This window comes from Cibotium barometz, chromosome 33 (genome assembly GCF_041138505.1).
Source record: "Cibotium barometz isolate CiBa-2024 chromosome 33, ASM4113850v1, whole genome shotgun sequence".
In the NCBI taxonomy this organism is placed as follows: domain Eukaryota; kingdom Viridiplantae; phylum Streptophyta; class Polypodiopsida; order Cyatheales; family Cibotiaceae; genus Cibotium; species Cibotium barometz.
This window is the reverse complement of record NC_141078.1, coordinates 27964210-28036298: the sequence shown is the minus strand read 5'-3', so window position 1 is coordinate 28036298 and position 72089 is coordinate 27964210. Positions and strand designations below refer to the sequence as shown.

At 39.2% G+C, this 72089-nt stretch overlaps 1 pseudogene; it reads left to right on the top strand.

The window, feature by feature from the left end:
- Window positions 1-36166: 36166 nt before the first annotated feature.
- On the top strand, window positions 36167-49482 carry LOC147619468 (uncharacterized; annotated as a pseudogene).
- The last annotated feature ends 22607 nt before the right edge of the window (window positions 49483-72089 follow it).

Here is a 72089-nt window from a genome sequence, read left to right as displayed (position 1 = left end):
GAATTCTTTAATAATTCACTAGTTTTTGACACTTCTCTCTTTCTTCAAGCCCCATTGGTGGCTCCATCAACATACTAAACCAATTGATTGGTTGCGGGCCTCTACCGTGATCAAAGAATCAAGCAAATTATAAGATAAGTATAGTGAATTTTGATCTTTTCTATAATTTCTCAATGATTCTCTCTTCTCAACCCCTCTCAAGCTTGAGAAGCTTAATTGATATGGTTTTTGAAATGCTATTGAAGTTAATTAATTAATGATAGTAAAGAATTACATAAAATTCTATTTATATTAAATTCTAATGATTTTTCTCTCTCTCACTTAAGAAATGGTCATACTCATGACCCTTTTCAATCCAAATGAAGCTTTTCATAAGGCTTTTCCTTAATCCAAGATTAAGCTATGCTTGAGGCCAAATTAATGGCTTTTTTCTATGCTTTTAGTTTATGTATATCGATGATTCGATCCATTATGGATTGATGATCCAATTAGAGACCATTCTAATTATTTCCTTAATGATAAGCCTTATCCCTTAGAAAAAGTTAAGATTTATCAGTCATAGTAGCGGAGCTATGGCAAAATTTTTATAGAAATTACGCATAAAATAATTTCATTCAAAGCATAAAAAGAGGACTTCCTACCATATTCTAGGAACTATCATCCTAGATTAATTAAAAGAATTTGATTATGCATGTAGATGTATAGATGAGGATGTAAATGGAGACGTGGATGGATGCATGTAAATGTAGATGTATAGATGTAGAGGTGAATGGAGATGTGGATGTATGCATGTATATGTAGATGTATAGATGTAGATGTGGATGTGGAGGTGGATGTATGCATGTAGATGTAGATGTATAGATGTGGATGTGAATGTGGAGGTGGATGTATGCATGTAGATGTAGATGTATAGATGTGGATGTGAATGTGGAGGTGGATGTATACATGTAGATGTAGATATATGGATGTGAGTGTGAATGTGGAGGTGGATGTATGCATGGAGATGTGGATGTATGCATATATAAGTAGATGTATAGATGAGGATGTAAAGGGAGATGTGGATGGATGCATGTAGATGTAGATGTATAGATGTAGATGTGAATGGAGATATGGATGTATTCATGTAGATGTAGATGTATAGATATAGATGTGGATGTATAGATGTAGATGTGGATGTGGAGGTGGATGGATGCATGTAGATGTAGATGTATAGATGTAGATGTGAAGGGAGATGTGGATGTATGCATGTAGATGTAGATGTATAGATGTAGATGTGAATGTGGAGGTGGATGTATGCATGTGGATGTATGCATGTAGATGTAGATGTATAGATGTAGATGTGAATGTGGAGGTGGATGTATGCATGTAGATGTAGATGTGGATGTGGATGTGGAGGTGGATGTATGCATGTAGATGTAGATGTAGATGTATAGATGTGGATGTGAATGTGGAGGTGGATGTATGCATGTAGATGTAGATGTATGGAGGTGAATGTGAATGTGGATGTGGATGTATGCATAGAGATGTGGATGTATACATGTAGATGTGAATGTACGCATATAGATGTGGATGTATGGATGTGAATGTGCATGTAGATGCGGATGCATGGATGTGGATGCATGAATGTGCATGCCGATGTGGATGTGAAAATAGATGTATGGATGTAGATGTGGATGTATGGATGTGAATGTGGATGTGGATGTGGATATATGTATGGCTGTGAATATATGATATGTGATGTGAAGGAATCTGAAGTGATGAGATGGAAAATGATGTGATGGGATGAGTATACATATAAATGGAATATGGAATAAGTAATGTAGATTGATGAGGGATAATGTGGAAAAATGAAAGTTAAAATAGAAACTATATTGTAAACTGTTTGTAAATGCTGTTTGTAAATGACTGTTTTATGTCAACAATGCTGGGGGAGCATTTTGACCATCTTGTGATTAAGGTCGTGGAGACCTAACTGATAAAGTTGCCACTGCTGACGGAGAGTCAATGAAGGACGTCTCGCGTAGCAAGGTCGGCCGAGGTCTTGACCAGCCTCGGTGCGATTAAAATGGTGAGCTTCCGGTACGGTGGATGAGGGGCCAAGGAAGCGGCCTATGAATGAAGCGCTAGGTCACCTGCGAAGGATCCTAGAGGGTGCTGACCATACGGTGCTCGGGCTCTGGGTCGCCTAGGATACCCACACGTGCGTCGAGGAAGATATTGGAACAAGAGTAGGAGTTGTTTTCTGAAATCGGGCATGGATCTCGTTGATTGACCTTGCTGGTCTTCAATGGATGAGTCAATGGCTCTTTATATGGATCTGTTGGTTGATCTTGCTGATCTTCAACGAGATTCCATCTTGATAAGTGATTATATTGCCGAGTATTATGGGCTAGGGATTAGGAAACGGCCCCTGAGTGGACAGGTGGTGAGCGTCCTAGTTACTAATGATGCCATAGATTCTCTGATGAAGGAATGATGGGAAAATTAAGAATCAACTAGATAAATTGGAAGATGGTGATCAGTGATACTATGGTTTTATTAAAGGATTGTTTTAAACTGGTTGAATCTGTGAAAAGGCAATTTCATATTGGGTGTGTGAGTGGTGTGACTAGTTTTATTTTGCATGAACATCCGGCTAGGGGGCCTTGGAACTCTTTTCCTTGGTACCCGGGACAAAACTTAACCAAAGGGGTGCTGGTAAAAGTCATGTTGTCCCAACTCTCTCCTTGTCTTGGTCTGAAGTAGAAGCCTAGGTGTGAAACTATGCAGGGCTTTGCACAAACAAGATACAATATAAGTGGATAGCTTATCAACGTAGAAATACACATCATAAATGAATTACTCTAGAAGGGTTTAGGAGAATATCGTGCCAGGGGTTGGGTGTGAAATAAGAGAGCCACGGTGTGTCGAAGACTCTATAGCATGATGAAATTGGCGTATTATGATGATGGGGCAAGGAACCATAATACGCCCCATATCACAGTAGAATGTGGGCTGGCATAGCTACATGGGTGCACCAAGCTGCCTTAAGCGACCCGACAATCACGACTCGCCCATCCTCACGAACGAATAGTTGTAATGTCCTCTCTTTGATAGAGGGCAGTTGGGATATCTCTCAATGAGACTCATCCACCCAATGATGCAACAAGATGCATGGTTGAGGGATGTGGATCTCTCTGTCCACCGTGAAGCTGAGTGCATGAAGCCTCTAAGAGTGCGACCATCTCACGGACGGCGGTCTCTGGACATGACACAAGTAAAAACTGCATAATGCCATGTAACCGAAAGGTCATCTCTCTCTCCTTATCTTTCTCTCTCTCTCTCTCTCTATATATATATATATATATATATATATCATTCTCAATAGTTTTGTATCACCCAAGTGAGATGACTACTTGTTGCTACATAGGCATTGTTTAGGGTCTCTATGGGCGCTTTTATGTGCTGCAAAGGGCAAATAGGCCGCTTGGGGCTTGCATGTAGGCTTGAACCAATTTTAGAAATGCTGTTTTGCGGGCTATTGTAGTCTACATGGGGCAAGAGGGTCTTTTGTTAATGGACAAAAGAACCTCGTTGCTTTAGGGGCAATGATAGGTTGCAGGGTCGGTGATACATGCATATGTGCCAAGGGGTGTGAGTGGTTGGTTGGACACTTTGCTAGTACTATGACTTGTAAGGTTACTAGGGGAGTACTAGAGAGTTATTAATAATGAGAATACTAGCTTAGGGGAGCATAATATATCCCGAAAATGTTGTTTTCATAACTAATTAAACAAAGATGGTGAAAACACACAAAGACTAAGGCATCTAGGTCACTACCCAACCATAAAGCCATTCAGACTCACCCCCAACCACATGGGGATAGTAGAATTATGGCATGTGGGAGATGTGGTGAACATAAGGCCTTATGCTTAAGCCTTTATACATAAGTCCTTATGCATAATATCTATAAGCCTTAAGCATAAAGCCTCTACATATAAAGCCTGTGGGGCTTAAGCATAAAGACTCTATGCATAAAGATTTGAGGCTTAATCATAAAGCCTCTATGCATAAAGGCTTTATGCATAAAGCCATAGAGGCTTAATCATAAAGCCTCTATGCATAAATGCTTCATGCATGAAGCCATAATGCATCTTGCCACCATTAGGAAAAAAGGGAGCTCATTTTGGGGCCTTTTACGGTTTGGAAAAATAAGCTCTCAACCAATCAACAGAGGGCCAACGTAACGTTAGAAATTCACAAAAATAAGAGAAAATAGATAAAAGAAACAATATTTTATGTAGGTACAAGCGTGCTACATTAATGTGGAGATTGGTTTTTTATTCTCATAAGATCTTTGGACATGAAGATAGAATCTAGTCTGACATTTTCTCTGACAAGGGCCTTCCCGCTTCCACCTTCCTTTGAACTTTAGAATGTTGTTGTGCCTTTCCTTCGAATTGTCTACCATTCTACACCACTGCCTCTCATTGTGCAGCAGCCTCTTCTTTTCCAAAACTGCTCCCTTGATCCTGTTTGGCTTAGAGTAAGATGTTTCTTGTCAACTGTCTGTCTGCCCACTTTCTCTTTCTTGAAACTTCACTTTGTTATCTTGTTTACATTACTTTGCTGTGGTTACAGATTCACAAGGTCTCCATGGTGAATAAAAACTATGGCCGTTCTTGTGGAAGACGCTCTGTGGATGATAATGCTATGAAGGTAGAATTATACCACACATCCTTACCCCGTCGACCTGCTTCTTCTATTTCTTCGGTAGAGAATTCAAGTAAAGTCAAAATGGAAGAAACTTGGGAAAGGTTTAGTGTTTCGAAAGGAGCATGGATGCTCATGCAACCTAGCAAAAGAAAGAGACCCCAGACAAAAAACATTTTCTTGGCATCATGGAAGGGAAGAGTACGAGATTTTAAAATCACCAGAGGGAAGATATCGGTGAAAGAAGTTTTGATTCAGCATGTGTACATGCATAAAGAACTTGTCTTGCGAGACTATCCAACCATCTGACTTATCCTAGTCTGATTAAGCACTGCTATTAGTTTACTTTACCCTATTGTTTCATATTGCTTTTTTGCAGGTGCTCAAAAGAAGAGAGAGTTCAATAAAATGCAAAGACATTGAAAATTTGAAAATTGAGATAACACAGACTCCCTAAACAAAGGTATTATATTCAATAAAGTAAAATTTTGTACAGAAGTGTTTAATTATATATGTAGAACATATTATTGACAACCATTTTCTATTTATCTACAGGCTGATCTAGAGGCTGCTCTACATGGTCCAAGATCACCATATCATCTTTATTTGGAGAATCTATTTTTTGCTGCTCCATCTTGTCGTGTACAGTCTCTTGGTGCTGCTCCATTGTCTCCTCTACTGCCCCTGGAGCATGTGTTTGCTCTGCTGCTCCATCATCTCCTCAATAACATCAGTAGAGCAGGTCCTTGTTCTTGTGGCTTCTCCTCATCAGCACTAGGTCTTTGTTCCTGTGGCACCACATCAGCATCATCTGTGTCATCAAGGTGTATGACACCTTCTCGGACTTTTGAGCTCTCACCCAACTCGACGGTAGCTGGTACAATAGGCTTGGGGGAATACTTCAAAAACTTCCAAATTGTATCAGCTCTGAAACTATATACATAGTTCAAGCTGAAGCTATCTTCTCTCATCTGCAATGAGATATGATGATTTAGAACACTTTGTACCAATATCAAAATTTTTGAAGCTAAATGAAAATTATTTTTTCTTACAAGCTCAGGCTGTCCTATCTCAAAATAGCTTGAAAGTATATATTTGGCACTAATCAGCACTCTCCAGCCCGCAGCTACTTGAATCATCTTGTTGTGGTGTTTGGATAGTTGGAAAGATATGTTAGAAACTATTAATATCTGAACAAAACAAAATTATATAAGTTCAAAGGCATAGCATGAAATAGACATCAGTAGAGGGAACGACTTTCTACCTCTAAATCTATTGGCTCTATTGAATCCAAAAGATTGACATTAGGAGGACATTGATCCAATGCATCTAGAAGCCTTCTAATACAATTGCAATACATATAATTCAGTTAGCGTGTGCATTAAATCAAAATAATGAAGTTTAAAGTTAAAAATAGCACACAAACCACTTACAATTTCAGCTCTCTATGTGTGTTTCTAAGAGAGTTGAATAAAAAGCATTGCTTCTGCTGATTGCTTCTGCTGGATGTCAATAGAAGCAAAGCTCCAGTGGTCACTGCATAAGGAAAAAAGCATTAAGAAATCAAAGGCTACAAGAGTTCTCAATCTTGAAGAAAAATCCCAAAAGAAGCAGTCACCCACATACTTGTTATGGTATGGAAGTAGCAAAATATCGACAACATCAAAATCGCAGTGTCTAAACCAATTGGAAATATCCATGGGAGTTTCCTTTGGATGTCTTAACTTGAAGGAAATGGCAAGATCAATAATATGAACTGTATGCTGTACAACATGGTTAAGCCAGCTTCTCATCATGCTACATTGGACCAAACAATAATTAGGGTAGGGTGTAAAGGAGGAGGTACAATAAGGATTGTTTTGCAAACAAATGTAAAATAAAAGACACTTACTAGAGCATTGCAAGAATGATAGTATCTGAGCAATACTCATTCTTATGAGCCAATGCTGCCAAGCATGGTTTTGTCAAGTCAAAATTATGCTCTGAAGTTTCATCCTCAATATGGACAACTATGTTAGGGCCCAGCTCCTGCAACCTTCTCTGTATCTGCAGCCTTCATGCATTAAGACCTTATGCATAGAGGCTTTGTGCAATAACCTGCTAAATGGGTTTGGGACATGGTTAATCATTCGAAAGTACCAAAATCTGAGGAGCTTCTATGTTTTGATCATTTAATCAAATTTCTTCATGGTTTCTGTTGCATGACAAATGAAGATCAATGCAAGGATGCAACAAAAAAGACACTTAGGGCTCTTGTAAAGAATTCCAAGTTGTAGATGAATGTGGGAGAGGGCTTGACAATAATCCCACATGGGAACTTTTGGGAGTTCTAGAGTTTTTGTATAAAAGGTGGCCCATTTGAGAGCTAGAGGGAACACTCTTTGGTCATTTGGTTGAGAGGCTCATAGAGAGAGCTTGCTCCATAGCTCCTTCTCATGTGCTCTCCCAAGGCTCTCCATCTCCATTCATGCTTCAATCTTGTACTCTCTATTCTCTACATTTTCAATGATATGAGGTTATGGTCTACACACTTGCTAATCTAGATTTCTTAATGATGTTTTGATGCTAAAATCTGATTTGTAGAGTGCATGTGATGAAGCTTGTGCATGAAATGATGTGAAGTTGAGGCTTGTGTGATAGCTCTTTGCATGTTAGATTCTTTGCATAAGTTGCATTTTTATGCTTAAGTGTAGCCTAATCTTAATGCTTTGATTATGTTAGATTGATTGCTTGAGTGTTGAAGAAGGATTGAGTAGGACTAGAAGTCATTAGTGTGTGGTTAACTAATCTTCTCCCATTCGGGACAGCCTCTATGCGCTAACCGGGTTGCATTCACGGATTGACAAAGTGTGTGGGTTGGAGTGTAGCCTCCGCCTCTAAACAAAACATGAGGGATCAAACTTTTACATCCCAAGAAGTGCATGAGGAACATCAACCGCAACCCGGGCCTAGTGCTAAACAAGATGAGGCTAGTACGACTGAGGATAGTTCTGGGGGTTCTGTTTTTGTGGATAAAGTGAATGAGACTCTAGATGCCATCATTGATGCTCATAGAAGTCGCATTGCAGCTTTATCTGAGCTACCCAAGAAGCTTCAAGAATACCCAAACCCTCGTGAGGAGAAGATCAATCTAGCTGTACATCAGCAACTCATTAGGGAAGCTCAGTCAATACTTGAGGGACCACCACCACCTATTCCTCGGGGCCCAACCTCTCTTAAGCCAACATTAGAAACCATACCAGAAGTGTCATCAAGTCGGGAAATGAAAAGTGAGCTCATTTCACAAGCTCATAGCGAAAGGTCTGCACAGCAATTGACACCCAATTGAAAGGAGGTAATCTGCCACCACCTAGCCTTGTCTTCCCATGCAATGATGAAGTTATTGATGCTAATGAGGACATGGCAAATGAGATGTGGGCCGCAGTTCATGAGAAAGTTAATGAGAACATGTCCTCATTAGTTCGCCTCCATTCTCTGAGGTGGATTTTACCAGGGGCACGGAAAACAACTTTAGACGCCCAAGCATCCAGGAGGAAGTTCAAACAATTGTTTCTCCTAGAAGTAAGCATACAATGAAAACCTTACCATCATATCTGGGAGAATATGAGAACTGTTCTCAAACCTTGAGGATACCCTCCATGCATAAAAGGTTGACAAAAGAGAAGGATATGAATGCTGTGCAAGCTATTTTGTCAGCACCAGTGGCTTGTACCTTACCCTTGCTTGATTTGATAAAAATTCGACCTGAGTTGTGGAATGATATTGCCACATGTTTGTCAGAGCAGGTATTGCTACAAAAGGGTCACCATGATTGTACTATACACCCTGAGACAAAGCATGTTATGCCAGTTCCTATCAACAAAGTAGGAAAATTTTGTGAGGACGATCAGGGAAATGCTACCCTCCCATTAGAAGTGCGAAAAGTAGTTTCAACTGCAATACTTGATAGTGGTGCAGGAGTGGGCATTGTGACAAGGTCCATTTGGGAAAATTGGGGCAAACCAGCTATTAGGAGTACCAGGATGCGCTTGCAGCTAGCAGATGGGAGCTTAGAACATCCCCTTGGGCTACTTGAGAACATATTGGTCACCACATGTGGGATTGAATATGAGCACACCTTTGCAGTAGTGGATTTTGGAAAACATCCAAACTATGAAGTGATATTGGGTAGACCATTCATGCGACAATTTCAAATGATTCAAGATTGGGGATACAATTATTTGTACCTCCGACATGATTCTGTCATCACAAGGGTCAACCTAAGGAATCACTCATATCGTGATGTAACAAGATCTCCAATAGATGAGTTTGATTCTGCTTCATCTGAGGGCTCAAGAGTTACATTGTCAGACGGGCGAGAAGATCTATGGATGTGTGGAGCCTCATGTAGGGATTTCAACACTGAGAGACTTAAGGGTAATCGAAGTGTATCAGACGAGGCATACATTCCACAACCCTTCCCTGAGCATTTAATTGATCCATTAGAATGGAGTCATGTCCTTGCAACATTATCGACATGTGCTTTACCGAAGCCAATTCAATTTTGTGACTCAGATGGATATGATATTATTCCTATACGAATGGTACAACCACGTGCCCTTCTAGATGATTTGTACTATAGGGATACATCCACAACAGCTATGCATGTCGAGGAAGTCTTAGTGGAGGATTTAACACTCGAATCTGCTAATGATGCTGATAAGGAAGATGGCTGGGACTCTGATTTTGATAATAATGTGATAATCCCTGAGGATGAGTTAGGAAAGGCACGCCTACTCTTGAGAGGAAGGGAGGTTCAAGTAGAGATCCCTCGAAGCCGACCTAAACGTAAATGCTGTAAGAGCCATAAAAGAATCCGTAAACAAGATGAGCGGGAACAACGTGAGAGACTACAAAAAGAAAAGGAGGAGTTTAAGAGTGAAAACTCTCGACCACCACCTCACTTCTCAGGAAAGAACGGATATCTATACTATGTCCAAGCACAAGATAGTATCAAAGACCAAGTAAAACGATCAGATGGATTCCAAGCAGGAGAAAAGCTAAATAATGTTAGCAAAAATCGTAAAAAAATGAAGAAACAAAAACCAAAACTCAAGTCTAAAACCGATTCAAAAGAGAGTGTCGGAAGTGCAAAGACAACGGTTGAACAAAAAAATCCGATGCAAGATGGCAAAGGAGATCTCAAAACTGCATGGTCTTCAATGAGTGAAGACTCAAGTGGACAAGAACAAGGTCTCAATGTTCCTCCCAATTTCACACAGTACACTCTTCAAGATCGGAAGATTGTTCTTCAACAGCCCATGCAACAAAAGCCAAGCATGCCAGGGGTTTCATACGATGGTCTAGAAGATGCAAAAAAGATTGATATTGCTAAGCCAGGAGAAGAGCCTCACTATGTGTGGATTGCCACAGACTTGTCCTTAGATGAGGAGAAGTGTAAGATTCCTCCCCAAACCCCTTTTTGATGTCTAGTATCTTCCCCTGTAATCAATTCCTTTTCTAAAATATAAGAGATCTTGTTTGTGGCTGTTTTAACCTAGAGAGAGAAAATATTCTAGAGAGAGAATATTCAGATTTTGAATATTTTTGGATAGAAAAATATCTCTTATAATTCAGATGAGTTCCCTTGAAACAGAAATTTAAAAAGAATTTTCCAATGTGCAATTGGAATTAATTGGAAATAGGTATAAAGAACCTTAGCCTAAGGGTCTAGATTTTCAGAAATCTTTAGACTATGGTCCAATTAAGGTTTCTATGGGCCAATAGCATCAATCCATGTGTAGGGAGGAGATAAATCCAAATTGTAAAAAGAAAATACCCAAAAATGAGTAAATGCTCACATGAGGTGAAGAGTTGAAAATGTATAAGGTTTATTAGTAAAAAACTATGAGCAATATTAAAAATATGAGATATTTTGGGAATAATGATTTTATTATGACACATATGTAAGGAAGGGGAGTCCCTTAAATGCTCACATAAGATGAAGAGTTGAAAATGTACAAGGTTCATTAGTAAAAAACTATGAGCAATATTAAAAATATGAGATATTTTGGGAATAATGATTTTATTATGACACATATGTAAGGAAGGGGAGTCCCTTAAATGCTCACATAAGATGAAGAGTTGAAAATGTACAAGGTTTATTAGTAAAAAAAAACTATGAGCAATATTAAAATGATTCCATTATGACACATATGTAAGGAAGGGGAGTTCTTTAAAGAAGGTGCATATTTCACATAAGATGAAGAGTTGAAAATGTACAAGGTTTATTAATAAAAAACTATGAGCAATATTAAAATGATTCCATTATGACACATATGTAAGGAAGGGGAGTTTTTTAAAGGGGTGCATATTTCACATGCTTGAATGAGTTTTAAACTCATAAAAATGGAGATATTTCATCTCTCCTCTCTCCTCATTCAAGTCTAGTTCCAAAAAGTTAGCTTAACTGACCAAAAAATGGTCAAATATTGACCAAACTGATTTAGAAAACTCTAGAATCAGTTTGTTTGGTTAGGAGCTCATTTTTTCCTATAAATAGAAGCCTCCCCCTTGTTGCAAAACATATAGTGTCTTATGCTTTGTTACTCTACTCCACCTAAGCCAAAACATATAGTGTCTTATGCTTTGTTACTCTACTCCACCTAAGCCAAAACATATAGTGTCTTATGCTTTGTTACTCTACTCCACCTTAGCCAAAATATATAGTGTCTTATGCTTTGTTACTCTACTCCACTAAGCCAAAATATATAATGTCTTATGCTTTGTTACTCTACTCCACCTAAGCCAAAATATATAGTGTCTTATGCCTTGTTATCCACCTAAGCCAAGAACTGTGAATTCTTTAATAATTCACTAGTTTTTGATACTTCTCTCTTTCTTCAATCCCCATTGGTGGCTCCATCAACATACTAAACCAATTGATTGGTTGGGAGCCTCTACCGTGAATAAAGAATCAAGCAAATCATAAGGTAAGTATATTGAATTTTGATCTTTTCTATAATTTCTCAATGATTCTCTCTTCTCAACCCTCTCAAGCTTGAGAAGCTTAATTGGTATGGTTTTTTAAATGCTATTGAAGTTAATTGGTGAATAGTAGTGAAGAGTTACATAATTTAATAAATGCTATTGAAGTTAATTTCCATTTATGTTTAAATTCTAATGGTTTTTATGTAATTTCTCTCTCTCACTCAAGAAATGGTCATACTCATGACCCATTCTCAATCCAAATGAAGCTTTTCATAAAGCTTTTCCTTAATCCAAGATTAAGCTATGCTTGAGGCCAAATTAATGGCTTTTTTCTATACTTTTAGTTTATGCACATTGATGATTCAATCCCTTATGGATTGATGACCCAATTAGAGACCATTCTAATTATATCCTTAATGATAAGCTTTATCCCTTAGAAAAACAAAATTGAGATTTATTAGTCATAGTAGCAGAGCTATGGCAAAATTTTTATAGAAATTACGCATAAAATAAATTCATTCAAAGCATAAAAAGAGGACTTCCTACCATATTCTAGGAACTATCATCCTAGATTAATTAAAAGAATTTTATTATGCATGGAGATGTGGATGTTGCATGTAGATGTAGATGTATGGATGTGAGTGTGAATGTGGAGGTGGATGTATGCATGGAGATGTGGATGTATGCATGTAGAAGTAGATGTATAGATGAGGATGTAAATAAAGATGTGGATGGATGCATGTAGATGTAGATGTATAGATGTGGATGTGAATGGAGATATAGATGTATGCATGTAGATGTAGATGTATAGATGTGGATGTGGATGTATGCATATAGATGTAGATGTATAGATGTGGATGTGGATGTGGAGGTGGATGTATGCATGTAGATGTAGATGTGGATGTGGAGGTGGATGTATGCATGTAGATGTAGATGTATAGATGTGGATGTGAATGTGGAGGTGGATGTATGCATGTAGATGTAGATGTATGAGGAGAATGTGAATGTGGATGTATGCATAGAGATGTGGATGTATGCATGTAGATGAGAATGTACGCATATAGATGTGGATGTATGGATGTGAATGTGCATGTAGATGTGGATGTATGGATGTGGATGCATGAATGTGCATGTAGATGTGGATGTGAAATTAGATGTATGGATGTAGATGTGGATGTGTGGATGTGAATGTGGATGTGGATGTGGATGTGGATATATGTATGGATGTGAATATACGATATGTGATGTGAAGGAATATGAAGTGTTGAGATGGAAAATGATGTGATGGGATGAGTATACATATAAATGGAATATGGAATAAGTAATGTGGATTGATGAGGGATAATGTGGAAAAATGAAAGTAAAAATAGAAACTGTATTGTAAACTGTTTGTAAATGCTGTTTGTAAATGACTGTTTTATGTCAAGATTGCTGGGGGAGCATTGTGACTATCTTGTGATTAAGGTCGTGAGACCTAACTGATAATGTTGAAACTGCTGACGGAGAGTCAATGAAGGACGTCTCGTGTAGCAAGGTCGGCCAAGGTCTTGACCAGCCTCGGTGCGATTAAAATGGTGAGCTTCCGGTACGGTGGATGAGGGGCCAAGGAAGCGGCCTATGAGTGAAGCGCTAGGTCACTTGCGAAGGATCCTAGAGGGTGCTGACCATACGGTGCTCGGGCTCTAGGTCGCCTAGGATACCCACGCGTGCGTCGAGGAAGATATTGGAATAGAGTTGGAGTTGTTTTCTGAAATCGGGCATGGATCTGGTTGATTGACCTTGCTGGTCTTCAATGGATGAGTCCATGGCCCTTTATATGGATCTGTTGGTTGATCTTGCTGATCTTCAACGAGAGTCTATCTTGATAAGTGATTATATTGCCGAGTATTATGGGCTAGGGATTAGGAAACGGCCCCTGAGTGGACAGGTGGTGAGCGTCCTAGTTACCAATGATGCTATAGATACTGTGATGAAGGAATGATGGAAAAATTAAGAATCAACTGGATAAATTGGAAGATGGTGATCAGTGATACTATGGTTTTATTAAAGGATTGTTTTAAACTGGTTGAATCTGTGAAAAGGCAATTTCATATTGGGTGTGTGAGTGGTGTGACTAGTTTTATTTTGCATGAATAGCCGGCTAGGGGGCCTTGGAACTCTTTTCCTTGGTACCCGGGACAAAACCTAACCAAATTCTTAATTGGATCCCATCACTACAGTGGTTGGGCAGTTGGCTAACCCATGGGATCGGCGGATGGGGTTAGGCTGGACTGATGGATCCGTAAATCGAGACTCAAACTTTTGTTTTTACGATAGATAAAATAAATTTCGGACAGTAACTGTTCTATGGATAAGAATCAACGGCTGTGCCTCTTGAATGGGGAAAAAGCGTTGATCCCAATGATCCAAGTGCAAGTTTCTTCCTTAATCTGACCAAGTATCTTATAGATGTAATTAGATCAGCTCGATCAGAAATGATCTTGACTACGTTAGAGTAAAAAGTTATCCTGGAGGAATCGCCCGTGTTTTCCAGTAAAGGAAGTTTTTTCGGGTTCGGTTTTGGAACAATCGACGGATTAGTCTCTTATCCGGATATCCGTGGGTGAGGCCCCGAATGTGGGACCCCTGTCCCGCACGAGAAGTGCTACTTCCACTGCTAGTATCCCGAATCTGTTGCTCGGTGGGAACAGGGGGATCTTACAGTTGGTATCAGAGCATTTGGTTAATAAAGATCAACTGAGAAGACAAATATATCAAAAATTTATCAAGAAACACAAAAAGATTATAATTGTCTGAGATAATTCATACAATTTGATATTCAAACTGAAACTCATAATTTAGTAATTGGGTCTTCAGATGGAAGTACCGCAATTATATAGAATCCCTGATTTGCTTGAGGCCTAGACATGGTAGTATTTACCTTAGAATTCCAAGGGCCGTGACTACCCGTATATACCGAGAGTATACTGCAGCTCTTTACTGACAGTATATACGAGTAAATCTAAGACTTGAAATTATAAGTGTTAACGCTATCCAGATAATGATTTCGAATGTGATTGATATGATTTTTAATTCTGTTTGAGAATTGATGAATTGATTTGGATTCTGATTGAAAATGCTGATTGAAAAATGTTGATTTTAAAAATTAGTTGAAATATAATGAAACCACAATGAGGGGGAATGGGACGAGTCCCTGTGATGATATTCATAACTAGAATGATGATAATGAATTCAGCAAATCACTATGAGGTTAGTGGGTTGTGCTGTCAGATTGCTACTGTTAATACTTGACCGGTAGATCAAGTTAAGGGATGTCAAATTGAGAACTTGCTTGACTGAAATTTCCGTGGAGGAATCTTCCGAAGGAAACTTTTCGGTCTAATGGACCATTATCATGTTAAAGATATGAATGATATGGTCTGAATGAATTGTTATGTAATGATGAGTTCTATATAAGGGATATTTATCCCAGTGTTCTGTTGGGTTGACCAGAATATAAGCAACCCCAGAATAAAATTGGATCTTAAGAAAAAGAGCTGTCCTCTACCTTGAGAGATGAGGACATCTCGCACTTTTAAAGTAGGGTAGAATGTAAGATTCCTCCCCAGCCCTCGAGGTATACAGGAGTAAGAATCTCCCTTTCTGATCTTATAATTATTCCCTCTCTAAAATAAAAGAAAGTTTCTGTTTAAAAATAAGGAAGACCCTTTCCCTAGAATACTTCTCAGGAGTCCCACCTGTTTTAAGGATTTAGAACAATGAGTTCAGAAGTGAGAATCGGTGTTTTGGATACCAAGGTTTTGGTTTTCATTCGAGTACGGCCCAAAAGAAGTTCTTTATCTCTTGGGGAGTATAAGAAGTTATCCCCAGATATTGTGACCCTTATATCTGAATTCAATGAAAATAGGTGACTTAGCCTACAAGCTTCTTTTATCTCCTCATCTCAAAATTCTTAATGCCTTCTATAGAAAAAATGTGTCAAACTCAAATCATGGAAAGACGGTAAAACTTCAATGGTAAGTTACCGTTGGCTTCTAGGTTACGCTAGCTCCTTCCTTTATATAGGTCGTAACCTTTAACTGTCGCTCACAGTAATCTTACTCCCATCAATCTCCTTTCTTTCTTAATTCCCTTCATGGCTTGGCAACAAGAATTAGTTTTATCCCTGATGATTTCTCACCTTCAAGACGCAAGAGAGTCTGTGAAGAAAGACTTTATAGAACAGTATGAGCGCTCACTTTTTCCTCACCTAGGAACTTCTGTAGCGCAGACCAAATGGCGGACCTATCAAAACATAACTAGGGTAACACCCTGGGGTCAGCAGCACTTTCGTAACAATGTCCGCTTGGCCATGGTTATTGAATCTTTGAGTTTGGGTCCCCGATACTACTGCGTCATGAGATCAAGGCATCTTGGGTTTTCTGAGCGGGTCTTCTTACTGGCGTGTTTTCTTCCTCATCAGAAGATATGTCTTTACCCCATTTTTGGCTTGACTCTCAGAGGTCCTTTTGTTAGAACACCTCATACCACTGAGTTAGGTGCGGCAATAACCAACAGAATTATTCCCATAGATGAGTTACCTTATACGTGCGCAGCTTGTGAGTGATGCTTTTGTGACCATATGATGGACGGGCTTATGGAAGTGTAAAGAGTTCTTCTATCTTTACTGTATAAGCTCCGAGAATGAATAAAGTTTAAATCTTGTTCTTATCTTACTCTCTTTAAGACTTTTCGTGGTTAATCTTGATTAAAAATTTACTCTAGTCTCATATTCGTACATCTTGCGAAATTATCCCAAATTGCGAGATGAGGACATCTCGCGTTTTTTAAGTGGGGTAGAATGTAAGATTCCTCCCCAAACCCCTTTTTGATGTCTAGTATCTTCCCCTGTAATCAATTCCTTTTCTAAAATATAAGAGATCTTGTTTGTGGCTGTTTTAACCTAGAGAGAGAAAATATTCTAGAGAGAGAATATTCAGATTTTGAATATTTTTGGATAGAAAAATGTTGGCTATATATAGAATGTCTCTATATATAGCCCTAGGATCTCCTCTATATATACTCATCTATTGTGTGTATTCCACACACTTTGGGGATTCAATATTGTGTCTCGTGTGCTTCTCTCTCATCTCTCTCATGCTATCGCCTCCATCTCCAACATGGTATCAGAGCTATGGTTCTACGTGAACCTAGAGATCTCTACAGATCAAAGTCTATCGGAGAGGTTTGTGTGACTCTCGTCTCCATACGAAGGCACTCTGCGCTTCTGGTTTGAAGAAATAAAAATCAAGGCAGTCCAAGCTTCTGTTTGAGGAAAGAAAAAGCAAACACGTAACCATCAACTCTGCGCTTCTGGTTTGAAGAAATAAAAAGCAAACAGGTAACCATCAACTCTGCACTTCTGGTTTGAGAGAGAGAGAGCTGCAAGACAAACACGTAAGATATGCGCTTCTGGTTTGAGAGAGAGAGCTGGACAAACACGTAAGATCTGCGCTTCTGGTTTGTGAGAGAGAGCGCTGCAAGACAAACACGTAAGATCACGTAAGATCTGCGCTTCTGGTTTGAGAGAGAGCGCTGCAAGACAAACACGTAAGATCTGCGCTTCTGGTTCGTTTGCACAAGGCTGTGTACTACCGTGTGCAGCACGTGCATGTTAGCCTGTGTGTATGCGAGAGCAAGGCACCGATACCTGTGTGTATGCGAGAGCATAAAGACAAACACGTAAGATCTGCGTAGCCAAAAGTTGTCGGAAGCGTTCACGTGTTTGGTACAGCTTATCACGAACATCTCCAAGGATAACCCTAAAGGGTTCATTGGGAGGAATAGGCTTCCAAAATTCCATGTAGTACTTGGCTCCTTTCTTCTCCGCAGCAACAATTTCATCATCTCCTTTCTTCTCCGCAGCAACAATTTCATCATCTCGCACTGCCTGCCTGCGAGATGAGTAGGCTTTCAATGAAGATAGTATAGTGTTGACACCTGTGCATTATTGGCATCATGTGCTCACTTCAGTTTATAGTTTTTTAATTGTTTCTGTTTTCACTCTGGCATCGCTCTCTGTAGCCGGGAGGAGATACGTTTGTCTTGTGCTTTGTAGAATTTACAGATTCGAGATGTGCTGCTATTGCATTGGAGGCTTTGCAAGGTATGCATCAGAATCCCTCTTGGAAATTGATGAGCTGGGTGATGATTACACAAATGAATGATGTTAGAAGCCTAAAGTGTAGCCCTGTGAGGCTCACAATGCAGGCTGTTAAGGGTAAACATGCTTGGAGCTAGGGTGAGAATAAACATTGAACTTTGTCTTCAGGCTTTGATCCTAAGAGTTTACTTGACATCAGAATGGTCTATGAGTGGCAAGCTAGTAGGGTATGAAACACATGAATAGCGTGTTCTGAACGAGTTCGGAATGTTTTGATGCTTTCCAAGGATGCTTCTATTGGTGTACAGAATGGTCGATGAGCGGCAAGATAAGTGCAGGTGTTGTAAGAGCCTCTTTGATATGTTTTGATGCTTTCCAAGGATGCTTCTATTGGTGTACAGAATGGTCGATGAGCGGCAAGATAAGTGCAGGTGTTGTAAGAGCCTCTTTGATAGGTATGATTCTCATATTAAATCCTCAAGAAAAGGTATGTCAATTGTTTCTTCTCGTGCGTGGAGGATACTCAAATCTCACTTTTCAGATGAGGAGCTGATAGGTATGATTCTCATATTAAATCCTCAAGAAAAGGTATGTCAATTGTTTCTTTTCTTCTCGTGCGTGGAGGATACTCAAATCTCACTTTTCAGATGAGGAGCTGATAGGTATGATTCTCATATTAAATCCTCAAGAAAAGGTATGTCAGTTGTTCCATGATGATGGTTACATGTTTCGTCAATGATGGTTGACTACGTTTCCATGGATTGTATCCATAATGCCATGGCGTTGTTCCATGATGATGGTTACATGTTTCGTAGTAGATGATGAGTGATTACGTTTCCATGGATTGTATCCATGATGCCATGGTGTTGTTCCATGATGATGGTTATATGTTTCGTTGATGATGGGCATTCCAAGCTGTATGTTTTGTTGATGTTGGTCATTCCAAGCTACATGTTTCGTTGATGTTGGTCATTCCAAGCTACATGTTTCGTTGATGTTGGTTCACTTGGCTAATCTATATTGGTTGATTGTGTTTCCATGGATTTTATCCATGATGCCATGGTGTTGTTCCATGATGATGGTTACATGTTTCGTGAATGATGGTTGACTACGTTTCCATGGATTGTATTCATGACGCCATGGTGTTTGGATGCACCGTGCCTTAGCTTTGGCTCATCAGATTGACTAGGTTTATTTAAGTCTATCAATGTCTTTTGTGGTCGACAATGCAACCATGCAGGTCTAAATGGCTATAATGGTGGTCAAGTCTTGGAATTCAATCTATGGCAACTAACAAGAAATTCCGTCGAGCATATTTCCCGAGAGGTTTGATTTCTAACAAGAAATTCCGTCGAGCATATTTCCCGAGAGGTTTGATTTCTCGTCCCGTCAGTTTATGAGGTTTATGTTCACGTCATGCCATCCTGACTACATGATAGAGGTTTGATTTCTTGTCCCGTCATCTTACAAGGTTGGTTTACGTTCACGTCATGTCATCCCCTGACTACATGTGAGAGGTTTGATTTCTCTTCCTGTCAGAGGTTTGCTTTTTCATCCTGTCAGAGGTGTCTACATCCTAATTATTGTTTCATGTCAGAGGTTCGCTTTTTCATCATGTCTGGTTATCCTACCTATGGACATAAGAGGTTTGATTTCTCGTCTTGTCATCTTATGAGGTTTACTTTCATATCATATCATCTTGGAGGTTTGATCCAAGTTATAGTTGTCTCATTATCTTGACTCATAATATTGGAGGTTTGATCTTATGTCATAGATTTTTCCCATGGCAAATATATGATTCTAGCTTTCCATGATATCCTTACTAACTAGAATGAGTGTCATTTTCTATTTTAGTGACAGGTCAATCTTCCAAGTCAACTTCTCCAAGTAACCAGATTCCCTTACCAAATCTAGTTCATTTGCCATTGATTGGATGATCTTCCACAAGTTGACATTGCCATGCATGTCCTTGCGGATGGACTATATTCCTAAGCAACCATATAATAGATACCTTTATGTACATCTTTTCGTGTACATCTCATATTTCTATAACAAAATTATGGTTTTCCATTTGTTATGGAGACTTCTTCCATATTACAGGGTTTATGGATCAGGATTGTATTTGGATATTGCTACATGCTGCTTGCGGATGTCAAAGGTTTGATTTGTCATTCCGTCATCTTATGAGGTTTATGTTCACATCATGTTATCCTGGCTACATGCTGCCTGCGGATGTCAAAGGTTTGATTTCTCGTTCCGTCATCTTATGAGGTTTACTATCCTGATTGTGAATGTCACTCGTTTGATTTCTCGGCCTATCATCTTATGAGGTTTACTTTCAAGTACGTCACGTCAGAGGTTCTCTTTTTCATCATGTCTGGTCATCCTACCTATGGTGGACGTCAAAGGTTTGATTTCTCGTCCTGTCATCTTATGAGGTTTATTTTCAAGTCATGTCATCCTGGAGGTTTGATCCAAGTTATAGTTGTCTCATTATCTTGACTCATAATATTGGAGGTTTGATCTTATGTCATAGATTTTTCCCATGGCAAAGATATGATTCTAGCTTTCCATGATATCCTTACTAACTAGAATGAGTGTCATTTTCTACTTTATTGTTTATTGACAGGTCAATCTTCCAAGTCAACTTCTCCAAGTAACCAGATTCTCTTACCAAATCTAGTTCATTTGCCATTGATCGGATGATCTTCCACAAGTTGACATTGCCATGCATGTCCTTGCGGCGGATGGACTATATTCCTAAGCAACCATATAATAGATACCTTTGTGTCTATTTCTTTGTGTACATCTTTTCGTGTACATCTCATATTTCTATAACAAAATTATGGTTTTCCATTTGTTATGGAGACTTCTTCCATATTACAGGGTTTATGGATCAGGATTGTATTTGGATATTGTTGAGCTTCAATATAGAGAAGAGACTACAAAAATATTATTTGGCATCGTCACGAAGGTAGACCCAACCTACATGAACGGATCAAGTCAACATCAAGATGGATGACGATGACTCCTTCAAAGCCTTTATGGCTATTGTACACATATAAGAGTGATGAAGTATATATGGGAGTGATGTAGCTCCTTCATGGCTATTCTATATATGGGAGTGATGTAGCTCCTTCATAGATATTGTGTATATGGGAGTGATGTAGCTCCTTCATGGATATTGTGTATATGGGAGTGATGTAGCTCCTTCGCAGCCTTCATGGCTATTGTATAGATGGGAGTGATGTAGCTCCTTTGAATAATACTTTGTAACTATAAAATAATTTAATATAGTGGTAGGTGTATATAGAGCTGTGGGTTTTTCCCTTGAGCCCCCAAGGGTTTTTTCATCCACAGTTAGAGACCCTTCTTTGAGCGGGGGTGTTGGCTATATATAGAATGTCTCTATATATAGCCCTAGGATCTCCTCTATATATACTCATCTATTGTGTGTATTCCACACACTTTGGGGATTCAATATTGTGTCTCGTGTGCTTCTCTCTCATCTCTCTCATGCTATCGCCTCCATCTCCAACAAAAAATATCTCTTATAATTCAGATGAGTTCCCTTGAAACAAAAATTTAAAAAGAATTTTCCAATGTGCAATTGGAATTAATTGGAAATAGGTATAAAGAACCTTAGCCTAAGGGTCTAGATTTTCAGAAATCTTTAGACTATGGTCCAATTAAGGTTTCTATGGGCCAATAGCATCAATCCATGTGTAGGGAGGAGATAAATCCAAATTGTAAAAAGAAAATACCCAAAAATGAGTAAATGCTCACATGAGGTGAAGAGTTGAAAATGTACAAGGTTTATTAGTAAAAAAACTATGAGCAATATTAAAAATATGAGATATTTTGGAAATAATGATTTTATTATGACACATATGTAAGGAAGGGGAGTCCCTTAAATGCTCACATAAGATGAAGAGTTGAAAATGTACAAGGTTTATTAGTAAAAAACTATGAGCAATATTAAAAATATGAGATATTTTGGGAATAATGATTTTATTATGACACATGTAAGGAAGGGGAGTCCCTTAAATGCTCACATAAGATGAAGAGTTGAAAATGTACAAGGTTTATTAGTAAAAAAAACTATGAGCAATATTAAAATGATTCCATTATGACACATATGTAAGGAAGGGGAGTTCTTTAAAGAAGGTGCATATTTCACATAAGATGAAGAGTTGAAAATGTACAAGGTTTATTAATAAAAAACTATGAGCAATATTAAAATGATTCCATTATGACACATATGTAAGGAAGGGGAGTTTTTTAAAGGAGGTGCATATTTCACATGCTTGAATGAGTTTTAAACTCATAAAAATGGAGATATTTCATCTCTCCTCTCTCCTCATTCAAGTCTAGTTCCAAAAAGTTAGCTTAACTGACCAAAAAATGGTCAAATATTGACCAAATTGATTTAGAAAACTCTTGAATCAGTTTGTTTGGTTAGGAGCTCAATTTTTCCTATAAAAAGAAGCCTCCCCCTTGTTGCAAAACATATAGTGTCTTATGCTTTGTTACTCTACTCCACCTAAGCCAAAACATATAGTGTCTTATGCTTTGTTACTCTACTCCACCTAAGCCAAAACATATAGTGTCTTATGCTTTGTTACTCTACTCCACCTAAGCCAAAATATATAATGTCTTATGCTTTGTTACTCTACTCCACCTAAGCCAAAATATATAGTGTCTTATGCCTTGTTACTCCACCTAAGCCAAGAACTGTGAATTCTTTAATAATTCACTAGTTTTTGATACTTCTCTCTTTCTTCAATCCCCATTGGTGGCTCCATCAACATACTAAACCAATTGATTGGTTGGGGGCCTCTACCGTGAATAAAGAATCAAGCAAATCATAAGGTAAGTATATTGAATTTTGATCTTTTCTATAATTTCTCAATGATTCTCTCTTCTCAACTCTCTCAAGCTTGAGAAGCTTAATTGGTATGGTTTTTTAAATGCTATTGAAGTTAATTGGTGAATAGTAGTGAAGAGTTACATAATTTAATAAATGCTATTGAAGTTAATTTCCATTTATGTTTAAATTCTAATGGTTTTTATGTAATTTCTCTCTCTCACTCAAGAAATGGTCATACTCATGACCCATTCTCAATCCAAATGAAGCTTTTCATAAAGCTTTTCCTTAATCCAAGATTAAGCTATGCTTGAGGCCAAATTAATGGCTTTTTTCTATACTTTTAGTTTATGCACATTGATGATTCAATCCCTTATGGATTGATGACCCAATTAGAGACCATTCTAATTATATCCTTAATGATAAGCTTTATCCCTTAGAAAAAAAAAATTGAGATTTATCAGTCATAGTAGCGGAGCTATGGCAAAATTTTTATAGAAATTACGCATAAAATAAATTCATTCAAAGCATAAAAAGAGGACTTCCTACCATATTCTAGGAACTATCATCCTAGATTAATTAAAAGAATTTTATTATGCATGGAGATGTGGATGCTGCATGTAGATGTAGATGTATGGATGTGAGTGTGAATGTGGAGGTGGATGTATGCATGGAGATGTGGATGTATGCATGTAGAAGTAGATGTATAGATGAGGATATAAATAGAGATGTGGATGGATGCATGTAGATGTAGATGTATAGATGTGGATGTGAATGGAGATGTAGATGTATGCATGTAGATGTAGATGTATAGATGTGGATGTGGATGTATGCATGTAGATGAAGATGTATAGATGTGGATGTGGATGTGGAGGTGGATGTATGCATGTAGATGTAGATGTGGATGTGGATGTGGAGGTGAATGTATGCATGTAGATGTAGATGTATAGATGTGGATGTGAATGTGGAGGTGGATGTATGCATGTAGATGTAGATGTATGAGGAGAATGTGAATGTGGATGTGGATGTGGATGTATGCATAGAGATGTGGATGTATGCATGTAGATGAGAATGTACGCATATAGATGTGGATGTATGGATGTGAATGTGCATGTAGATGTGGATGTATGGATGTGGATGCATGAATGTGCATGTAGATGTGGATGTGAAATTAGATGTATGGATGTAGATGTGGATGTGTGGATGTGAATGTGGATGTGGATGTGGATGTGGATATATGTATGGATGTGAATATACGATATGTGATGTGAAGGAATATGAAGTGTTGAGATGGAAAATGATGTGATGGGATGAGTATACATATAAATGGAATATGGAATAAGTAATGTGGATTGATGAGGGATAATGTGGAAAAATGAAAGTAAAAATAGAAACTGTATTGTAAACTGTTTGTAAATGCTGTTTGTAAATGACTGTTTTATGTCAAGATTGCTGGGGGAGCATTGTGACTATCTTGTGATTAAGGTCGTGAGACCTAACTGATAATGTTGAAATTGCTGACGGAGAGTCAATGAAGGACGACTCGTGTAGCAAGGTCGGCCGAGGTCTTGACCAGCCTCGGTGCGATTAAAATGGTGAGCTTCCGGTACGGTGGATGAGGGGCCAAGGAAGCGGCCTATGAGTGAAGCGCTAGGTCACCTGCGAAGGATCCTAGAGGGTGCTGACCATACGGTGCTCGGGCTCTGGGTCGCCTAGGATACCCACGCGTGCGTCGAGGAAGATATTGGAACAGAGTTGGAGTTGTTTTCTGAAATCGGGCATGGATCTGGTTGATTGACCTTGCTGGTCTTCAATGGATGAGTCCATGGCCCTTTATATGGATCTGTTGGTTGATCTTGCTGATCTTCAACGAGAGTCCATCTTGATAAGTGATTATATTGCCGAGTATTATGGGCTAGGGATTAGGAAACGGCCCCTGAGTGGACAGGTGGTGAGCGTCCTAGTGGCCAATGATGCCATAGATACTCTGATGAAGGAATGATGGAAAAATTAAGAATCAACTGGATAAATTGGAAGATGGTGATCAGTGATACTATGGTTTTATTAAAGGATTGTTTTAAACTGGTTGAATCTGTGAAAAGGTAATTTCATATTGGGGTGTGTGAGTGGTGTGACTAGTTTTATTTTGCATGAACATCCGGCTAGGGGGCCTTGGAACTCAACTCTTTTCCTTGGCACCCGGGACAAAACCTAACCAAATTCTTAATTGGATCCCATCACTACAGTGGTTGGGCGGTTGGCTAACCCATGGGATCGGGCGGATGGGATTAGGCTGGACTGATGGATCCGTAAATCGAGACTCAAACTTTTGTTTTTACGATAGATAAAATAAATTCCGGACAGTAACTGTTCTATGGATAAGAATCAACGGCTGTGCCTCTTGAATGGGGAAAAGCGTTGATCCCAATGATCCAAGTGCAAGTTTCTTCCTTAATCTGACCAAGTATCTTATAGATGTAATTAGATCAGCTCGATCAGAAATGATCTTGACTACGTTAGAGTAAAAAGTTATCCTGGAGGAATCGCCCGTGTTTTCCGGTAAAGGAAGTTTTTCCGGGTTCGGTTTTGGAACAACCGACGGATTAGTCTCTTATCCGGATATCCGTGGGTGAGGCCCCGAATGTGGGACCCCTGTCCCGCACGAGAAGTGCTACTTCCGCTGCTAGTATCCCGAATCTGTTGCTCGTGGGAACAGGGGGATCTTACAAGAAGTTATTAATTCAAACAGTAAAGGAGTATCGCGATGTTTTTGCTTGGAGTTATAAAGACCTCAAGGGAGTTGATCCAAGCATATGTCAGCATACAATTCCATTGCGAGAGGATGAAAAGCCCTCCAAGCAACGTCCTTATACCTACAATGAAAATTTTGCACGGAAGATAAAGGAAGAAATAGACAAGCTCTTAGAGGCAAAATTTATCTATGAGATTGAACACACTGAATGGGTCTCCCCTATTGTAGTGGTGCCCAAGAAAAATGGAAAACTTCGAGTATGTGTAAACCTCAAGAAGGTAAATGCAGCTACTGTGCGTGATCATTACCCACTTCCAATCACAGATCATGTTCTGGAAAGAGTTGCAGGGAAAAAGGCATATAGTTTCTTGGATGGATTCTCCGGTTACAATCAAGTGTCAATTGATCCAAAGGATCAACACAAGACAGCCTTTGCTACTGAAGATGGCATCTTTGCCTATCGTGTTATGCCATTTGGTCTAACAAATGCACCAGCAACCTTTCAGCGGTTAATGAGTCATGTATTCAAGGAGTACCTTAGGCAATTTCTTGAGATTTTCATGGATGATTTATGTGTTCACTCACAAGAGCGTGATGATCATATAGAACACCTGAGACTTGTGTTTCAAAAGTGTCAACTTTATCGTATATGCTTGAATCCTGACAAGTGCAAATTCATGGTAAGACGGGAAAATTTTGGGCCATATTGTTTCTCGCAATGGGATTTCAACAGATATGGATAAAATTGATGTCATTGTCTCATTACCTCGGCCTATCAACCCTAAAGGGGTACAAACATTCATGGGACATTGTGGCTATTACCGTAGATTCATCTACATGTACGCTGTCCTAGCCAGACCATTATATGCTCTTCTTGTAAAGTTTAATTGGACTGATGAGTGTCAGGAATCCTTTGAAAAGTTGAAGCAAGCATTAGTGACTGCACCCATCTTACAGGCACCAGATTGGAACCAAATCTTTCATGTCCATATTGATGCTTCAAACTTTGCAATTGGATGTATTTTGGCTCAATCGGGAGAACATAATAAGGATTTCCCAATCTCATATGCTAGTCGACAGTTGAACAATGCTGAGAAGAATTACACCACAACAGAAAGAGAAGGATTGTCCATGATATATACAGTGAAAAAGTTTCGCCATTACCTTTTGGCAAACAAATTCATATCTTTTGTGGACCATCAAGCATTGCTATATTTGGTGAATAAACCTTGTGCAACTGGAAGGATTGTAAGGTGGTTTATCATCCTTCTTGAGTTTGATTTTGAAGTGGCAGTTCGAAAAGGAACAACTCATCTTAGGGCAGATCATTTGTCTCGAATCACCTCTGGCAAAGCTCCTGTGGGTGTGGATGATGATATGTTAGATTCAACACTTTTCCTTGTAGAGACAGCTCCTAGATGGTCTGAATCCATTTTTGAAATTTTGACAAGTGGGCAGATACAACTAGCGGGTCCTAATGTGGACCTATGGCGACCATTCAAGTTAATCTCAGGGAGATTATATCGTCAGGGTAATGATGGAGTGTTGCGGCTTATACCTAACCCCAACCAATATGAGGAAATCTTGCAATGGGCACATGCAGGTATCGATGGAATCCATGCATCAGCTACTACTTGTGTGCGACGTATCTCTCAGGATGGGAAATGGTGGCCTACCATGCATGCAGATGCTGAAACATTTGTTCGTAACTGTGCTTCATGTAAAATTCAGAAGCCAATTCATAATGTCACATTATTCCAAATTTCAACTACACCAAGTTGGAGTAAGTATATTGTGGACTATCTTCAGCATGGTCATACGGATCAAAAAATTCCTAAACATCGAAAGCATGCTATTAAGGTTGAAGCGGCAAACTATATGCTGATAGAGGACCAACTCTACAAGAGGGGCAAGGATGGCAACTTACGCATGTGTGTATGTGAAGCTGACTATTTGAAAATCTTAACTCATGCACATGCAGGTGTTGGGGGTGGACACTTTTCGGGCAATACCACAGCTAAGTTGATTAGGTGGTCTGGGCTTTGGTGGCCAACCTTACAAATGGATGCCGAAGAATATGTGAAACGTTGTGACGATTGTCAACCAAACCTCCCATCACAAAGGACAATATGCCATTGCGGCCTATGTTAAGCACACGTGCTTTTGCAAAATGGGGTATTGATTTTGTCGGTCCCATTAAACCTCCAGCTCGTCACACGCATGCAGAATATAGTATAGTCGCAACCGACTATTTGACCAAATAGGTAGAGGCAAAGGCAACAGTCAAAAATGATGCCAGAACCACAGCCAAGTTCTTGTATGAGTACGTGTTTACACGCTATGGCTTACCTATTGAGATCGTTAGTGATCAAGGTGTACACTTTTTAAATGAAGTCATAGAATTTTTGCTTCAAGAATTTATGGTAATTCATAAGCGTTCTGCACCCTATCATCCCCAGACCAATGGACAAGCTGAGAGTACTAACAAGATTCTCTGCACAGCACTCACAAAGATTGTTGAGGGACATAGGACTGATTGGGAGCAAAAGTTGCACTCAGTTCTTTGGGCATATAGGACAGCCTATAAAACATCTGTGGGCACAACCCCATTTGAGCTTGCTTTTGGATTAGGCGCAATTCTTCCCATTGAATTTCTTGTACCTACTCTAAGAGTAGCTAAACAATTGGATTGGACTGGTCATGAGCTTTCACAACGCGTTGACGAATTGGAAAAGCTTGATGAGACCCGCTTATTGGCGGTAATGGGGATGTATGCTGAGAAGAGGAGACAGAAGCAATGGTATGATAGAAGAGGAGACAGAAGCAATGGTATGATAGAAATGTAACAACTGGCCGATTCAAAAAAGGAGACCTTGTGCTCTTGTACACACTTAAGAAGCATAAGAGAAAGCTCAAGAAACGTGGCCTAGGACCGTTTGTGATTAATGAGCTTACTCCAAGTGGTGCAGTGCGTTTAGAGACACTAGAAGGTGAGCAAATGCCTAACTTCATTAATGGAAGTCGTCTCAAGAAATACAATGAACCATTAACTGAAGCCATGCTTCAACAGATGCATGCTGCACAAACACGGAAAGAAGCACTTGACCTACTTAAACGTCAGGCTCAAGAGGAGGCTAAAGCTAGAGTTGCAAAAGCCAAGGAGCGTCGCAAAGCTTCTATGTTGGCCATACAGTTGGCTACTGGTGTACCTTATGTCGATCCATTCAATATTCAAGTGTGTCTTCATCTTCATGAGACTACCTACTTTGTCTCTGCCTTAATTGACTCTGGTGCAGATTATAATGTTCTCTCGTTTGACACATGGATAGCCTTGGGTCAACCACCACTTGTGCAAATTCCTGTGGACCTACGAAGCTTCTCAGGAGAAGATAACCCTATAGAGGGAAAATGTGTCATTATGATGTCCATTCAGGATCACCAGATGTCAGTGCCCTTTTATGTGGCACGTAAGTCCAACGCAATAGTAGAGGCTGTTCTCGGTAGATCGTGGTTAAATTCTACCAATTGCTCATTAGATTGGAAGAATAGACAATACAAGTTGCAAATTGATGCTGATTGCATCTTGGGATCTGCTACTCCACGAGCTTTATCGTGTCAAAAGAGTAATGTTTCTACCTTACACAACCCACTCTCAAGATCTGCTCTTGAAGCTCCAAAACAAATGATGTGGATAATTGATGAGTACTCAAGTGAGGGCCATGGGGGCTGGCATGTTCCAACTACTCTAGTTGCTGCTCAAAGAAGGCCAGGCAAGAAGGAATTATCAATGTGGGTACCCAAAGATGCGTACAAACTTGTACCATCTAGTCTAGTTGCCAAGTCTCCTACAAAGCACATCATTTCCAAGCCTAAACCTCGGATTGTTACTCGATGGGTCCCAAAACATGTTCTTAAAGCACAAGGCTATTATGAGGGTGCAACAGCAATTTGGCTTCCAAAATGCCATGCTTTGCTAGGGGTAAAAGAGTGTTTCAAAAAGATTCCAAAAGCCACCCTTGATTTTCCATATCAGTGGGTGCAAAAGAAATCAACACAAACTCTTCAAGATAGGATAGGTGGCTGTGATAGCACCTACAAATCTACTTGTGTTGATCTTCCTAAAACATGTATTGAAACACCGGTTGTCCCAATTTCTCCTTATTACCCAATTCCACCATCAACATGTGTACCTAAGACAAGTCCAAATGAGTCTCATTTGAGCATAGATTCTAGCATTTCAATGCCTAAATCCTCTTATCTTGCTCAAATTCCAAGACAATTGCTAAAATCCCCACCTAAGAAGGACATACCAAAAACTAAAGATAAGGCATTAACACTACAATTGAAGCTCTTTGGTAGATCAATGTTTGAATAATGTAGTTCCTTATGCCTTTAGAAGATGTGTTCTTTTTGAGATAATCTTGTTTTTGATTGGAATTGTAATGATGGATATGAGTGTTCTAAATTTCATTGTTCTACGTCCAAATAACTCTTGATGGATATTTGGCGAGACGTCGCTCTACTGGATCAGGAAAGTATAAATCCTCAAAGTGACGAGCGAGCCTCACTCTGCTTTCTCGGGTCCCCAAGCCTCAACATGTCAATATTGGATCAATATGAGTACCTATATTGCACAGTTCCAAAATCGAAACTGTCTGAATAACCTTCCCATAGAACCAATGCCATATTTTAGTGAGGAAGCACTCCTTCCTCTACCGCCTTCTCCAGAGGACGGTTTTTGTGAGGGGTTGTCCCTGCATCCTGAGGAAATTGTTACCATCTTTCCAGCAGACGAGGACACAGATCCACCACCAGCGCAAGGGTGAGCACATCGACTCCACAATAAGATCGACAAGCCAGGGCACTTTTCTCCCATTGGGTTTTTCCCCTCGGCTATATTCGGTGATTGGCACCAATAGCAAATTTTATTCCTTTCTTTTCTTTCCTTGTTTGTTAATAAAAATTTTACAGAGATCTCAGCTTAACAAGATCATCAAACACGCCCCTCTATAGTCCACCTACCGTGCACACAAATTAGAAAGGGGGGAGACATGCTACGCCTACAAAAATCAAGGAGGAGCAATCTGCACAAAATCAGCAATTCATCAATGCAAACTAACAACATCAACAGGGCACTACAAAAGGTGTATTCAAATCTTAATCTTTATTTCTTTATGTGCTTTTATCTTTTGGATATATGGTTTGCATGTTCACACAATGTTGGCTGGTTTAAGTTTTTGATTAGTTGTTAAAATATGGTGAGTGAATTCTAGATTCTTAGAGGACTTAGTAAAAGATATTTCTATCTAAAGATAGTGTAGGATATATACCAATGGAATATGCCAAGTTCTTATGCTTTCAAGGTATATTAGTTATCCCTAGTGGTAGCTACAACTTAGGTATGAGCTAGGTGCTAGGAGTAATAAAAATTTACGAAAATATACCCTAAAAATATATATATATATATATATACAAAGTGAATTGAGACATGACGTGTCTACAGCCATGAGGAATGCTTGGTAGGACCTGGGGTTTTCTTAGCACCTTGGGGCCGATGCCTTGGTTTCCATGGGGTGAACACGGACGTCTAAAAAACTTTAGAAAAAGACCTTCAAGGAATCTATCACCTTGATAGATGTTGGTAGGACTCTGGGGTACACTATGGGCCCTCGAGACCGACGCCCTCATCTTCATGGGGTACTCCTTATATCATAAAAGAAAGAAAACGGGTCTGTCGCCCTTGAGATACTTAGTGGTTTTTAGATTCTCTTGGCGAGGTCTCTTGGCCATTGCTTGGGTCTCATTGGGATGGAACCTTAATCTTTATCACCTTTTACACTCACATCAAAAAAAAAAAGAGAGTTCCAATCACCTTTGCTCATATTTAGGAGTAGGTTTGCTACTTAGGAATAACTTACATACTTGTAGGACATTGAGACTGCGGTCATAACTGGCGGTGTTCTATATATTTTTTATATTATAAAAAAAAGATTTTCCTAGCTACTCGTCAAAAATAAATAAAATTATTACGGCCCATTTTGTGTAAATATTTCATTTCATATAAGGGCCTAAATATGGGGGTCTCTATTTTCTCTAGTTATGTAAATACTTCATTAGGTGTGTGTATTACAAAATCTAAATATATTTTTATTTATTTATTACTATTATTATTATTCTTCATAATACTTTTGGACCATCATTGTACATATGCTTCAACTTCACCATGCATAAGTAACTCCTATGCTCTCACATTTCCACCCACACCATATAGAAAGCCTACTACCCAAATCATTTTTTCCCTTAGACTATTTCATCTTTTATTCTCTCATCTACCCTAAAATAATGAGGGTCTCCCTCTCTTTTGACTTCCATAGTTTAGTTATTTTGTATATATTTTTTACTATAAAATATTTTATATATTTTCATTAAATACTTTTTCATATATCAATTATTTTTATATATTTTATTCACAATTAGATCTCTTTGTTTATTTTATTTTTTTATCATAATAACCATATTATCATGATATGTTGACTAGTTAAATACTAGCTTGTCTTTTCTTATTATATAAATCCTTTATAAAATGGAAAAAATCTCCTCCATGCAAGTGTCCACATACACTTGAGTCTCTAAGGTCAGGGTATGATGTATTGGGGGGCTCACTCTTGGAGCTATCAAGAAATTCCACCAATGGGGACCCACACAAAGATTTTTAAAATTCAAAAAATACATGATTCTGCTGAATTTTTTTTTGCCCACCTCCACTCCGAATTTGGACTAGTCATCAAAAGACAAAAGCTAGTTCGGAAGCTCAAAAATATGCTCAATTTTTTTGAGAGTTTTTGGAGCTAATGACGGTGAGATATGAATTTTTTTTTGGATCCCAATCTGCCCACTTTTTGGCAAGGTACACCTAGTCTCTTCTCACCTCCCTTACACATTCATCACCTACACACTTACTCATTCCTTTCTCACTCCATCAAACCTGCAAACTTCATGTCCTCTCTCACCCTCTCCACCTTTTCCCTCTCGTTCCATCTCCATTTTCTCTCATATCTACTCTACACCCATACCTCATCTCCATTTCTCTCCCTACTACTCCCTTATTACTAAATTTTTTTCCCAATCTCAAAAAAGTACATAAAATTCAGCATGAATGTACCATATTAACCTCTGCAAATATGGGTTTCCATCTACGAAAACCCCCATGTCCTTCACCTCAATCAACTTTTGTGGCGTCAAATGCAAGAAGGAGACCGGCGGTTAACTTGAATGACCGGCGGTTAACTTAAAGATCTACACATGGGAGAATCCGAGCTTTCAACCACACAAAGGATCTTTCCAAATCAAAGAAAAAAAGAAAAAAGAAAAAAAGAAAAAAGAAAAAAAGGAGTGAGAGACAAAGAGAGTGAAGGAAGACCTTTGTGCAATCATATTTGTGCTTCCTTCTTCTCAAGCATGGATACCACTAGGCAAATGAGTGGCTATCCCTTATTCTTTGGAGAGCCCAGTGAGGATGCCGAGTTATTCTTATCAAACTTTAGAATGGCACTCCACATAAAGAGAGTGGTAGGAGACCAAGAATGCTTAGACATGTTTGAGTTGGTCCTACGAAGAGATGCTTAGACATGTTTGAGTTGGTCCTACGAAGAGATGCTTCCACTTGGTTTCAATCTCTACCTGCACCCGCACGAGTAGATTACAAGGGGGTCATGTAACTTTTTAGAGACAATTACTTCACTCCTTTGAACACACAAAAGCTATGGCAAGAAATAGTTGCTCATAAGCAAAAGGATCTAGAGGACTACTTGAGTTATAAGCAAGAATTCTTATGTCTTTGGACTCTTTGGTTGCGTAGTCTTCCTAACCCTGGAGATGGTGCTGAATTCTTGAAGAAGGAGAGATTTATTGCAGGGATGTACCCATCACTAAAATTGCAAGTAGAGTCAGGAGAGCCCACAACATTTGATGCTGCTGAGGCTAGGGCTACCAAGAAACTCCGAAAGATGAGGTGTATGCTTGGGGGGGGGTTATCTTTGATGACTCAAAGCCTAGGGAAGAGGTACAGTCTTGCACTCGTAGAGAATTACCTGAGGTCATAGTCGAGGTGATAGAAAAGTTAAATGAGTCTTTAAATAACTTGTCTATCCACTTTGCACAAGCTGTGGAACAGAAGGGCCAAGCTAAAAGGGTTGAAGAACGAGAGCAACGACCTAGGCGACTCTTGCAATGTTGGAATTGCGGAGAGTCAGGGCATGGGATGTATAATTGCCCTTGGCCTCGTGGGGAGCCAAGGAAGCCTAACATGAATTATCCAGTGATGAATGCAGGTGAAGACACTAGTCAACAACAACCGATGATTTTGCAGAGGCCCAATGCAACAAGACCACCTCCACGAGGAGTGGAAGGAATGCCACCCTTGCCGGACCCAAATGTACATGTGGTAGAGGTAACAAAGGCCAAGGAGGTAGACATTGAAGCAAATGGTGTCAAACGAGGGCGTGGAAAAGAGAAGGAAAAGGAGGGTGTGGCATCACAAAGTGACCATGGACGAGGAAAGAAAGTGAAGGAAAACAAGGAAGTCAAGAGGAGACGACGTCGTATAAACCTCCAAGATTTCCCCCTTGGACATGGTATGGCTCCATACAACCTTTTGGAAGACATGAGAGGCAAGGGTCCTGATATCTCGTGGCCTCAATTTCTAGCCTTATGTCCTCAAGTTAGGAGGGAATTAACAAAGGCCGTGAGCACTAGGAGAAAAACAAAAGAGAATGTGCCTGTTGTAAAAATTTCACAAGCCGAGATGGATGAGGACATTACACCTATATTAGATTGCTACATCAAGGGAAGGCTAGTTAAGAAGGGTCTAGTAGATGGGGGTGCACAAATTTGCATCATGACAGAGGACCTTATGCAAAAACTAGGCATGCATATTCATGAAACACTTGAAATTAAGGTGAAAATGGCAAACAATAGCAAAGCAAAGTGTCTTGGGATTTGTAAGAATGTTTCTGTGGAAGTTTTTGGCATTAAGAAGGTTGTTGATTTTTATGTTATGTCTACCAAGGGAAGTGGTTATCCATTTATCCTAGGTAGACCATGGCTAATGAGAATGCGAGCTTTGCAGGATTGGAAAAATGGAAAGTTAATTTGCAGGAATGAAAATCGTAAGAAGATTATCTTTGACATGAAGGAGCAACGACAAGAGGAGATAAATGAAGAATCTTCTCAAGGCGAAACAGAGGAGGATTGGACCGATGACGCCTCAAAGGAAGAAAGCAACAGTAGCACTATGGATAAGGAGTCTTCCATTGAAGTCATGGGGGTAAGATTTAGAGCAAAAGACAAAGAGACACCCTGTCAAGGTTTGGAGGAGGTAGGCTCTCAAGAAGACCAAATTGTGCATGATGAAGAAATGTTTGATGCTATGCTCTCAAAAACGCTTACATCGAAGGAAGGAGAGGAGTTTAAATGTATACTAAGGAAATTTCCCAGGTTTTTTGCTAAAGATTACACAGATGTGCGTGGCGTAGAGGCCATTCAACACAAGATCGAGCTAAAGCTAGAAGCCAAACCTAAGGCACAAAAGCTACGAAGACTAGGAGTCATCAAGGAGCAAGCACTACTCAAAGAGGTGAGAAAGCTTCTAGCAGCGGGGTTCATATATCCTGTAGAAAATTCAGAATGGGTCTCTCCCGTCGTGGTCACTCCGAAGAAGAACGGCAAATGGAGGGTGTGTGTGGACTATCGTCCACTCAACGAGGCGACAAAAAGGGACCACTTTCCTCTTCCATTTCAAGATGAGATCTTAAATGAGGTAGCAGGTCATGAGAAGTATACAATATGTGATGGCTACTCGGGTTACTTTCAAATTGGGATTGCATTGGAGGATCAATTGAAAACAACCTTCATCACTCCTTGGGGTTGTTATGCTTTCAGAGTCATGCTGTTTGGTTTAACCAATGCTCCAGCGACATTTCAACGTTTCATGAATATGGTGTTTCAAGCATTCTTTGGGAAATCCATTAGAGTGTTCATAGATGATTTTTGCATCTATAGCTCTAAGTCATTGCATGTGAAGAGGGTGGAAGAAGGCTTGAAGAAACTCTACGACATGGGGGGCCAACTCAATCCTGACAAATGTCATATTGGTGAGGATGAAGTAATCTTGCTGGGTCATAAGGTTTCTTCCAAAGGCATTGAGGTGGATCCTACAAAGGCAAAGGCTCTTATCGACCTACCATCTCCAAAGAGTCTCAAGGAGGCCATCTCATTCATTCAAAAGGTGAAGTACATGTCACGCTTCATTCAATTAGCCTCAGAGTTACTTCACCCCTTGCAAAAATTGACTCAACAAGTAGAGTTTGCATGGTCTGATGAGCTTGAGGAGTACTTTTGTAACATTAAAGTCATTTTGTCAGAGCTACCAACACTCATGCCTCCTTGTTGAGAGTACACTTTCTTTGTTAGCTCTAGTGTTGGAAAGGAAACAGTGGGTGCAATTTTGTTACAGCAAGATCTCCACAGTACTAGGATGCGGCCCATCTACTTTGTTAGTAGGGTCATGAATGTCATGGAGAAAGGCTACACGGAAGCAAAACTCATGATGCTTGCTCTCATCTTTGCGGTGAGAAAATTTAGATCCTACTTGTTACCAAAACCTTTTGTAATTCTCACTACAGAAAATTTGTTTCCTTGGGTGTCTTCTCAAATGACTATCAGTGCTAGAATCACAAAGTGGGTTATGGAATTACAAGAATTCCAATACTCTTTCAAGGTAGAAGATAGTGTGCGTGCATAATTGGCAGGGATTCTCACTTATAGAGTGCATGAAAAGGAGATTAAGGTGCCTGAAGTAAAGACCCTACCATTGCCACCACCCAAAACTATACCTAATGCATTCACCTTGTTCTTTGATGGAGCTTTTAGAAAAGCCACAAGTAAAGCAGGGGGAGGGCTGGTGCTACTCAACCCAAATCGAGAGGTGGTTATGAAGGAGAAGGTCAACTTGCCAAGTTCTACTAGCAACAATGAAGCAGAGTACGACATACTACTTCATGGTTTGAAGATGTGCATCAATCAAGGGATACAACGTCTCCTGGTAAAAGGGGATGCACTTCTTATTGTAAGGCAAATTTTAGGCATTTGGGCATGCAAGAATGAAAGATTAAGGCAAAAGGTTCATGCTATCCGTAGGCTGTTTAATCAATTTGAGGAGGTGCAATTGTATCATATTCCCAGGAAACAAAATGAGAATGCTGATCTACTTGCACAACAAGCTGTTGCATGTGTTAAGAAGGAAATGCAAGTAGTAGTCTTGGCTGCAGCGGCTATTAAGCAACCACGGTACCACGGAATGGAGACACTGGCTCCCATAGTGAGCTACATCTTGGAAGGTGAATTCCCACAAGACTTCACAAGGGCACAAAAGAGGAGGCTCATGAAGAGAGCAAGTTCTTTCTTGTTCTTAGAAGGTGCCCTCTACCAAAAAGGAAAAGATCAAGTGTGCAGAAGAGTACCAACAACCAAGGAGATTCCAGCCATTTTAGAGGGTTTGCATGAAGAAGCATGTGGTGGCCATTTTGCTCAAGAACTAACTGTGAAAAAGATTTTGCTTGCTGGGTATGTTTGGCCAAGCTTACATGTGGATGTCCAACATTGGTGTAGGAGCTGTCATAACTGCCAAGTCAATGGTAATAAGAGGTTTCTACATGGTCCACGCCAATTAGTCATTGCAAGTGGTCCATTTGAAAAATGGGGCATTGATGCTATGGGTCCACTATCTAGAACTAAAAATGGAAAATTGTACATCTTAGTGGCCATAGACTACATGACTAGGTGGGTGGAGGCTCAAAGTGTGGCAAGGGTGAATGGAAAGACTGTAAGTAAATTTGTTTACACTCACATATGTTGCAGATTTGGCACCCCCTTGGAGATTGTTTCTGACAATGGTCCAGGTTTTGGAAAAGGTTTGCTCACCGAAGTTTGTGAAGAGCTTCATATTTCACATCATCATAGCACACCCTACTATCCCCAATCAAATGGGTTAGTAGAGAAGGCTAATGGTATTATTGTAGGAATCATAAGGAAGATGGTGGAGAACAAGACGAAGCTTTGGGATGAGTTCCTTGATGGAGCACTATGGGCATACCGGACTACCTACCGAGAAGCAACGGGGTTTACGCCCTTTCACTTGGTTTATGGTCAAGAAGCATTGCAGCCTATTGAGCTCAACATTCCAACAATGCGGCTACATGGAAAAGGTGGACTAGGAGATCAAGATGCATGGGTAGATCAACTTCTCACTTTAGTTGAGCTAGAGTGGAAAAGAGAAGCTGCATACGAGTGTTATAGAAGAAAAGCCATGCAAGCAGCAGAGAAGTTCAATGCAACTTTGAAAGACAAGGGCATCAAAGAAGGAGATCTTGTGCTAAGGTATGACAATCGACTTGATAATCGGTTTGATGCCAAGTTTGAAACTAGATGGCAGGGACCATACATTGTCAAGAAGGTTTTCAACTCTAGCTATTATCAGCTCATGGATTTGGATGGCAAAGAACATTCTAAGAAGGTTAATGGCTATAGACTCGAGCCATATTTGAGTTGCATTCTACCGACAGACTTACAAAAGCAATCACAAAAAGGAGATAAAAGGGCATGTAAGTCCTGTGGTTTGAGTGATGGATGTGGTGCAAAACACAAGGAACAGAAGAAAGATGGACAAGAGAACCACATTAAACCACTTGCTTTAGAAGGCCTACATTATGACAGTACATGAATATACCATCATGATGGTACATTATGATGGTACATGAATATACCATCATCTAGGGGGAGGGCTGAATGATAGTCGTTTTTTCGACTATCCACATTGCCACAGGGAGCTACCTCGTGCAAGGAAAATCACATAAACTCTTTGTCATAAATACCTTTTCACTGTAAATAGGCGTGTGTGCGTTAGGGACTTTACCCATATCTTCTATATATTTTTTATATTATAAAAAAAAGATTTTGCTAGCTACTCATCAAAAATAAATAAAATTATTACGGCCCATTTTGTGTAAATATTTCATTTCATATAAGGGCCTAAATATGGGGGTCTCTATTTTCTCTAGTTATGTAAATACTTCATTAGGTGTGTGTATTACAAAACCTAAATATATTTTTATTTATTTATTACTATTATTATTATTCTTCATAATATTTTTGGACCATCATTGTACATATGCTTCAACTTCACCATGCATAAGTAACTCCTATGCTCTCACATTTCCACCCACACCATATAGAAAGCCTACTACCCAAATCATTTTTTCCCTTAGACTATTTCATCTTTTATTCTCTCATCTACCCTAAAATAATGAGAGTCTCCCTCCCTTTTGACTTCCATAGTTTAGTTATTTTGTGTATATTTTTTACTATTAAATATTTTATATATTTTTATTACATAATTTTTCATATATCAATTATTTTTATATATTTTATTCACAATTAGATCTCTTTGTTTATTTTATTTTCCTATCATAATAACCATATTATCATGATATGTTGACTAGTTAAATACTAGCTTGTCTTTTCTTATTATGTAAATCCTTTATAAAATAGAAAAAATCTCCTCCATGCAAGTGTCCACATACACTTGAGTCTCTAAGGTCAGGGTATGATGTATTGGGGGGCTCACTCTTGGAGCTATCAAGAAATTCCACCAATGGGGACCCACACAAAGATTTTTAAAATTCAGAAAATATATGATTCTGCTGAGTTTTTTGCGCCCGCCTCCACTCCGAATTTGGACTAGTCATCAAAAGACAAAAGTTAGCTCGGGAGCTCAACAATATGCTCAATTTGTTTGAGAATTTTTGGAGCTAATGGCGGTGAGATATGAATTTTTTATTGGACCCCAATCTGCCCACTTTTTGGCAAGGTACACCTAGTCTCTTCTCACCTCCCTTACACATTCATCACCAACACACTTACTCATTCCTTTCTCACTGCATCAAACCTGCAAACTTCATGTCCTCTCTCACCCTCTCCATCTTTTCCCTCTCCTTCCATCTCTATTTGCTCTCATATCTACTCTACACCCATACCTCATCTCCATTTCTCTCCCTACTACTCCCATATTACTAAATTATTTTCCCAATCTCAAAAAAGTACATAAAATTCAGCATGAATGTACCATATTAACCTCTGCAAATATGGGTTTCCATTTACAAAAACCCCCATGTTCTTCACCTCAATCAACTTTTGTGGTGTCAAATGCAAGAAGGAGACCGGCGGTTAACTTAAAGATCTACACATGGGAGAATCCAAGCTTCTTCGAGCTTTCAACCACACAAAGGATCTTTCCAAATCTTTACTCCTCACACTCATTTTGTACATTGTATTACTAACCTTTTATAGTGATTACTAACTACTAACCACTAACATTTGTAAATAAGCACCCACTCTACTACTTTTGGAGTAGGCATTACTACAAGTTATTTGCTCAAACCTCTACATCACACTTTCCTCTCATCTTCAATAATTCTCTCACCTTAAGCCCACATCCACCATGTGACTCAAGGGATAAGAAGAGGCCCACTCTCATTTCAAAATAAAAAATCCATAATCTATGATTTCTCATAATAAGATTGATTAGGCTTAATCCTAATTGGGGCTTCTCAAACCTATAAATAGAGCCCCTTCCATTCCTTGAAAAAGGGAGAGATTACACACATTATACACCACTCCTAACTCTAGTGTGTAAGGAGATAGTGAAGCTTGAAGCTTGAAGCTAGTTATGTCATTGTGAGGGCTTGAGTGATGCCATACTCCCTATCATAATTGTATCTTGCCTTTGTGCATCAATAAGATTAGTAGTTTGGGTGCAATTGTGTACAAAATCTTGGACTCCTACATCTCCAAAGTTTATTTAGCGAAGCGGTCCGATTTTTTATTTAAGGTAAATTTGATCCTTGTATTTTATGGTGTGATTTTATGCTTGGAGGCTTGAGGGCTTGTTTTTGATTTGTTGCCTTTCAATTCATGGTAAGAGGGTTGTATGGTGAGAGGGCTCCCGTAACCTTAAGACCAAGTGCATAGCGACAACAAAATCAAGCTTATATTGTCTCTCTAAGTTCTTCTCCAAGTTTGGTGTGCATCTATTTGTGTTATGCTAGTCTCCTCCACACATAATACCATATGTTATGAGTATTTGTTGAGAGTGTGTGTGTCTTTTGATTGATGTATATGGTTAGCTTGTATTGATTGGCTACAAGGAAAGATCTTTGGTGTCCTAGTTCACACACATAACTAGGTGGTGCCCCTTTTCTTGTTGGGTGTGTGGTTTTGGGGTTCTTATGTTTGTGTTGCATTGTGCCCCAAGCCCATTGAGCAACACGGGAGCCTTGAGGAGTGCTTAGAGGCCGCTCTTCTTGTTGCCCGCCCCCCCGGACTGCCTCAGTATCAATGGAAATAAACTGCCCAAAGCTTTAAAAAATAATAACTCAATAAACTAGGGCATGTACTTGGGCAAAACTCTACGTCCGACGATAGAGATGTGGGGTAGCTCGGGCGAGATCGACAGTAGCAACAACTCGGGCAAGCTCTATCGACGGCAACAGATGGCGACAATTGCTCCATCGAGATGGTGATAGGTACTTGAAAAGCTTCAAAAAAACAAAGGAAAGGACGGAAGATAATGAAAAGCGAGGAGAGTTTGGGGATTTTTAGGGTACACATATGGGCGAGATACGTGGCATCGACCATTTTGGCTTTTAATATCTCACCCGAGATATTATAATTATATAAATTAGTAACTCGCTTTACTTATCTTGACTAAGATAAAATTAATATATAATTAATTCAATTCACGTATCTCACTCGAGATAAGATAAATATATAATTAATTCTATTTACATATCTTGCCCAAAAAATGATAAATATATAATTAATTCGATTTACGTATCTCGCTCAAGATACGATAAATATATAATCAATTCTATTTACGTATCTCACCTGAGAAATGATAAATATATAATTAATTCGAGTTATGCATCTCGCCCGAGATACAACAAATATATAATTATCTTGCCCCCGAGAAACCTTTTATCAATTTTCATATCTTGCTCGAGATATAAATATACATGCTGCGTTGGCACGACACTATGAGACTGGGCAGTCTAGTTAGTATCATAAAGGAATTATTTTTATTTCAAAAGTGTTATTCTCATTAAATTTGATTTTTATGCATAGAAAGATGCATAAAGGATTTATTTTTATTTCAAAAGTGTTATTCTCATTAAATTTGATTTTTATGCATAGAAAGATGCATAAAGGATTTATTTTTATTTCAAAAGTGTTACTCATTAAATTTGATTTTTATGCATAGAAAAATGCATAAAGGATTTATTTTTATTTCAAAAGTGTTATTCTCATTAAAATTGATTTTTATGCATAGAAAGATGCATAAAGGAATTATTTTTATTTCAAAAGTGTTATTCTCATTAAATTTTATTTTTATGCATAGAAAGATGCATAAGGATTTATTTTTATTTCAAAAGTGTTATTCTCATTCAAATTGATTTTTATGCATAGAAAGATGCATAAAGGAATTATTTTTATTTCAAAAGTGGTATTCTCATTAAAATTGATTTTTATGCGTAGAAAGATGCATAAAAATTCTATGTTTAAATTCTATGAATAGATGTGATGAGATGTGATGTGAATCAGATAGATGTGAATGAATGGATGGATGGGTGTGATGTGAATAGAGGTGATGAGATGTGAGGTGAATAGATGTGATGAGATGTGATGTGAATCAGATAGATGTGAATGAATGGATGGATGGATGTGATGTGAATAGAGGTGATGAGATGTGAGGTGAATAGATGTGATGAGATGTAACATAAATCACATAGATGTGAATGAATGGATGGATGGATGGATGTGATGCAAATCAGATAGATGTGAATGAATGGATGGATGGATGGATGTGATGCAAATCAGATAGATGTGAATGAATGGATGGATGGATGTGATGTGAATAGAGGTGATGAGATGTGAGGTGAATAGATGTGATGTGAATCGGATAGATGTGAATGAATGGATGGATGGATGTGATGTGAATAGAGGTGATGAGATGTGAGGTGAATAGATGTGATGAGATGTGATGTGAATCAAATAGATGTGAATGAATGGGTGGATGGATGTGATGTGAATAGAGGTGATGAGATGTGAGGTGAATAGATGTGATGAGATGTGATATGAATCAGATAGATGTGAATGAATGGATGGATGGATGTGATGTGAATAGAGGTGATGCGATGTGAGGTGAATAGAGGTGATGAGATGTGATGTGAATCAGATAGATGTGAATGAATGGATGGAAGGATGTGATGTGAATAGAGGTGAATAGATGTGATGAGATGTGATGTGAATCAGATAGATGTGAATGAATGGATGGATGGATGTGATGTGAATAGAGGTGATGAGATGTGAGGTGAATAGATGTGATGAGATGTGATGTGAATCAGCAGATGGTTGTGAATAAATGGATGGATGTGATGTGAATAGAGAAGATGAGATGTGAGGTGAATAGATGTGATGTGAATCAAATAGATGTGAATGAATGGATGAGATGTGATGTTATGTGAATCAGGATGTAAATGAATGATATGGGATGTGAGTGGATGTATGTGATAGAATGGATGTGAATGTGTATATAAAGAAGGGATGTGAATGTGTATATAAAGAATGGATGTGAATATGTGAAAGAATGGATGTGAATGTATGTGATGAAAATGGATGTGAATGTGTATGTGAAGAATGTATGTGAATGAGTATGTAAAAGAATGGATGTGGATGTATGTGAAAGAATGGATATAGATGTGTATGTGAAAAAATATGATGTGATGTGACATGAATATATGTGGATGTGAAGTGATAGATATGAATGTATGGATAGATGTGAGAAGTCGTACATGTGAACGATTGGATGGATGTGGATGAATGTGATAAGATGTGTATGAATGAGATATGATGTGGATAGAAGTGATGTTATATAATGTATGTGATGGGATGGTTATGAGAATGTATGTGATGGATATGAACGAATGAATGTGATGGATATGAATGAATGTGATGTGATGTAAATGGAGATAGATGTGATGCGTGACGTGAACGAATATGATGTGATGAGATGTGGATATGGGTAGATGCGAGTGGATGAGATCTAATTTAAGTTTTTATGTTGATATCTTTGCTAATCTTGATTCATCTATGTACAAGTAAGCAAAACCTTTAACTAGAGAGCTGCCTGTGCAAAAAATGCAGTTGCATGTGTAGAAAATGCAGTTGTACATCTACACAGGTAGCTCTCTAGAATTTTTTTTAAATTCCAGAGCACGTCTATAAGCACGTCTATAACAGATTCTATAAAGGTGTCTATTTACGCATCTATATACACGTCTATATGGACGTCTATAAGCACATTTATATCAGTAGACACGCATATAGGCTCGTGTCTATAGACGCGATTTTAGATGCGCCCGTAGCATTTTAAAGCACGTTGTCAAAACGTGTCTATAAATGCGCCTAGGGCCGCTTTTCCTTGTAGTGTGACAACCCAAGAACTTTGGCATGAGATGCACATGGAGCCACAAAACTCCGGCAATGTGGCAAACATGGAGCTAAGAAATAATGACAATGTGGCACTCTAAAACACTGGTGATTTGGAGCCACAAAGTCGCAACATGGCTAGAATGGATCCCCAAAACACTGGCGTAGTGCCTATAGAGGCATTTGCCAATCTTTATGAGAGATGCATGTGCCCATGCACATGTTGTAAGTATCAAGTCACTCAAAAACAAAGAATTTGTAACAATAATGTATGTATGTATGGTATATATCTGGTAGAAAGTCTAAAAAATCTACATTTTCTCTCTCTAGGACCCTAGTAACATTGATGAGCCTATTGACTACATGGAAACTAGCCTAACAAGACATTACTACACACTATTTTCAGGATGGGACACTAAATAAGGAAAAATACACAGGATGGTACTCTACATGAACCCATGCAGCCACCACAACAATGAGAGGACATGTTAGAGAAGGGAACAATGGATGAGAGCTATTAGATGTATTTACACAATTAATGGGCCATGGACCAAAGTATCATGGTTAGGAGGACGGTAGCATAGTATGGCATCAAAATAAAACCCACGAAGAAGATTATTTCATAACCTCGCAAATCTACCACTTTATCCTCAAGCTCGAATATGCAATTCACAATATGTCCAATTGCTATGGGCAAGGAGTTGCAACTGTGCAAGGTATACTTATGTGGAATATGCATGATTGGCCAAGGTTTGGAGAATGTGTGGGTAAGTAATTAATTAAACTTGTGAGCTATTGTAGTACATACCTTTCTTATCAATTTATAATGTTGGTTTATAATGTTTTGAAGAGTTTACTATATTTGGATATAACGCATGTCCATTATGTGGACCTCGATTAGATTCTTATTACTCTACATCACTCTAAAAGATAGTGTACGAGGGTCATGTGTGATATCTCCTTGAGGATCACAAATTGCTAGAGGGAAATTTAGGGCGACCACCTCTGTCTTTAAAGCATAGAGGGATAATGCAAATTTTGCACCCCCAAGGATGAAGAGGCTCTCCATTGTTCACAAAATTCCTTACTGGAGTGGTCTTCTAATTAATTATCTACTAGACCCAATGCACATATTCAAGAATATAGCTGATGTGCTTTGGAAAACCATAAGTGGGGCCAAAAAAAGCAAGGGCCAAAGGGACATAGTTATTAGATGTTTTCCTAGAGAGATTCAAGAAAACTCAAAGGGACTTTTTTAACAATGAGCTCATCCAGAGGGATAGTATGGCTAAAGGATGGCTTGTACAAGAGTCTCTTGTTTACATAACAAAATTTTTTAGTACATCTAACCCAAAGGTGCCTTGGCTATGGAGCCATGAAGAAGTTGATACAGTAGTTGGGGAAGTGCCACAAGGAAATGGGCTCTTAAGAATAGTGGTGGACAACACCTTATAAGAGAAGATCAATAAATTTTGTATCTTTAACTCAAAGGCTATGGTTAAATGAATTGAAAGATATGAGGATGTCAAGGCACAATGTATCAATTTCTAAAAAAACATTAGGAGGAGTCAAACAACAAGAAACCTATCATACCCTCTGGGCCTTCCCTTCAAGTAGATAGCTTAATGCAATAATAACACAAGAAAAACATGATGGTGAGGCTATCACTGAGGAGGAATCTAAGCTTGCAAAACTTTGTGATTAGCATGTGAGATTGATCTCTTGGACTATTGTCTCATTAATTTAAAAAAAAGTATGTTTACTAATAAGGAGGCTCTTGCACAAGGTTGTGATTCGCATGTAGGTGATTGATCTCCTGGACTACTATCTCATGCATCACCTTGTAGGCTAATCCTTGTTATGCTTGTAGTATTGTAAATATGGTGCACTTTGATCACACGGTTATCATTTTTAAGAGCAATAAATAGATTGTAAAAAAATAACTTTTAATAGCGATGTCAAGGCTAACCTCATGCAAGAAAGCCAATCAAGTGCAAGTGACTTGAATGTAGAATCTGGCATGCTTGATGGGACCATTAAAAATGTCATCTCCCTCGCTTTTAGAGGGTTTGATATGTTTATCTTTGATGTGAAGTGGTTCAAGGTAGTAAAACATGGACCAAATTAAACCATAAGGAAGAACAAGAGTGGGTTTGTTCAAGTTGACTCGACAAAGTTTTTGACCGACTAGAGGGACATATTTGTGCTACTAGAACATTATGAGCAAGGCATCTTTAAAGAAGATTCGAAGGATCCAAGGTGGGTGTTTGTAGTCCAAGTTGCTCCTCTTATAGGCAAACAAATTTTTGAAGAAACTAGAAGAACTAGAGAATCATAATGATGGAGTTAATGTTGTTGAAAATCAAGAGACAAATTATAGAGTTGATGTTGAAATCCAAGAGAAGACCATATTAGGGAGTTTGGGAAAATCACATTACTTTGGGAGTTTTCTTTTCAATGTACTTTTTGGTGTATCTTGATCATACTTAGATTCCAAAGTTGTCGGAGAATGTGGATTTAGATCCTACTCTTTAAGAGCTTTCCAACGATATGTCAGATGAGAGGGTTTTGACAAAATATTAAAAGGGTTCACCATGCCCCCCTTTTTTGATCTTGCAAAATGGGAATGGGGATTTTTCCAAACTCCCTAATATGGTCTTAGAGCCAATTATGAGATGAACCTAGGCCTGAGGGAAAGGTCATCAAGATATAATAGAGAGCCAAGTACATCCGACAAATGGGAGCACATAGATGAACTTGATCATATAGAAGAGCAAGCCATTGCGACCAATTGGTTTAAAAGTCCTTAGGTGACATTGAAGAAGACATAGAGGCATTCGTTGAAATTTATCTTTTTGGGTACATAGCTCTACCTGAGGATGATATAATAGATGATGATCTATGAGTTTGTAAGTATTAAATTTTAAGAATTTTCTTGATTAATAGCTCTAAAAATCGCTACAATACTCGTAAAGAAAAGTATTAAGCGGCTACAGATCTGCCAAAGGAGTACTCCCAAAATTATGTAATTTAAATAATTTTCTTGATTAATATATCTAAGAATTACCAAAATATACATAGAGAGAAGTATTAAGTAGCTGCTCTACTAAACAAGTACTCCCAAAGGAGTACTAAGAATTAACATAATATACATAGAGAGAAGTATTAAGTGGCTGCTACCAAAGGAGTACTCCCAAAATCATGTAATTTCAGCTAGATACTTGTAAAGAAAACTATTAAGTGGCTACAGATCTGCCAAAGAAGTACTCCCAAAATTGTGTAATTTTAATAATTTTCTTGATTAATATATCTAAGAATTACCAAAATATACATAGAGAGAATTATTAAGTAGCTGCTCTACTAAACAAGTACTCCCAAAGGAGTACTAAGAATTAACATAATATACATAGAGAGAAGTATTAAGTGGCTGCTACCAAAGGAGTACTCCCAAAATCATGTAATTTTAGCTAGAGTGATAATTAAGTGGCCATATATCATAAACACATCCATTAGTCTTGAAAATTTGTAAAAGTGAAAAAAATTACTATTTAGTATGATGCAAGGTCTCACCACTATCCCATCATTGACAATTTTGATCCTCTAAAGTATAAGCAAAATTATAATCTAGTGATATGTTTATTTTCTACATTTAATTACACATTTCTTATATCGTAGATGTGCTTAAAAAGGAAAAAGATGGTAATTTTGACTATAAATATGACCATACTTCAATATTTTTTAGGTTTATAAAAAAATATAATTTTTTGTTTTTACTAGCACACATACCAGCATATATATCGGTGCCTATACCAACACATATACCGGTGACTATACCACCACTTTATGATATGCCTTTTACCATGGTGTACCACCGCTTATATTGGTGCCGCTCGTAATTGTTACTAGTAAAAACTGATCGGTAACCCATCATTCCCTTATAGTGAGAGAAGAAGAACATAGAAATATAAATATTTTGATTGGAAAACATAGAAGGGAGAAGACACATACCTTGTGATTGAAAGCACTATGCTTATGGAAGAGAGCAAGGAAGGAAGGAGATAAAGGAAGAGAAAGGAAGGTAGCTAGGTCATGTAACCAGAGAGGTATTCTAAATGCATCATGGTCTGGGTGAGAAAATCCAAAATTGTCCCCAATAAATATGGCTATACATGTAACAACGGAGATATCCATGTGTATAGCTACACAAAAATAGCCACATCATAGTCAATGCCTCTGTTATCACTACTTGCACCACTCTCTCACTACTTTCTCTCACTATTGGCACAACTATACCTTCATTCTCTTGTAGTGACACACACACACACACATGCACACACACATTCTCTTGCAGTGTCACACACACATTTACACACCTTTTTTCCTTATGCTCTCACGAGGCATTTTTTAAAACAAAAGTCAGTTATATAGATTCTCTTCTACATAATTAGCTACACCCCTAGATTCTCCTAAATTGTATTCTCATATTTTATTTCAAATAAAAATAATTTCTTCATTCTTCTTCGGGCCTTCTCTCTCTCTCTCTCTCTCTCTCACACACACACACACACACACATAAGTGTGTATGCACACTCACTCAAAATCTAAGACATTTAATTTATCTTACTTTCATACACTCTAGTTTAAGTTATAACTTATCAGTTTTAACTTAATATTTAGTAAAACATTTTGGATGCAACTACTCCTCATGTTCTCCAAGCTTATTTTTCATAAAGTCAAAGTAAATTTTTAAAGTTTTTTTCCTAGTTGTGTTATCCTAGTACTAGTGGTTCCTCTTATATCTCTACCTGATTTTTTAATGCTATATTTAAAAAAATCATTAATCTTGATTCTAGTTTTAATGTTTAGCATTGTTCTTCGTGACTGAGATACTAGAGAACTCCATGAATAACGTGTAATTCCCACTCATGACACATAAGTACTAGCATATATGTTGTAGTGGGTAGATGAATATAGGTTAGTAGTTCTCCCTCAAAGGCCGGGGGCCTCACTAACATAGAAATGTGCTTATCACGTGCATTCAACATAAGGCATATTTACATAGAAAGGACACAGAAATTTATTTACAGAGGGAGACCTTTTTTTACCCATAGTGTCAATTTATAGAAGGGGTATTTTTATTTATATATTCTATGAAGCATCCTTAAGGGCGCTAGCTACTATAGCCTAGCTACATCAAGTTTCAACCTTCTTAAATGTTTGAATCTTCATCTCGCAGATGAATTCTTTACTCCTCTTAGCTTCAGCGCCATCATCGTTGGAGCCTTTTTTATTGTAGATGAATTCTTCACTCCTCTCAGCTTCAATGCCATCATCGCTGGAGCTAGAAAATGTATGCAGGAAGAAGCAGGCACATCCAATGCATCCCCCCCTCTTTCTTCTGCTGTTGTGATTTCTGCTGCTCCTCCTCCTCCCCATCCTCCTCTGACACAATCATGGTAGCATCTTGACCAGGAGGTAATTGCTATATTCCTTGTGATTCATGTTTCACAAGCTCTCTACATGATACTATTGCTGGTGAAGCACATGCTGTTGTTTTAACCTATGGAAGAATGTGGGTGGGGGAGGGGGCGGGGCTGTGTGGGAAAGAAAAGAAAGGCACCCCATCAATCGTTTAGAAGGAGGATTTGAAGGTCAACACGGTGCAAGCTTCCACCAGCTCACATTGGACAAATGAGAATCTATTCGGCATTGGTTCTGACTGTGCAGCAGTATACTTTCAAGAGGAGAATGCCAATGGGAAGATCACAAGGTCATGCAAGCCAAGCTCTTCAAGAAGTAAGAGGAAAACAAAAAGCGTATGGTACTTGGGATGAGTTCAGAAGATGAGAAAGGTTGGTGGCACATACATGGAGTACAAGAGAGGGTTCAATCTCTCAGATAGGCCATCAGGAGTGGAGGTTTAACTTGGATGGTATCAAAAAGCAAAAGGAACCAGATGCTTTACATATGATTTGACAGACCTTGAAATGATAAATATTGAAAGTGTCATTGCTCTTTGCAAACTTCACATATGATTGCAACGAGAATACGTATGAAATTGATGAAAATGATTGGAAGGTTTTCAATGATTTTGTGAAGAACCATTAGGGATACTTAAAAGTTGCCTTGTTTCTTAAATCATATTATGTAAAAGCAAAAGGAAATGTTTTTAAGCTACATTTTCAAATTTTTGTGCTTGATGTAAATTGTTTGTCTCTTATGTTTTTTGCAAGAACATGACTTGCGGTTCACACCAAGAATGGACCGAGATTTTGATGAGGCTTTTGTGCAAATGTCAAAGTGGGATCGATTATTATGTTTCCAATATGGCATTTGTGTATGGATTGTTATTGTGGTAGCTAGCTTGAAGCTGAGAATTGAAGGCGCTTAAGGCATTTGATGGATGGGCTGTAGAAAACCATTTTCTATCTAGCTTTTGTATAGGTTCATGGGCTGTAAACCTAGCATTTCTGCCTACCTTTTGTGAAGCTACCCCTTAAACGTATTGAATATTTTGTATCTACTGCTACCCCTTCAAACTAGACATTTTTTGTGGCACAAATGCTAGGTCTATTCTTTTAGCTTATGGAATGGAAAAACATATTGTATTTACTCGACATATAAAAAACTCTCTTTATGATTTTTGTGAATGATGGATGCTTTCATGTAGGAGCAATAAAGAAGGGCGACGAGATACATGCCGAGGTCCACAGGCTGGAGCTATTGGAAAAGAATGATATTGTGCCAGGCCATGTATTGGTGGAATGATATTGGAATGCACTAATTGCTGGGTATTCCTAGTACGGACATGGTGATGAAGCTTTGAGTTGCCTTTGGTGCATGTGAGACAAGGGTTATTCGAATGTTACACCTAATTTTGCATTTTGAAAGCTTGTGGCAACATTGGAGCAACCAAGAAGGGTGACGAGATACATGCCAAGGTCTGAAGCTAGGGTTGTTGGAAAAGAATGATATTGTGCTAGGCAATGCATTGGTTGACATGTATGCCAAGTGTGGCGCACTCGCAAGGGCACAAGAAGTGCTCGATGAGCTTCTAGTATGGGCTGCATTAGTACTCACATGCAATTGTATGGTGATAGAAATTGCACATAATTGTACCTAGATTAGACACTACCTTGAGAGTCTCAAGTCGTAAGACCAACCTAATAGCATTATTATGGCATCATACCTAGTAGAGAAGTTCATAAGGGAGGGTTTTCACACATGGTAGGTGAAGGTGAAATACATGCTCATGAGAAAGTTCCTAAGGGGAATTGTGACTGGGAGAGAGTTCCTATGGGGAATTGTCATTGGGAGAGATTCTTATCGAGCAGGGGGAGATAAAATGTGGAATGAAAGGGATGAAAAAGCAATTAGTATTATTGCATTAGGTCTTATTGACAACATAATACACCATATAACAACCATGGATACATTAAAGGATGCATGGGATTTGTTTAGAGATTTGGAGATAAGGGTTAAAACTGTGAAATTTTATTGAATATCAAATTGTTTGGTCTTGATATGACACATGATCAAGATATCTCTTTTGACCTAAATTACATGAAAAGTTGTTATTGCATCAATTGGAGCACCATTCTTCTCACTTTGTAGCTCTTGGTTTGTAGCTCTTGGAGAATTTGAGATTCTTCTTCATGAGCCATAAACTCTAAAACCTTTTGGTTGAAGTCTGCCTTCGACTATTGATCTCCTCTAAAGTTTCTTTGTATACCTAATTTCGTACTTGCCAACCCTGTTCTACTACCCTTCTCCTTGTAACCTCCTCCAATAATTCCTCTTTAGCTTTTTTGGATTTCCTCTTCACATTATGTTAGCATTGTCTTTGCAATGCCTGATTGCATGTGTAAGGATGTAACTAGTTGATGTGTGATATTCCAATACGAGTTTCTCGCTATCTTAATTCTCCTACATCTTACCTTTGTATGAATCTACATCCTTGTGCTTGTTCCCCAAACAATTCTCTAATGCATACATGTAGCTTAGTAAGGATGTAATTGGTTAACGTGTGATATTCCAATACAAGTTTCTTGCTATCTTAATGCTCCTACGAATCAAGCAAAGATAAAGATTCAAGTGTAGAGTTAAAGATTCAAGTGCAGAGTTGAAGGACAATGAAGATCAATGTAGAATTGAAGATTATAGTGCAGAGTACTGTTTTGTTTTACAAATCTACAGTGCAAAATAGAACAGTTTATAAATTATGCAAAGTTAATTATGTTGAAATCAAATCTTGATGCAAAACAACAATAGTAAGTGATTATTGATCAAAATCTTTCTAATCTTGTCACTTTCTTATAAAGAAGTTGGTCAAAGATTATAAATGTATTATATTGATACAAATCTACATAGATTAGTGTAACTCTTGATGTACTGTAAAAGTAAAGACAGCAAGAGAAGTGTTTAGAAGACACTATTCGCAACAAGCACACATTGTGGATTATAGTATTTTAATACCATTTTCATCAAGAAAATGTATAGCATACTATCTATAGAATGTTAACCTGTGTAGAAGACCTCTATGGCATCGATGCCAACTGCCACATCATTTTCGCCACCTTTGGGCCACAGGCATCGGAATGTGTGGAATTCACTTAAAAACCATGTTTTGTATGTTTTACGTGTGTGCTTACCACTTGAGTGTTAAAAACACACCATGTGATTTTAGATGAGGAGTGCTAGCTTTAGCTAGAGTGGCCAAATGAGCTAGAGTGGCCAAATGAGCTAGAGGACCATACTTTTAAATTTGGCGGAAGAGTGGGAACCCTAGAGGTCACCTACAAAACCTAAAATGTAACTCCATGACTCATTCTTTTATGCTGATTCAATAGAGTGCTCTTCTTCTCTATCTACTATCTTATGCTATTGCATGCTTGCTTTCTTGTGCGAGATCTTATGTGTGCTTGCCTACTTTCATGTGAGAGAGCGAGTGTGAGAGAGTAAGCCGTGAGGAGGGGCGAGCTTCCTTTAGAGTGCGGTGGGCGGGACGGGCAGCGGAGTGGAGATTTGAAGTGCAGCTACATGGTAACATCATCTTCTACAAGAATCCCAAGCACAAGTATGCACGAGGTGAGTGACACACCTTGCCCAGACCTCTATGGCACTGATGTCGCCACCACATCATTTTCACCACCTTTGGGTCATAGCCACTAAAATGTACGGAATTAACTTGAAAACCATGTTTTGTATATTTTATGTGTGTGCTTGCTTGTATATTAAAGGCGTGCCATGGTATTTCATGTGGAGAGTGCTAGCTTTAGAATAAGTGTTTACACTAGCTGGCGTGGCCAACCGGAGGAGCAAATTTGTAACTTTGGCCACTCAAGAGTGTGAACCCTAGAGGCCACCTACAAAACCTAAAACGTAACTCTCATGACTCATTCTTTTATGCTAATTCAATAGAGTACTCTTCTTCTCTATCTACTATCTTATGCTATTGCTTGCTTGCTTCTGTGAGCTCTTATGTGAGCTTGCGTGCTTGCATGTGAGAGAGTGAGTGTAAGAGAGTAAGCTGTGAGGAGGGTCGAGCTTCCTTTGGAGTGTGACGGCGGTAAAGTGGAGCTTCGGAGTGCGGCTACACGGCAATATTCTCTCCTACGAGAATCTTGAGCACAAGTATTCACAAGGTGAGTAACACACCTTCCCCATGTAATTGTGAGCCAGGTCATGGAATACTAGCTTCTCGGTTGAGTTTTTTTATGCTCTTGAGTGTGGCCGGGCAAAGCTCCATGACATTAGTTTGTTCTTGCACTCTTTCTATGGTGTAAGGGCTTCCCAAAGTGGCATAGCTACCAAGGAATAGCCCAACTGCATAGCCATAGTGCATCTTGGAATGCTTGTGTGTGGTTCATTTTTGGGAAATTTTTATTTTTTGTCAAGAAAGAAACATAAAGAAATCCTTAAAAAATTATCTATTTTGCTGCATTAATTAGTGATTTTGCTGTTATATTTGCAAATCTATGTTTAGTTTTACAAAAAAAGCATTTTATGTTTTAGTTGATTTTCCCGGAGTCATGGAATTCTAGATTGTGCTATCCTAGTCATGACCAGCCTCAAGCTAGCGGTTTCTGAGATGTTGGTGTTTCTCGGGCGTATGCTCCAATAGCATGTGCATTTGTTGTTGAGCTGATTTCTACCTCTTGATCCGGAGCTCGATTCACTCCATTACTGTGTGTGTTTATGATTATGATGGTAATTTTGTGTGTATTTGGGATTGCTTGTGTGATGATGAACTTGTAACCACGGAAGAGAGAGGGAGGATGATATTATTTCAAAGCTTGGAATGGATGTATTACTTGAGACACCTTGGCGTGTGTGTGTTGTGATGATGTCATGGTGGATCCTTAATTATGCCATTGAGATGAAAATGTTGAGCCTACACCATGCCATTAAGACAGAAGACCACTTGATTTTCCCTGTAGAAAGTGAGATAAGAGGACATTGAGGACTGTATTCAGGTTCCTTACCTTATCAAGGTTAGCGTTGGTGTTTTTGCTGGGTTGGTGTTAGTGGCCAATGCTAGATGGGTTGTTCTGGGTTACTTGGTTGGTGTTTGAGTGCTTGACATGATCAACGGGTTGTTGCTGGGGTCAAATATAGAGGTCTGGGTGTTCTTCCCTCGGTGGCTAACACGTTTTTGGTGCCCCCACTGAGGAGCTTTCTCTTGCTCTTCAGTTTACAATAACTGATGTGTCTACCTGTTGATGAAGTTGTTCGTATTGCAAAGAAAAAGCCACCAAGGAACTTCCTCGAGTACCTTTAGTTTGTTAAAGATTTAGATGCATGTCATGGTGAAGCATTGCCAACTGAGAAGGTGGTGAAACCAAGATCACTTTGTTCTTGATGTGTTTGGGTTATATGTGATGTGTTTGAGGGAATGGGTTGGTGACTGCTAATGCTAAAGAGGGATAATGTGGATGTTGTTGGTGAGTTTGGATGTATGCTGAGGAAGTGGTTGAAACCATCAAAACCAGTATCCTACAAGTTGTGTTTGTTGCTGATGTAGATGTGTGTGGATTTTTTGGATGGTGTATGTTAATGAGGAGTTGATGTATGCTTAAAGTATGCTTGGCTATAGTACCCAAGGTTGTAAATCTAGTCGTCATCATTGGTTGTAATCCTTTGGTATAAAGACCAGGTTGAAAAGCATTGGTTAATGGTATTTAAATGAGTTAAGGTTGATGTGCTCCTAAAGAAGACCTGCGTGTAAGACCGGAAGGTGGTAAAGATTCTAGGACTGGTGTGCTTGGTTATAAAGCCTTAGGCGATAATTCCAGGCTACATCATTAGAATTCAGCTGTTTGTGGGGTTGCTTATAGAGATCAAGAGTAATAAAGATGGGAGTATGATGTTGAGCATAAAGGAGGCAATGAAGCCTTCTTAGCATGTGATGATGATGTGCTTGATGTAGATAACCATTTTTCTTCTCTTTCTATCCTCTCATATCTCCCTTTGAGCCATGATGATTCTTTATGTCATGATGATGTAGCAAAGCCTTTGTATACAACTCCAAAGCCAGTAGAAGGCGATGATGGGTTCCACAGAGGTTTCCTTTGATGTTGTGTGCTTATGTGAGCTTGGGACTCCTTTGTGTAGGACCCTCATCATCTACAAGAGTCCTTTATCTTTTTCGTTTGACCCTAGAGGGTCATGAGATTAATGTATTGATATTGGCTCTGTATGATGGTGACACTTGTTCATGTATTAGGCTTCTTCTATACAGCCTTTGTGTTTGATTTGTGCACGCCTACCCTTCGATTTCGAGGACAAAATCATTGTAGGAGGGGATGGTTTGTAATGAAGTATATTTGGTATACACATGCACATGGGAAATGGCACGTGGGCTTAGGGTCTTTTACATGCTACTTTTGGGGACCTTGGGCTATATTAAGCATTGGGCTCATGGGCATTGTATCTATGTATTCTTGGATCTCAAGCCCAAGCTTCCATGGTGACCTTGACCCATGTATTGGACTCCATGTAAACGATATCTTGTGTTCTCGATTCCATGTTAACGAGTCATCACTACAAGACAATGCTGCCATACACGCGTTTCATACACGCGATAAATTATGGGCGCGTGTATGGTCGCGCATGTATTTGAATAGTATCGGGCGCGTGTATATTGGCATTTAAATTTGTGTGTATATTTGCATCTACCACCAGCGTGTGTATATACACGCAATTATACACGCATTAATACATGCATCAATACACGCTTTATTAAACTAGTTCTGTAATTGGACACTTAAGTGTCCTGAGACACTAAAGTGTCCTGAAAAGTTCTTGAATTTTTATGGGCAATCTATTAAGAGTTTTGAAATGCTTAACATCCACAGATGTTCCTCAAGACCCAAAAAATCCTTAAGATTTTTTAAATTGCACTTTTCTTAGCTTTTGCAAGGCAATATTTTAATTTTCTTAGACACATGCTGATAAAACGCATGATTTTTGCTGTTTTCAAAATAGTAGTAATTTGGATATAACTTTTAGAAGGGACATAGTTTGATCATGAAACTTGGCTTGATGGAAAGCCCATGATGTAAACTAAATCCTGGAATCATCAAACAATAATTATTGGATAAATTTTTGACTCGCTAATATTGAAATGATGTTTTTTATACAGGTGGAGCATGAATTTTTCTCCTTCCATATGCAAGCTAATAATGTAAAACTTGAGGTGCACCCATGTTATATAGGGTAAATACTACTTTGTTTTGAATTTTCCAAAACTTTAGAGCCGCTTTTTGGGCCTCTTCTCATACATGGCCTTTTGCGCAACCTGTTTTTAATACATAAAATGTCTAATTATGAGTCTAATTTTGATTTTCATCAAAGGGGAAAGCTGTGTAAGTGCATTATTTTTTGTAACTATAGGTGTAGACTACTTGTGCAAGCATAGTTATGATTAGTTTTTGATAAAAGATGATCAAATTTTGTATTTTTATTTTTTACAATTTTTTTAGAACTAGGCGATAAGAACCTACTTAAGTGGAGGCTAAGTTAGTGTCATACACATCAAATTATGGCTTATTTATCTCATCTCAAGCATGAAAACCAATAATCAGCATTCTCATTGATAGGGCTACATTATTTTTTAGTGGCGTGATTGAGTTTTGATAATACGCGTTACTTTTGCTGATTTTATGCAACTTTTTTGGGAAAAATTCTAGGAAAGGAAAATGATTTTTTTGGTGAACTTCTACCTCCTTGGACTGATGTATACTATCAAAATATCTTGGGAAAAATGCTATTGATATCATTGGATTTTTTTTTGAGAGAATGATGCTTGAATATTTGGAAAAATCCTGAAAAATGTTCATTTTCAAGACATATGCTACTTTGTTGCTTATGTACTTCTAAATAAAAAGGCATTTTATATGTTTAGCATTTTTTACATAAGCATAGGGTTATGTTCTACATGCTCAATGAAGCATTTTGGTTTTTAAAGCCTACATTAGGAGTTTGATTTTTTTTTTTGCAACCCCCAAAAAAGGACACTCAAGTGTCCTGTTTTGGTACCAAACTAGTGTTAAGAAAAACTAAATTCCTTTACAAAATTAAAAACTATTTTCTTTAAACCATCTCATAGTACATTACAGTATATATCATTACACAATCCCACTACATGCATTTACAACAATGAAATATATTCAAAAATAAATCATGAGATGATAATTAAAAGACAACACATACAATAGAAATGTCATCAATTTAGAATGATTCAGTGATGGATTGGTTAGGGTTCGATCTCATCTTCAATAAGATCCATCCTTGCCAAACGATCAACATCAATATCCATTTGATCAATTTGTAAGGCTACGATTAAATTTATTCCACTATCGATATTCTGTCCATTGATTGAATGGTATCGATGTCCTGATCATCCTCATCAACATCACCGTCATCCTCAATGTGGTAGGGTCATTATCATGATCATGAGAAATGGCACGCTCATCCTCATTATCATGATCATCTCTTATTTCTTGATCATCAATCACAACATCTTCATTGGCATGTTCGACATCATCTTCATTGCGGCTTGTTATATCCTCCATATGCTCCATATCAGTGAATGTATTATACATCACTTTGCAACGTGGTGTAATAGGGATGACATACCACCATTTAATGTCATGCACCATTGGCAGATAGATAACCTACTCAAATACACATACTGCAGTAATTAATTAGCATATCAAAAGTCAAGGGGTACACGAGCTTAGATATATATGTACATGAAACACATTAGTAAAAAAATGTATACCTGCTCACATTGTTGTGGCAATACGAGCCTATCTTTCTTTGTTTGCCAAAACTTTGTAGAGTCAATAGTTACATAGCCACTTGGATGGCGTTTTATCGTTACATTAGGCCCTTTTTCCACCACGTTTATTTGCCATTTGACATCCAAAACATACACAAAGAAGCGACGAAAGTCAAGCCTAAATATGTCTTGGATTGTGCCACAATAATCATCCATTTTTCCATTAGCTCCCTCAAAGCTACTAATGACACCGCAATCTTGTGTATTCCTCTTTTCATCAATTCTTTGTGTTTGAAAATGCTTGCCTTCACACCATATAGCATTGAACATAGTGCACTGGATCAAAATAGAAACAATATTTGTGTAAGCAATGTGAATAAATATTAAAAGCAAATCACTTACAACTAATGCAAAACATTAGTTCTATGTACCTTTAACATGCATCCTCGTACATACTCCCATTCTTCCGCCGTGATATGCAGCCCCTCGTCGCTCTCTGCTCTCTCCATTTCCTCATGCAACCAATCAACATGGATATCATTCGGAAGTGTTGCTAGATGCTTAGGGTATGCCTTACGAGAGCCATGTTGCCTCCGAAAGAGAGCTCTTTCTGCTTGCCTTTTTGTCAGACTTTGCATCCTCATATCTTGTAATCCATCTGCTCATCACATTACTGTTAAATGCAAGTGAAATTGAGATCATCAATCAATGTTTTGTCAATTACTTTACTCTATCCTTTTCCTTGAGGCACAATAGAGGTCATCCTCAAGTCCTCTTCATTGCCCCATAGTCGTGGCAAAGAGCTGTCCACTTGACCAAGAAATTCTAAAATATATACAAGAGACTCTTGTGGATCAATTGCTTTGGAACTAACATATCTGAAAAATAAATAAAAAGCACGTTATACCTCATGCACGTTCATTTTGCAAGGTATAATGAAGGGTGATCTGACATGGGTTTTACATACCTCACAAGATCGCCCATCTTATAAATACATTTTTTCAAACTCTTATTTGCGCAATGGTCGATGCTAGTAGGTAGTATGAACTACGCATATAAGAGCACATATATGTATGGTTTATGGCATTACAAAATTTAATTTCAACGTACAAGACGTGGAAAACACTTACTTGGAGCATCTTGTCCCAATCGTGGGACTTCAACCCATATAGTTGCTCAACGCCTCTTTTCTTAGTGGTTGTAAAGGCTCCCTTCAATGATCTCATGCATCTAGTGGGAGTACGCAAAGTGGTGATGGCCTGCTTTACCTGCTTCTCCTCTTTCTTTGATATAATCCATGGTGCAGGTGGAATACGAACGTGGCCACCCTCCTCTCGTGGCCAAGCTTGGTGCATACGTCCTCCTCTACGCTAACATTGTCTCGTTTACCAATAACATGTTCCCAAATACCAGATCCCACATTCTTGAAGATGTGCATGGGATCAAGAAGATGGTTGATCTTAAGATGGGTCCAATATGGTAGCCGAAAAAAAATGGAGTACCTACACAAGGGATTGCTCTATGTGACCTTTAATCCAATTAGAGACTACACAAAACAAGATTGAAAAACATTACTATGTTCATGCCATCTGGAGGAAGAATATTTGTAGACTCCCAAATATGCTTCCAATCTTTTGCACGAAGTGTTTGTGGAGGAATGTTACTCTTACTAGCAACATATTTAGGACGATCTGAGGGGAGAAATCGATGATGATTATCGAATATGGTCTTACACAAACCGTCAGCATACTCATGTACTAACGAAGGGCCACAAACAAGACATGCATGTTTACCCGATGTTTTCAAACCTATTAAAATATAAATAAAAGTTAGAATAATAAAGTCAATATTTATAATTAATATAGCCAATAGTATTAGAGTAGGGAGGTAATTAGAATTCTTACCAAAACAATTGTTGTATCCTGGAAAGTCATGCATTGTCCACATCAACACTGCTTTTAAGTCGAAGTGTCAAGAGGAGGGAGGCCTACTAATGTCCACCACCACAAAACCTCTCCATAGTTCCTCCAACTCATCAATCAACGGTTCGAGATAAACATCCATATGCTTGACTTTATGTTTCCCTGGAATTAGAAGGGATAACATAAGATGTCCCTTCTTGATCGCCATTGATGGTGGAAGGTTGTAATTCACCAACACAACTGGCCACACACTGTATGCGGTGCTTTTGAAACCAAATGGATTCACTCCATCCATACCTAGGCCAAGTCTCAAGTTTCTGGGCTCTGTTTTAAAGCTGGGCCACTCATCTTCAATATGCTTCCAAGCAGGAGTGTCTGTGGGAATTCTCCACATGCCATCATCCAATCGATGTGAGGAATGCCATGACATGAGCTCTGCTATGGATTTTCACTTGAACATGTGTTTGATGCGAGGAATTATAGGAAAGTGTCGCAAGACTTTACGAGGTACATCAAAACTCTTCACATCTGTTCTATACCTTGCTTCACCACAAGTGGGACAATGTCGAGCCTCCTTATGTATCCCACAAAAGAGAATGCAATCATTGACGCATGCATGTATGCGATCATAATCCAATCCTCCAAGAGATGTCACATAGCACCTCGCTATGTCTCTTGAGGTGGGTAGTCTATTTCCCTTTGGAGCGTGTTTGATAATAGCCTGCATCCAATATCATCAATTAGTCCTAAACCCTAATCCTTAAACCACTAATTCAAATTTGCAAGTTCGAATGCTTACTTCAATAATGCATCAAGACTTGCATTGCTCCATCCATAAACTATTTGTATATTGAGTAGTTCAAGTGAAGCACGTAAAATAGAGAATGTGCACCCTTCAAAAACCGGTGTGGATGAAGCACCCTTCAAAAACCGGTGTGGATGAAGCCTTGTAAAGATTCTCTTGTTCCATATCATAGTCGTCCATACCTTTGGGATCATCCTTAAAAAGATTCCACACCATATCATCAAACACTTCCTCTTCCACAACTTCGTGGGGTGCAGGGCTATTGTCATCCCTTTCCCACTCATCTCTGACAATAGATCCCGAAGCTCCAGCATCATCTCGTCGACGCTTTGCGTGCTCTCGCCGCGCGTAAGGCACCATGTTAGGGTGTGGTACTACATCCTGCTTCAATTAGAGTATATATATTACAACTCCATTAATTTAATTTGGATACCATGAGTCCTTTGAATACTATCAATTTACATCTACTCACCTCTAAACTTGTTTGATTCCATTCTCCATACATGGAGATGTGATTCAAGGTAATTCGACGTGCTCATATAATGCATCCTTGACATCGATTACACATACACTTGATCCTTTGTCCCAACCACACATCGCGATTACGATGACGCATTATCTCATCTTCACCAGAACTGCTTGAGAAGGTTGATGACATCCTATGTATAAACCAGAAGACACAAAATCATAATCTGTTTTTAATGAAAGTATAAAAATTGCGTGTATTAACGCGGGTACATCCTGAAAATCGCGTGTATCAATGCGGCTACATCCTGAAAATTGTGTGTATCAATGCGACTACATCCTGAAAATCGCGTGTATGAACGCGGCTAGATCCTAAAAATCACGTGTATAAACGTGGCTGATTTATCATAAACGTAAAATACACGCGTTTCTACACACGACGACCTGTTCAAACTAAAAATAACCCACCTTCCCCAAATAAACATTTTCAAAAAATAGATCTCTGCTCTCCTTCGTTGTCGCCTCTTCCAACAAAGCACTAAACCTAAGTGCAAGGAGCAGACAAGGAGCACACACGGGTGAAGGAAACCGACCAAAAAGAAGAATCACTTTTTCAGAGGTGAGTCAGTTTGTCCTTTGCCCTGTCTCTTTCCTCAGATTTGTTTATGCTATTGTCTCTTTCCTTTATGGGTTTGTCTCCGTCCTTCTCCTTCTCTGGTTGCCATCCGGTGAAGGTTTCTGACAGGGGCGACAGTGGGCCTTTTATAAGGACACATTGTCGAAGGTCGGTCGCTCTCAAAAAAAAAAATTCGTAGGTCGCGTGTAGGAACGCATGTATGTCTGCGTGTATCCTGTCTGCACAGACTGTTCACGTGCATATACACGTGTTTCTGGACGGGTGTATACACGAGACTGTGTTTCCCCATTCTATGGTCTGTAGGCTGATAGGTGGCTTGGATGATGATATTTGTGTGAGTCAAGAGACAGCCCATGACGTACATGAGGATGGTGATAGTCATGCATGCAATAATGTGTCTGCAACCTTTGAAGATAACCACACAAGATGGATGTTGTGGTGATAGTGATGTAGTTTTTGAAGAGTTGTAGGAGGATAACTCTATAGTTCTGAGTGTTGTTGAAGATGTGAATTCTCTAGATAGTGATGTTAGTTTGATGGTGGAAAATCATATGTGCACCTAGCTTGCATTTGTGCTTTGATGCAATCATGTATATACTTTTACTTTTGCAGATTCTTTATGGATATTCCAGGTTCTTCATCTGATCCATTTGCGTACAGCAATTCGCTGGAGATGCTAAATCATTTTGGGCACCATCCTGGTCCAGTTGAGCTTACAAAGTACATGTATGCCCATCCCCCTCCTTCCATGCCTGGTGTCTATACCCCTACCGCGAGTATCCAGGGCACTCCACTGCCGTCTATGCCTATGAGTCCGACGAGACGGCATGCAGCTTCTCCTCTTCCATGCCCACCGAGGAGACATACCTCGTCCCAGACACATTCACGCACACCCTCCCAAGCACCGTCATGTCAGGGCTCACAGCCACCATCACGTACTCCCTCATTCAGAGCCACCGTCACGTCAGGGCTCACAGCCACCGTCACGCACTCCCTCAGAGCCACCATCATGTCAGGGCTCACAGCCACCGTCACGTAGACATGTTGGAATTAGGATTGCAGGAAAGCACACAAAGCTTGGAGAAGAAGAAGCAAGAATACACACAACACATAATTTATTAGATTGTGTCAATGTACAAAAGATAAGTTAGCCCTAGAAGGATGGGTGTATATATAAGCCGGGGGAAAAACCTCCTAAAGAGGGAAAAAGTGCCCCGACGGTCCTAAGTGTGTTTACACACATCACTGCCTATATATATATATGTGGTAACAAATCCCCCCTTGGAGTGATGGTGTGAACGAGAGCTGGCACTCATGTATAGGGGAGTGCAGCCCGAAGTAGATCAGTCCACAAAGGGGAGCAAGCCCAAAGCTTTGCGGAAAGCTTCGAACTTCTCACAAGGAAGCACCTTTGTGAAAAGATCGGCGAGGTTGTCCTGTGTTGGCACATAGGCCAAGCTGATCTCTCCTGCTGAGAGTCTCTCCCTGACATAGTGATAATGCACCTCAATGTGCTTTGTGCGAGCATGAAAAACTAAGTTTCTTGCAACTGCCAATGCGCTCTGACTGTCAGTGAAGATAGAGGTGGCAGACTCCTGTCCAACACCCAAGTCAGCCCATAAGCCGTCTGAGCCACACACACTCAACCGTAGCTGTGAAAGCTGCCCTGTACTTAGCTTCACAACTAGAAGTGGCCACAGTAGGTTGCTTCTTGCTCAACCAAGATATGCATGAGCTACCGAGCATGAAACAAAAACCACTTGTGGACACTCTTGTGTCATAGCAACCAGCCCAATCTGAGTCCGAAAAAGCATGTAAATCTAGCGGCAACGATCCCCCCTTGGGATAAAACAACCCAAGATGTATGGTGCCACTCAAGTAAGCGAAAGATGCATTTAACTGCCTTCCAATGCTGAGACCTTGGGCTATGCATAAACCTGCTCACCTGTGAGACTGCAAACTGAATGTCTGGCCTCGTAATGCATACATAAATAAGGCAACCAACAGCTGTCTGATAGAGTGTGACATCAAAGTGATCTCCAGCATTATGAAGACTCAACTTCAATCCTGTCTCCATTGGAGTAGCAATAGGCTTGCAGTCTTCAAGGCCAAATCTCGGCAACAATGTTTCAATATACTTTGTCTGACACAAAGCAATACCTCCATCACACTGCTTAAATTGGATCCCTAAATAATGATGCAAATGTCCCAAATCTGACATCCCAAAAGAGGCATTCAAATCAGCCTTAAAATCAACAATATGACTCTCATTTGGTCCTGTGAGCAGCATGTCATCGACATAGAGAGCAATGATTAGATGTACACCATCCACATGTTTAACATATAAAGTGCTTTCTGTTGGACTATTCTGAAAACCATGTGCAGTCAAATATGCATGTATCTTTTCATGCCGAGCTCGTGGAGCTTGCTTTAAACCATATAAAGCCTTTTTCAACCTGCACACTTTGTTTTCCCGCCCTCTTTGAACAAAACCACGAGGCTGCGATACATACACCTTCTCATGCAAATCTCCATTTAAGAACGCAGTCTTTATATCCAACTGATGTACATTCCAACCATTATGAGCTGCCAATGCACAAATGCTATGAATGGTAGTCATACGACAAGTGGGAGCAAAGGTCTCATCAAAATCAATGCCCTTTTCTTGAGCATAACCCTTTGCAACAAGTCTAGCCTTATAGCGATCAACACTGCCATCTGGCTTTTGTTTCAACTTAAAAACCCACTTACATCCAATGGCCTTTTTACCAATAGGCAAATCACATAAAGACCATGTACCATTCTTCATTATAGCATCATATTCACTTTGCATTGCAGCCAACCAATTTTCTGATTTTTGTGCCTCATCAAATGAAAGAGGTTCTTCCTCTTCACACATACTAGACACAGCCAAAGCATAACAATCTGATGCATAAGAGGCATGCTAAAAACCTAAACGAGTACGACTAGATATAGGTGCATCAATTTTACTATCACGCAAGGTTTGCACCAGCCATTTAGGCATATTTCTAGCCTGCTCATTTTCAGCCCTATCCTCAGAAATTACATCCTGTAAATCTGCATCAGAAATAGGCTGATCTATGATGTCGTTTGAAATCTGCATAGGCTAAATATTTTCCTCATTAGGACTTACATTTGAATTCCCACCTGTAAAGAGAGGCAACAATGTATCAAATACATCCCGTGAGCTCACACCTATCTCTTTGGTACATGATAACGAAGGCTGCACAGCATCTTCCACAAAGACAACATCTCGACTAATCAAGATACGCTTTGACTGTGGATGATACAATCTGTAACCCTTGCTCTCAACACTGTAACCAACAAAAATGCATTTGACAGCCTTATCATCCAATTTTTTGCGTTGTTGCACAGGCACTAAAGCATAGGCCAAGCAACCAAAGACACACAAGTGACCAATAGAAGGCTTCCTGCCATGCCAAGCTTCGTATGGAGTAATAGACTGCAAGGCCTTAGTGGGACACCTATTGAGTACATATGTAGCACACATGACAGCCTCAAGCCTCAAGCCAAAACGCATGTGGCAAAGCTTGGCTCTTGACCATACATCGTGCCATCTCCATAAGTGACTTGTTTTTCCTCTCAGCAACACCATACATCGTGCCATCTCCATAAGTGACTTGTTTTTCCTCTCAGCAACACCATTTTGCTGAGGGGTATACGGCAATGTACATTGGTGTTTTATCCCACGACTAGCCAGAAATGCATCAAACTCTTTAGACAAGTACTCCCCCCCTCGATCAGAACGGAGGGTGCCCACTGTACAATTGGATACATTTTCAACCATAAGAAAAAACTGTTTGAAGCCCAAAAACACTTTGGACTTTGCCTTCAGTGGATATACCCATGCATGCCTTGAGTAATCATCAATGAAAGTCACAAAGTACAAGTGTTTACCAAATGACGGAGTTTGCATACGCCCACATACATCACTATGTACAAGTTGCAATTTGCGAGTGGCCCGCACAAAACCATCCTTTGGAAACACAAAACGCTGCATTTTGCCCAAAATACAGCCTTCACAAACATGTTTCAATGGTGCCTCAAGAGGGGGCAATGAAGCAACCATATCAAATTTCTGCAAACGCAGCAAATAGCAAAGTTCAGATGACCAAAACGAGCATGCCATAGTTTTGCATCTGAAACTGCCTTTTCATCAAAAACTGCATTTGCTGAATCTTCCACACACTTGTCATAAGAATTGAGCCTATACAGCCCACAAAACAAGGTGCCAGATGCAATAATCGTATCACTAGAAGTCAAATCATAAACAATACATCTGTCATCCACAAATTTGACTACAAGTCCAAGTCTAGCAAGCGCAGAGACAGACAATAGATTCTTCTTTATTCCTGGCACATACAAAGCATCTGAAAGTGTGAAAGCACTTCCATTTGCAGCAGTAAGCATAATTTTACCAATGCCCTTCACTGGGTAAGAAGCATTATTGGCACATGTGATAGTACTCCCATTAGAGACAGCCTCAAGACAAGTGAACATATCACGATGCGAGGTAATGTGCTTTGTAGCACCACTGTCAAAATACCATACATTAGAGTCAACAGAAACTGCCAAACATGCATCATGTACAGATGGGTCATACTGGCAATACACGCTAAACGCCCATTCTGTATCCTGCACAACATTTACAGAATCTGCATTTGTAGAAGCATCCGCTATTGTGGCTGCATTTGACTCTTTCTTCTTTGCCTCTTTAGTCTTTAACTTAGGGCAATTCTTAATGACATGATCATTTGCCTTATAATAGTTGTTCCTGGTCTTTTTCTTGTCTTTATCAAGAGCCTTCTTAGACTTATTGTTGCTACCTGTGGAAGGAGAAGAAGTTGCAGACCTACTAATAGGAGAAGAAACAGTGGAAGGGACTGCCTTACCACTTCTTCTCTACTCTGCTGGGCAGCAATAAATGCTTGATCAACTGCACGCTGCCTGGCCCTATTTTGCTTGGACTGCGCTTCTTGCAAGAGCTTGTTGACTAAAGTATCATACTTGACAGCATCAGGTCTATCCTCAGCTAAGTCTCCACGTGGAAGCAAAAGTCTGATATGTCTCAGGTAAAGCATCAAGAACAGTCTGCACAAGAGAATGATCAGGAATAATCTCACCTGCAGAAATCAACTGTTCCTTGAGATCTTTAATCTCAGCAAGAAAAACATTCATGTCATCATCTTCCTGCATAATCTTCAATTCTAGCTCTTTACGCAGGTAAGAGATTTTTGCCTCGTTACGACCTGCATACAAACCAGCTAGAATATCCCAAGTCTGTTTTGCTGTTTTAGCTGAACGAATATGTGGGGTGATGTTACGTTTGACAGAAAGTGCAATCAAGGCATGAGCCTGCGCATCTTTACCATCCCAACAACGAGCTTGTTCAGCAGTGGGGGTAAAACAGCAGCAACAATAGAGCTGCTAGAACCTGCAATATCCTTAATAGATCCTACATCCAAAGAACATGGACGTACATCCATATCCTACACAATGTTCCACACTCCTTTTGCAACCAAAACATGCTGCATCATGTATGCCCAAAGTGGGTAGTTGCTGTCTCCATCCAATTTGTCTTTAGCAGACAACATGCGAAATACATCATTGATGTTATCAGCCATGGCCACTGACTGAAACTGATGCAAAAGCTACCTGTAATGAAGCAAAGACTGAACAGAGAACAACTCGTGCTATGTAGCACGATCCACAATAGAATACGTATGCCTATTTTGCAGAAAACTGCACTGTCAAAATTTCTGCAGAAAATGACGAAAACATTTGTGCAGAACTTGAAATGCAAAAACGGAGCCCGAAACGGCCTCAGATGCAAATTTTGAGAACGCATAGCCCTATGGGTTCAATTGCAGAGTACAGGGACCTGCAAGCGCTCGTGAAAGCTGACCTCAATCGGAGAACGTGAGTTGGAGGGTGCTGGCGGTGTAGCCCTGGGAGCCGATGTGCCTGCTCTGATACCAATTGTTGGAATTAGGGTTGCAGAAAAGCACACAAAGATTGGAGAAGAAGAAGCAAGAATGCACACAACACACAATTTATTAGATTGTGTCAATGTACAAAAGATAAGTTAGCCCTAGAAGGATGGGTGTATATTCAAGCCGGGGAAAAAAACCTCCTAAAGAGGGAAAAAGTGCCCCGGCGGTCCTAAGTGTGTTCACACACATCACTGCCTATATATATATATGGCAACAAGACAATCCCCCAGTCGTGACTCCACTCGTAGAGTGGGAGTGGAGGATACGGCGGGTGCTTTGGTGGGGGAGGTAGTAGGGCACGCGGTGAGAGAGGAGATAGAGGGAGAAGAGTTAGAGGAGACAGTTTGGAAGAGGAGGAGATGAGAGAGGTGGAGGGAGTAATCTGCTATGATGTGACGGATAGGGGCGGGATAGTGATGGATGCGAGGGGGAAAGAGGTAATGGAGTACATGCGTGGGGTAGTATCAAACTTGTATAGAAATTGTTTTATTAAATTTAAAGATCAAAATAGCCGATTAGTTGGGGAGGTGATAGAGGCTGTACATAGTCGGTACCCCAATCCCCCACATGCTACATTCTTGGATGTATGGGACAAGACGCGAATAAGGGAGATCTTAAGTAATAAAAGATCTCACCTTAAAAAACTCACGTACGATGATGGGCTAAATGTAGCTGCGGGTGGCTATCCTGCCGAGAAACCTGCCACCACCACTGCGCACAAACGCGAGTGGAAGGAGGCAAAGAAACGAGCAAAGGGTGGCGTGAAGAGCAGGCAGCATGTGGAGGCACGACGGATCCAGATGGAAACCATTGGATCTTCGCATTTTGGATCTGGTGGCATCGAGTCATGGAAGGCAGAGTTCGTAAATATCTTGCCACTTTATTTGATTGTTTACTTAATTCATTGATTCTATGATTGTTTTAATCTTACAAATTGTGTTGATTATGATACAGCGACGACGGGTTACAGGGAGGAAGCCCACAGCCCACGATACTAGGTATGCTCGCCAGCATAGCAGACGTGACACGTGGGTCATCTTCAAAGCCGAGGGACGTATTACGGATGCGTAGTTTGAGATGGCCATGAGACCATACGGTCAACAGGTACTTGAAAACTCTAAACGAATGATTTTGGTTTATTGAATTACATATATATATACTTATATACTATATATTACTTGAACAGGCACAAGCTGCTGATGATCCACCCACTGCCGCTGCAGAGGGTGGACGTGAGCACGAACATTCCGACCGATGTGAGCTCATCTGAGCATGGAGGGAGCACCGAGTCATCATCTGGGTCTGAGTAGTACTCAGACTTATAGTATCACATTCCATATTGAGGATGTGGTTGTATATATATTTTTGTAATTGAAGCCATGGGCTACTTTGACATATGGACTCCCTTGTATATATGTGTACACATTAAATTTTGATAGTAATATTGAATCGTGAATTGATAGTATTGCATTCATGTCTATCTTGAATCATGTATTGACAATGTATGCATTCATGTCGTTCTTGTCTTAATCTTCCTCGTGGGATGGTCCAATGCACCCAAAAAAAATCCAAAGAGTGTTATTGGGTGCTGGAATGCTGGAACAGCATTCAGGTACCAAATAGCACTCTGGATTTTTTTTTTTGCTCTCTGTTCGCATGTATAAACGCGTCGGATCTGCAAAAAGTCGCGTGTATATACGCGGATAATCTGTAAAACACGCTTGTATCGATGCATCAAATCTGTGAAATACGCATGTATAAGCGCAGCTAAACTAACAAAACGCGTGTATAGACGCTTCTATCAACACATCTAAGCGCACAGAATGCGTGTATATGCCCGTGTATCAGCGCGTCTGAACAGTCCTTTACACGTGCTTTTACACGCATGTCTCTGGCCGCGATTTTACACGTGTTGATACACGAGCCCACTACTTTTTCACAAGTCATTTTTAGCGGCTAGGAGCACGGGTATGAGCCCGATCCCTTGTAGTGCATCTCCTTCTTTCTTTTAGTTTTGTGTGATTGAACAAAAGGTGAATGAAGAAATGTGGAAAATCCGAAGGACATGCATTTGAAGCAAGGTCACATGTAACAGAACTCCTCATGGTGGTAGGAGGTGTGTGCATAGCTAGATCTACAAAGTGTGTGCCTATACCATCATTTGAAGGGTATTACAAACACCCTAATGACCTCATCACACAATGAATGTGGTTTTATCGAGATCGCATCCTTTATTTGTTATATTGTGTTCAACAACATAGAACCAAAGCCCAATTCACCACTCTTATAAGATATGGCCCATTGCTATGGGAACTAACCTCATGGACAAGGAGGTGTATTCATTATGGGAAGGTGGATACAAGGTGGAGAGAAAGAATGCAAAAGGTGTCATGCCTACCCCTCCTACTAGCGGTGGTACTACAAGGTCCTCTGTAATGGTAAGTAGGAAAGAACCACCATATGGGTCACTATGGGCACAGAGGTAGATGGCTCAGCCAAATGGCATTACAATTAGGTAACACACATTGGTATAAGAGGAAGCGGCAAAAAACAAAAACCTAGCTTTGAAAATGAAAGCCAGGGTGGTAGAAGAAGTGTAGAGGCTAGAGCACAAGCGTGAGGTTTTTAAGATTGAATCACACGAGGATGATGCATATGTTAGAAAATACGATGTGCATGTGAAAGACAAATTGTGTTCTATGTGTCCAAATTGTGTTCTATGTGTCCTAATTTTTCAGATCAAGAATCCAAGAAGAAGCCTTATCTTACATGTAAGCACTTGTACTTCATATTTTTGTGTGTTCTTGGCTTGAACGAAAACGAGAATATGTTCCTCCACCAACCTATGCTTTTTGACTTAGAGCTCTGTAAATCCTTGTCTCATAGGAAAACCTATCCTAATTTAGGCCATTGAATGTATGGAATTCCACATGCCCAAAGTTTGACATTTCACGTCCTATAGTATTTTTGGAACTTTTCTAAAAAATGTCAATAATGCAATCTTTTTTTTTCTATTTTTTAGTCATCTTGAAGGAAACTTCGTCGTAGAGGATTCGGCTGTACAATATCATTAGGAAAATTATGAGCTCATTTTGAGGCTCTCTAAGGAGTTTCATGCTCTTTATCTCTCTAAAAAATGGGGCCATAGTGAAATTTGAGCACATCATTCCCAAATTTTTCAGAGTCGGTAGATTTAGAATGTACACGTCAAGGTCTTTCCAATGGTATATAACACGGTGGTTCTAACATAGGATAGTGAAGCTCCCTAAAAAGTGGTTTTAAAAGTGATGATGTGGCATGCAACGTTACATTTGGCATCTTAGATTTTCTTTGTGGTGTATCTTGAGGATTACTACTTGAAAGTTATCGAAGATTGTATATTTGGAATCTACTCATCAATGATATGTCACATGGAGTGGTTTTGACATAAGATTGATAGGGCTCACCATGGATCCATTTTTTAGAGAGAGAAAGAGCATGAAACTCCTTGGAGGGCCCTAAAATGAGCTCGTAATTTCCCTAATACTTGTTTTGTGTTACCTTTGTGGTAGGCATTTAAGAAAGTGTGTGTGTGTGAGAGAGAGAGAGAGAGAGAGTTTTAGAGGGAATCTTATCGATCGATTCTAAAAAAGTTTTTGCTAGAAATAGCTCACCATATAAAATACCCCAATCATGCCTGTGATTCTAAGCCATCTTGGCAACCATAAATGAGTCTGAAAATGCATAATAAGCCAATTTGGGACCTTACAAGCCCATAAACATCAATTCCTATTCTCGTGATTCTACATGAATCATAGTCACGATTCTTAACCCTAAGAAATCATGCCAAGAAAAATGAGCCAAAACTATACAATATTGAGTCCCCGTGATCTGTTGTGATGTCTTGTGCTTGAATTCCACCAGTCTGATATAGTCCATC